The following is a 72,089-nucleotide window of genomic DNA, read 5'->3' as shown; positions in this document are numbered from 1 at the left end:
CATGTAGATGCTTTTTCTCTTGTAGTTTCAAGTATTTGAAGAAAACTGTAACACATATAAAGTTATGAGAAGCAAAGTGACATGAATGAAGTGTCATGGTGTTTGACTGGGACAAGAGCAGGGTGAGGAGAACGAGGAGCTATGGGGTCCTGTGGTCCTAGATGCAAAGTGAGCGCTCCTGGGACTCCTGTAAATGTTCAGTTGATGTGCATCAGGATACGTGTAAACCATTGATATTTAGTACAAGGGTAACCAATTGTAAGAGACGCTATCTCTTGTTCATGTAATTATAGTTTTCCTAGTAAAACAAACTTTGTAAACCAGACCCAAGTAGGTAAGCACAGAATCATGTGTCCAGACCGGCTCCCTGGGGTAAACTGCTGTATGGAGAGGAAGTCCCAGGCCATGGCACAAAACCTTCCAGCAACCCATACCTGCACCTGCTCCTGGGAACACAAACAGAATGGTGCATAGTGTGCACCCCCTGGTGGTCCTGATCTTCTTCTACAGGGCGGTTTGTGTCTGGGCTCACACTGACAACCCCTCACTGTGTCCTTGCACAGTAATACACGGCCGTGTCTGCAGACCTCAGACTGCTCAGCTCCATGTAGGCTGTGTTTGTGGATGTGTCTGCTGTCAGGGTGAGTCTGCCCTGGAACTTCTGTGCATAGCTTGTAGAACCATCTTCAGGGTCAATGCTTCCCATCCACTCAAACCCTTGTGCAGGAGCCTGTCGCACCCAGTGCATATAGTAATCAGTGAAGCTGTATCCAGATGCTTTGCAGAAGATCTTCACTGATGCCCCAGGCTTCCTCACTTCAGCCCCAGACTGCACCAGCAAAACCTGGGAGTGCACACCTGTAGAGAGGGGACAAGAGTGGATGAAATCAATGTTGACTGGTCCTGGTCCTCTCCTGTGTCCAGGGACTTGGCTGACCCTTACCTGTAGCCACTGCCACCAGGTAGAGGATTCTCCAGCTCCAGTCCATTGTGAGGGGATGTGTCTCAGGGTCTCCGGTAGAGGATGGCGTTGTACGGTGATGCTCTCAGGGCACAGACACACCCATACTTAACCTGGTGCTCTTAGGACTATTTGCATAGTCATGAGACAGAGTATTTCATACATAGGACCAGAACCATCTGGAGACGGTCCCAGAGACTGTGTACATTGGGACTCAGAGAGCACCAGTCTAATCCTTGTTTGAGGACATGTGTCCTTGGCCAGGTTCTGAACTGTGTGCAGACTGAGCTCCTGCCACTGAGTGATAAGACCTTACAGAAAATTCTCCCCATTGTGGACCAGTGTTGAATGAGGCAGAGGCCACCTGAACCTGTTGTTGGCTCTGATATCTGAACGTCTTATTCCTGGATAAGCGTGACTCCAAACTGCTGCACAAAATGGGGTAATAAATGCATCCTGGTTTCCATCTCTTAGATGAAGATATCTAAAAGCCCTGGACTAGCAGCGTCTTCGAGTGTCTCTCACTGCCTGAGTTCATTAAATGCTCTGATGGAACAGGATATTTAAACACCCTTTAGCATCCCTCATCTACTGCTATTTTAGATTGCTTTCAGGAAAAGGAAACACTGGCTTCTGACAGGAAAGCCTTCCTCACCCCTTGTGCACCTACTCACCTGGGGTATCAGCCTGGTGCTGGGTAGTACTGAAAGGCCCCTGCCGTCTAGGCCCGGCCCTGCAGGGAGTTTCCTGTCAAGACTCACAGGACATTTATTCCCGTGTCTCTACTCCAGCATTACATGGTGGAGGGGAGCAGAATATGCCACCCCAAATATGCCTCTGGAATGAAACATGCTTGAGAAACAGCCAGTGCAGAGATGCACTGACCATCCTTTGTTCCCTAAACAGAATATAAATCTCCTATGTGAAATACACCCTTTTTGTACCAGGAGGAGAGAACTGTCCTTAGCACCAGAAAAAGGAATTTAGGCCCCAGAATGCTGTGCAGAGAAACCTTAGTTCTTCACTATTGTAGTAACACTAAGCACATTGAAGCTCTCAGTTTTTCCCCATTGAGGATGATATTAGTGTTGGGTCATTCATAGATGGCTTTTATGATCTCGAGGTATGCTCCTTCTATCCCTACTTTCTTGAGGGTTTTAATCAAGAAAGGATGCCGTATTTTGTCGAATGCTTTCTCTGCATCTATGGAGAGGATCATACGGTTCTTGTCCTTTCTTTTATTGATGTGATGAATCACGTTAATTGTTTTGCAGATATTGAACCAGCCCTGCATCCCAGGTATAAATCCCACTTGGTCTTGGTGTATAATTTTTTTAATGTATTGTAGGATCCGGTAGGCTAATATCTTGTTGAGGATTTTTGCATCCATGTTCATCAGGGGAATTGGTCTAAAGTTCTCCTTTGTAGTGTGGTCTCTGTCTGCTTTTGGAATCAAGGTAATTCTGGCTTCAGAAAGAGTCTGGAAGTTTTCCTTCCGTTTCTATATTTTGGAACAGCTTCAAGAGCAGAGGTGTTAACTCTTCCTTAAGTGTTTGGTAGAATCCCCTGGAAAGCCATCTGGCCCTGGACTTTTGTTTTTGACAGATTTTTGACTACTAATACTATTTCCTTACTGGTTATGGGTCTGTTCAAATTTTTATATTTCTTCCTGTTTCAGTTTGGTAGTGTGTATGTTTCTAGGAATTTGCCCATTTCTTCCAGATTACCCATTTTATTGGCATATAATTGCTCATAATATTCTCTTACTATTGTTTTTATTTCTGTTGTGTTGGTTGTGATCTGTCATTCTTGATTTTACTTATTTGCATCCTTTCCCCTTTTTTTTTTGATCAAACTGGCTAGTGGTTTATCAATTTTGTTCATTCTTTCAAAGAACCTGCTTCCGGTTTCATTGATTTGGTCTACTGTTTTTTTGGTTTCGATAGCATTAATTTCTTTTATAATCTTTATTATTTCCTGTCTTCTGCTGGTTTTGGGTTCTATTTGCTGTTCTTTTTCCAGCTCCTTAAGGTGTAAGGTTAGGTTGTGTATCTGAGATCTTTCTTCCTTCTTTAGGAAGGCCTGGAATGCTATATACTTTCATCTTATGACCACCTTTGCTGTGTCCCAGAGGTTTTGGGTTGTGGTGTTATCATTTTAATTGACTTCCATATACTTTTTCACTTCCTGTTAACTGCTTGGTTAGCCCATTCATTCTTTAGTAGGATGTTCTTTGGTCTCCAAGTATTGTTTACCTTTCGAAATTTTTTCTCGTGGTTGATTTTGAGTTTCACAGCATTGTGGTCTGAAAATATGCACAGTATGATCTCAATCTTTTTGTACTTACTTAGGGCTGATTTGTGTCCCAGTATATGGTCTATTCTGGAGAATGTTCCATGTGCACTGGAGAAGAATGCATATTCTGCTGCTTTAGGATGAAATGTTCTGAATATATCTGTTAAGTCCATCTGGTCCAGTGTGTCATTCAAAGCCATTCTTTCCTTGTTGATTTTTTGTTGAGATGATCTGTCCATTGCTGTGGGTGGGGTGTTGAGGTCTCCTAATATTAAGGTATTACTATGGGTGAGTTTCTTTATGTTTGTGATTAATTGATTTATATATTTGTGTGCTCTCCCATTTGGCGCATAAATGTTTAGAATTGTTAGGTCTTCTTCGTCTATAGACCCCTTGATCATGACATAATGCCCTTCTGCATCTCTTGATACAGTATTTTAAAGTCTAGATTGTCTGATATAAGTATGGCTACTCAGGCTTTCTTTTGTTGACCATTAGCATGATAGATGGTTCTCCTTCCCTTTATGTTCAATCTGAAGGTGTCTTTAGGTCTAAAGTGGGTCTCTTGTGAACAGCATATAGATGGATCTTGTTTTCTTATCCATTCTGTTACCCTGTGTCTTTTGATTGGGGCATTGAGTCCACTGAGGTTTAGAGTGAGTACTGAAAGATATGAGTTTATTGCCATGATGATGCTTGTAGAGTTGGAGTTTCTGATGGTGTTCTCTGGTCTTTTCTAATCTTTCTTGCTATTGATACACACACACACACACACACACACACATATATATATATATATATATATATATATATATATATATATATATTTCATCTTTTGTCCCCTCAGAGAGTCCCCCTTAAAATTTTTTGCAGGGCTGGTTTGGTGGTCAAAAACCCTTTTAATTTTTGTTTGTCTGGGAAACTTTGATCTCTCCTTCTATTTTGAATGACACCCTTCCTGGATAAAGAATTCTTGTCTGCATACTTTTCTGATTCAGCACAATGAATAGACTCCGCCACTCCTTTCTGGCCTGCCAAGATTCTGTGGATAGGTCTGCTGCAATCCTGATATGTCTTCCCTTGTCCTCTGTGCTTCCCGTATTTTGATGTCTGTGTATTTGCCCAGGTTAGGAAAGTTTTCCGCTATGATCGGCTCACATAACCCTTCTACCCCTATTTCTCTTTCTTCCTCTTCTGGGACCCCTATGATTCTGATGTTCCTTTTAATGAGTCACTGATTTCTCTAATTCTTAAATCATGCTCTTTTGCCTTAATCTCCCTCTTTTTTTCTGCTTCATTATTTCCTATAGGTTTATATCACTGATTCTCTGTTCGGCCTCATCCATCCTTACCACAGCTGCATCCATCCGTGATTGCAGTTCAGGTATAGCATTTTAAATTTCATTCTGGCTATTTTTTTTTTTACTTCTTTTATCTCTTCAGAAAGGGATTCTAATCTATTTTTGACTCCAGCTAGTGTTCTTATTTTCGTGATTCTAAATTCTGGTTCAGACATCTTGCTTGTACCTGTGTTGGTTAAATCCCTGGCTCTCGTTCCTTCAGGGTCTTTCTTTTGGGGTGAATTCCTCCGTTTTGTCATTTTTAGGAGAGAAAAGGAATTAATGAAGTAGAAACATTGAAATAAAACAATAAAATTACAAAAATATTAAAATTAAAAATTAAACATACACACACACAAATCTAATAGTTAATGCTACATCCTAGGTGTGTTTTTTTAGGGTGATGAAAGTGGTTTGACAGATTAGGGGAAAAACAGGGGGCAAAGTAAATCATTTGAGAATTTGAAAAAATGAATACACTGAAGTAGAGTAAAATGGGTAGATGGGAGTAAAATAGAATTTGAAAATAATATACACAAAAGTAAAGATATAGTGGAAAAGATTAAAGAAAAATATTTTTAATAAAAATTAAAAATAAATATGAATTTTTTGTTCTGTATTTCAGAAAAAAGTAAAGAAATGAAAAAGAATAAAGATAAAGAAAAGAAAAAAAGAAATCATTTGATAATTTGAAAAAGTGAATATACTGTTGTAGACTAAAGTAAAATGATGGAAATAAAATAGAATTTGAAAAAATTTACATAAAACTAAAAAAAACATAGTAATGACAATTAAATAAGATTATTTTGTAAATATGAAATTTATTGTCAAATAGGTTTCTATACAACACCCAATGCTCATCCCAACAGGTGCCCTCCTCAATACCCATCACCCACCCTCCCTTCCCTCCCACCCCCCATCAATCCTCAGTTTATTCAGTTTTTAAGAGTCTGTGATGGTTTGACTCCCTCCCTCTCTAACTTTTTTTTCCGTCCCCTTCCCCATGGTCTTCTGTCAAGTTTCTCAGGATCCAAATAAGAGTGAAAACATACAGTATCTGTCTTTCTCCATATGACTAATTTCACTCAGCACAACACTCTGCAGATCCATCCAGGTTGCTACAAAAGGCCACATTTCATTCTTTCTCCATGTCAGGTAGTATTCCATTTTGAATAGATACCACAATTTCTTTATGCATTCATTAGTTGATGGACATTTACACCCTTTCCATAATTTGGCTATTGTTCAAAGTGCTGCTATAAACATTGGGGTACAACTGCCCCTATGCATCAGCACTCCTGTATCCTTTGGGTAAATTCCTAGCAGTGCTATTGCTGGGTCATAGGGTAGACCTATTTTTAATTTTTTAGGAACATCCACACTCTTTTCCAGAATGGCTGCACCAGTTTGCATTCCCACCAACACTGTAAGAGGGCTCCCGTTTCTTCACATCCTCTCCAGCATGTATGGTCTCCTGATTTGTTCATTTAGCCACTCTGACTGACGTGAGGTGGTATCTCAGTGTGGTTTTCATTTGTATTTCCCTGATGAGGAGCGACGTTGAGCATCTTCTCATGTGCCTGTTGGCCAATTGGATGTCTTCTTTAGAGAAGTGTCTATTCATGTCTTCTGCCCATTTCTTCACTGGATTATTTGTTTATCAGGTGTGGAGTTTGATGAGTTATTTATAGATTTTGGATACTAGCCCTTTGTCTGATATGTTATTTGCAAATATCTTTTCCCATTCCGTTGGCTGCCTTTTAATTTGGCTGATTGTTTCCTTTGCAGTGCAGCTTTTTATCTTCCTGAAGTCCCAATAGTTCATTTTTGTTCTAAATCTAAATCTAAATCTAATCTAAATCTAGGGGGCACTGCGCTGATTTAGTTGAAATAAATTTAGGGGAACTCACTGTGATTATCTAGTTAATGTAAATCTAGGGGGCACTCAGTTCCCTTATGTAGTTAATGTAAATCTAGGGATCATTCACTTATCCAGTAAATTTTTATGTAGTGGGCACTCATTTAACTCACCTAGTTAATGTGAATTTATGGGGCACTCGTTTCACTTATCTAGTTAATGTAAATCTAGGGGGCACTCATTTCCTTATCTTGTTAATGAAAATCTATGGGACACATTAGGTAAACACACTTTGCTTATCTAATTAATGTATATCTAGGGCGCATTCAATTTGCTTATCTAGTTAATGTCAGCATAGGAGGAACTCACTTTAATTATCTGGTTAATGTATGTTTAGGGGGCACTCACTTTGCTTATCTAGTAAATGCAAATCTCGGGGAAAAGCTACACTTCCCATATCTAGTTAATGTCAATCTAGGGGACACACTCACTTTGCTTATGTAGTGAATGTAAATCTAGGGGGCAGGTAACACTTCGCCTAGAGAGTTAATGTAAATCTAGGGAAACCTCACTTTGCTTATCCAGTATATGTATATCTATGGGCACTCTCTTCCTTATCTAGTTAATATAATTCTAGGGGCACTCACCTCACTTACCTCCTTCATGTATATATAGGGGGCACTCACTTCCCTTATGGAGTTAATGTATATGTAGGTGGTGCTCACTTCACTTTTCTAGCTAATATAAATCTAGGGGGCAGGTTAAACTTTGCTTATCTAGTTATGTAAATCTAGGGGTCACTAACTTCACTTATCTATTCATCTAGGGGGCACTCACTTTGCTTCTCTTGTTAACATAAATCAAGAGGGCAGTCACTTTGCCAGTCTAGTTAATGGGTATCTAGGGGGTACTCCACTTTGCTTATTTGGTTAATGTATATCTAGGGGGCACTCAGTTTATGGAGTTAATGTATATGTAGGGGGCAAGCTACACTTCACTTACCTAAGTAATATAAATCTAAGGGGCACTCACCTTGCTTATCCAGTTAATGTAAATTTAGGGGACACTCACTTAGCTTATCTAGTTAATGTAAATCTAGGGAGCACGCTACACTTTACTTATTTAGTCAATATAAATCTAATGGGCATCTGCTTAGGTTATCTGATTTGTGTATATCTGAGGGGGCACTCACTTTATCTAGTTAGTAAATCTAGGGGGCACACTACAGTTCACTTATCTAGTTAATATTACTCTAGGGGGCACTCACTTTGCTTAGCTCATTAATGTCAGTTTAGGGGGCCCTCACTTCTCTGATCTAGTTAATGTGTATCTAGGGGGACCTCTGTGCACACACAATGAACTTTGGTTTCTTTCCCCTGTTAATCCAGGTCATGTGAACTTAGTTCTTGGTCCACAAGAACATTTGGTGGAGAATTTCTTCCTCCCCTTCACCTTTGTAGGCTCTAGGTTCAGCCACATTCTGCTTGTCAGCTCAGACCCAGCACTATACTTGAAGCCCACATCGTTGTGTGCTGGTGTGTAGACTCCCATCCATTAGTGGGTGTGGCCTGTGGGTGCTAGATCCTCCACAGGACCCATTCTTACTTTATCCTGAAGACAAACTCACGTTTCCAGCACATGTATGGTGTTAACTGAATAGGTCTGCATCTGTAACACGTGTGTCCAAACAGACAGAAGGGCTGATGTTACTCCACAGCTCACTTAGCATCCTTCTGTAGTTTACTGAGCAGGTGGCTGGGCACCTGTTTGGCCCTCCTTCCCAGACATTCCTGCACGCATTCTTGCTGGGAACATGCAGTGTGGCTGCATGGGAATTTCAGGAGGTGCTGGGAAAATATGATTACCTGGTTGCCCTGGAACGTGGAGAATATGTGTACACATGGCAGTCTAATACTTTTTGTAACCATGTGTCTTTGAGACAAAGTGCATTCATGGGGACACATTGGTACAACTTACAAGACTATCTGCACCAACCAAAGGATTCTAGGTATGAACTGAAGTGAAAGTCCTGTTATGTGCTTCATGTGTTTTACATCTATTGGTGAATTATGGGATAAATTCTTATTCCAAAGTAATTTCTGAAACAGTTACTATTTAGTTCTGAAAATTTCCTAATCAATTACTATTAAAAAGTTGTATATTGTCAATTCAGAAGAAAATAAACAGACTTTAATATCACTATTAGGATTTAAAATATATTCTAGACAACTGTAAAAATAGTAAAAAATATTTATAAAAAGGGTCCCTAACTTTCCACAGGCTCAACTCTGCAGGATTTCTAGAAGGTTCTTGGGAGAACCAAAGTGGAAATCCTAGGCAGACCCTCATCGAAGGATGAACTCACTGAAAAATAGAGAAAAGAAGGAGAAAAGGGGTTCATACTCATCGGGCTTCCTCAGAATGCCAGAGACATCCATAGGCACTTGTGCCTACCTTTCGGATTGATTTCACTGGGGGCTACTTTCAGCCTCATAGTCTCAGTCTCCCACATTCGGAAATTTGCTCTCCAGGGAGGCACAGCTTGCACTGGCTGGGATCGAATCCATGTCCCTTTCCCTGACAGCCCACAGACACCCCAGTGTGGGACAGGCAGTATGAGTGGGTGGTAGCCCTCCATCACCCTGAACCCATATTGGGACCAGGAAATGAGAGGGACCTGAAGAATGAGACAAAGCTCAGTGTGCAAGAGCACAGTTTTGGGGAAAATTCATACATTTGTCCCTAAAGGAGCTTGTGGCAACTTCTCTTATTTCTGGAACCAGAAACCTCAGCCCAAGACACAGCTGCTGACTCAGGTCTTCTGCACAGAGTCTTAGGCACCGTTTGGGCTCTTACAGGCTTACACAAATACATAGAGGCCACAAGCATGCAGTTTTCAAGTTTTATTTCAGAGTTCTGCTCACTGACGCATCAGAGACCTGGTGTCAGGTCCATGATGTGCCTGTGGACCCCTGTGTCTCCCGCAGACCCCTGGAAACGTGGATGTCAGCTGTGCCGCCTCATTACTGTATTTTCACAGATGAGCCACGTGGACTGTCTATAGTTGTTTAGGGGTCTGGAGGCTGAATTATGCATTGTCTTGATCAACAGTCTCTTCCGTAACTTTCTGTCTGTTGATAGTTCTGACATTTCCGGCAACACCAAAGAGGAATGCAGCAATTAAAACATAGATTCTAGCAAAGATCACTCTGAGATATACCACGGATTCACGACTTTGCCTGACTGACCGCATTCTTCTTGGAGGGGGTCCACTGTCTGTGCTCCCACCAGTGCCTCGTCCAGTGCACCGTGGAGGATCCCAGCCTACGTGGCAATGGCAGTTCCTGTTATTGTTGCATATCCCTCTGTGACTGCATTTCTCCGGGATACAGTCATAGTTCAGCTGAGCCACACTACCATTGCAGTAGGTATCCTGACAGAACTTTCCAGGAGCACAGGGGGTACCGGTTCTCACATGACCAATATCGGTTGTTCCTGTGCTACGATGCGAATCCAGCCCAAAACACCAGAACCCTGAGATCTCAGACTGATGAAATCCAACATGCTCTTGCAGCTGAGGGAGATGCGTGACGTTACTACACTGCAGCCTTCCACACTGCGTGTCTGTGGGGGAACAGGGTTTAGATTTGAATACCCCTGGGTCTCTTCTGCAGTGTCCATATCGGCTGACTTTTTGATTTATGGTATAGCAGACATTTTCAGCCTTCACAGCATTTCTGCCAAAGATTTCTTGGCAGTGCATAGTGCGGTCAGTGCAGTTTCCATGATAGCAGTAGCCCTCTTCAGTGCACGGGGTTCCATCTTGCATATAGAAGTCATCAGGGCACTCCACGGACACCCCACGGCAGTATTCTGGAAAATCACATATGTTTTGGATTGGCCTGCAGAGTGTCCCAGCATTGGAATAGGTGCAGTTTGTACAGCATCTGCCTGTATTACATTTGCTGCCAGGGGTTAGAATACAATCACTCGTACAGCAGGGATTGTTGTAGCACTGCTTGAAGGAGCCACAGTCACACTGCTCACCTGGCTCCACTACATAGTTTCCACAACGATCGTGAGTCAGGCTTTTATTGAAATAGGAAAGTCCTGAGTCAAATATGCACTCACAAAAATTATTCACCACTACATGCTGCATATGAATGAAGGAACAGTTACTGAAAGAATCTGTCATCATAGGGTATTGATTCATAATGCAGGTAGACCTCCTCTGGCATGCACAAAACTTATTGTCATAAAAAATACCAATAGATTTTGCAATTTTTTGGGCTACTAACACAGACAACAATAAAAAATGTCTGCCTAGAGAAGCAAGCGAGATGATGGATTTTGATCCGCATACCGCATATGTGGCTGGCTGAAACTGAAGTTCATGTGGCGCATCTTTGTTCATAAGTAAAGCTGTATGTGGTTTAAAAGCAACAAACAAGTGTCTTTGAAAGTAGATATGAATCGGACTCCCTGGCACCTGAAAATTGGTCAAGACAACTGGATCTTCCAGATTATAAATGATCATGGAGGAAATATAGTGCCTTACATCAATACCTTGAAGCATTGAGTCAGTCAAACTAACAAGCCTTATGAGGAATCAGGCACATTTTGACACGTTGTTGAACACACTATACATTGTTTTGGAACCGAGAAGAAGTCCTTTCAAAATTCCATGATGGGATGAATACAACTTACTAGAGATCCTGGGGGCTGCACTGATATTTGCTTGAGAGAACAGGGGGTTCCTATCCTCCTTATATCCCAGGTTATAAGTAGGTCCCGTTGCATTGGTGTCTGCCACTATCTGAGAAACAACGTGTTCAAACCGTTGGGAATCGCTGAGGGGTCTGATTTCATAGGCAAGGTCATCCAACTTCATGATACCTTCAAGGCCCCCATAGCACGTGTCCATGGTGACCATGGAAAGAGGAATCTCCTCCAGGTAGCCGAGGTAGTAACAGTCTGGAGGGATGAAGGGGTAGTCCATCTGCAAGGCTCCCTGATCATCCAGAGTCATCATCAGCAAATGTCTGGACCAAAAGAGTTTCTTGTGCCTCATGTGGATAACATGGCTCTTGCCCCCAAAATGCAGGCTATAGGACAGCCAGCCAGGCATCTGAACGCCCTTGCCGTGGTGCAACTCCTTCTTGGGAATTACCACCTCAGAAGAGATGTAGTGCCATGAGGGACGACCTTGAGAACCTTGGACAGGAGCCAGCAATGCCCAGAGCGCAAACAGCAAGAGGGGTGCCCTCAGGGTGACCTGGTCCTCTGCGATCCTCATGCCCCTGCTCAGAGACATCTGCCAGTGAGAATGGATAAATGGAGGATCATCAGCAAAGCCAGGTCTAGACCATCTGACAGAACAGAGGGCTGTACCGGGTGGCCAGCACCCTACACCTCGGGGCCACCTGTGGGGTTAGGTAACAGTCACAGGGTGTGGCTTTGGGTGACCCTGCTCATCAGTTCACCTGGGGTGGATGTAGGAGAGGCAGGTGAGCCATGGTCAAGAGTGGTCACATGGACATGGGTAGGGACTTGGACCCAGAACCACGGCTCTATTCAACACATTCCATCTTTTCTCCTTCTACTTGGATACAGGATATGCAATTATAACACACTGAACTTCTCTACCAATTCCATGTCCTGTGGTACTGCTGGGTCTCTTTCTCTGGATGACTGCTTTTCCTCATTATGGAGACCAATGCTTCCTACTTCCATGGGATATGGAGGTAGACTGTCACTTTTAACTTTGTACGTTGAAAAACATCGCTTTGTAATTTTACATGTCTTATTCTGGTTGGCTATTAGTTTGCAAGCCATTTGATCCTTTTGGTTGTTGCTTTGAAGCTTCCTCTGAGTTTACTGAGGAAACATTTCCCAGTATTCTGTGTCATGATTGGTGAAGTACAAGGTTGCATTTTAGTTTTTTCTTATGCCATCTGGTGAGAACAGAAGGTACTGCTGAACATGTGTGAGCCCCAGGGGATTTCCCCTCTAATCCCTTATTGTGGTTCTTTCCTGGCCTCTGGCGGTCTTCTCCCATGCCTGTGAGTTTCTCTCCTCAGGTGGAGATAGATGCAGGGGAGTTGAGGATACGTTGGCAGCTTGCACCATGGAGGCTGCACATGATCGAAAATGGTATCCACCATGGAACTCCCTTGTTTAAGTACCGTCTAGTCCTTTAAAATCCCCTAGGTTGGGTAGAAACCTTCAGAGTTGGCTTTTGGAGAAGAGTCTGCCTTTTCTCCAGGTGGCTGGCCTCCTAAATAAAGCTCAACTTCTTTTCCCACCAAAACTAAAACTTTGAACATTGACATTTCCAGAAATACTCAGCTGAATTTGGGATTTGATAACAATAAAATGGAGAGTGGAATGGCAGTTGCCATGGGCTGGAAGGGAGGGTCAATGAGGAGTAGATCTCAAGGGCTATGATTTTCTGTTATGCAAGATGATTAAGTTCTAGAGGGGTCTCCACAACATTACCCCTGTAATTAACAGTACTGTACTGTATGGTTCAAGTTTTGTGAAGAGTGTTGGTGTCATGTTCCGTGAGATCCTAACACAAAACAAAAGTGGAAGACACGAATTTTGCTTCTCACATGACAGTATGATGAACTGCATGGACACACTCTCTACTGATAACGTGAAAATAATTTAAAAACATTTACATAGTTTGAATAATAACCCTGAGGATATGTCATTTACAATATCTTCTTCCATTGCATAGGTTGCCTTTTAGTTTTGTTGATTGTTTCCCTCACTGTGTAGAAGCGTGCTATTTTGAGGTAGTCCCAATAGTTCCTATATGTATGTATTTAATTTTCTTCTTTTATTTTTCATTTAAATTCAAGTCTTCAGTCTTTGAGCTCCACGTTTTCAGGAAGTTGACTTGTCATGATTAACTTTATGGGTTATCTTGACTGAGTCATGGGTGCCCAGATTCACCACTCTTTCCATGGATGTCTGTGATGTGTTTCCAGAAGAGACTGGCATTTCCTTCCATGGTTTCTGTCTGGGCATCACCCATTCCATTAAGGTTCTGAATAGAATCTGATGCAGAGGGAGGAAGAATTCCCTCATTTTTACTTCCCATGTGCTTGTTTGAACTGGAACAGTGGTCCCTCTGGCCCTTGTTATGAGAGTTATAACATCGTGTCTCTACGTTCTGAGACTAGACCCTAGTTCAGAATCAGACATATTACACCACTGGTTTTCCTGGGTCTCCAGCTTGTGACAGTAGATCATGGGACTTCCCAACCTCTTTAGTCATGGAAACCAATGTGCTTTGGGTTCTGTTCCTCAGGAGAATCCAGACTAATATATGGAGATGATTTATCTCTTGTTTAGAGGAATTGAATAAAGCTGTAGCTCATTTAACGTCCTGAGTAGCAAGTGCCAGGAGGGAGTGTCACGTTGTTTGATTGGGACAAGCGCTGGGTGAAGTGAACGGGGAGCTGTGGGATCCTGTGGTCCTGGCTGCACAGGGAGTGCATCTGGGACTCCTCTAATGGCTCAGATGTTGTGCCTCAGAAAATCTGTAATTCACTCATGTTGAGGGACAGGAGTAAGCAATGCAAACAACTGTGTCTTTTGTGCATGTTAGTGCAGTTTTCCTATGACAACAGGTATCTAATTCAGAGAGTTAATAGGTAAGCACAGAATCCTGTGTGCAGAGAGGCTCCCTGGGGAAACTGCTCTGTGGAGAGGAAGCCCCAGACCCTGAATGGAAACCTGTCTGTAACCTCCATCTGCACCTGCTCCTGGAAACACAAAGGAGAATTGTGCATACTGTGCGCCCCCTGGTGGTGCTTATCCCCTCCTGCAGGGAGGTTTGCCTGTGGGCTCCCAGCGAGGTCCCCTCACCCTGTCTCTTGCACAGTAATATGTGGCCGTGTACTCAGTCTTCAGGTTGTTCATCTGCAGATACAGCGTGTTCTTGGCGTTGTCCCTGGAGATGGTGAATCGGCCCTTCACGGAGTCTGCGTACTTGTGCTTCCTCCACTACTACTAATATACGCGACCCACTGCAGCCCCTTTCCTGGAGCCTGGCGGACCCAGTTCATGCTGGAACTACTGAAGGTGAATCCAGAGGCTACACAGGTGAGTCTCAGGGACCCCCCAGGCTTCACCAGGTCTCCCCCAGACTCCACCAGCTGCACGTCACACTGGACACCTGCAGACGCCAGACATCTTGGTCAGGAAACTGTCACACATCCACTGGTTCTCACTCATCCACTCGCATACTCAGTGTCTCTCGTTCACCATGAATTACCTTTTAAAAATGCAACAAGGAAAACCAAGCCAAGCACATACTCCATGGTGAGGTGTCTGTGTTCTGTCCTGATCACAGGACAGAATGGGAACACCTGGGACCCCTGGAGCTGGGGCTCCTCTCCCAGCTGCACGGTCAGGATGGGCTGGTTTTATCAGCACAGAGAGGGCCCTATTTGCATGTCCTCTTGCATATATATCACACTGCAGACTTAGATTTGATTCTTTAAAAGTGAATGGCAGGTTTGGGATGCATTTCTACATTAGTTTGTGTGGATGGTGCTGTGACAATATGAATAATTCTTATCAGTGAGCACAGGTGTATTTGCGGAATTTGTGCATTTTTACATGTCTTTCATCAACAAAGGTCATTTTCGCTCTACAGTTATTTTACATAATTTATAAAGTTTAATCCCAAGTACTTTATTCCGTGCCATTTTCACTTGTATAATTTTGTTATTTGTTTTGCATATATTTCCATGCTGGTGTGTAGAATCATAGGTGGTTTATTTTTATTTATTTTCTTGGTTCATTGTGCTCATTGTGCATCCTGCAATTTTCCTCATTTTAAAAAACTGGTTCTAATATTTTTTGTGGTATCTCTAGGGTTTTGTTATGTTTAAGATCATGTCATCTGCAAACAAATAATTTTCCTTCCTCCTTACTGATTTAAATGTCTTTTATTTCTTTTTATTGCCAAAGTTTGTGGGTACTTCTTCCAGTTGTAGGAGACGAATGCTTTTTCCTTCTTTTCTTCTGGGCTTTCATCCTGTCTAAGGGTTCAGTTGACATAAGACTGATCTAAAGGAGAGAATAAATTTCATTTTGCAAGTGCCTGGGCTTCCTAATAATATGGCACCCAAAGAATGAACAAACAGGTGGCACTTGTGACTTTAAGACAACAAAACATTGGATTTGGCAAGAGTCAAGTCAAAGGTGTGGTTTTGGGGTATTTAATTAGTCAACAAATAACTAGGTTTCTTTGCACATCCTTCTTGTCCCTGAGTTCCTTATTCTGGTGCTAAGGCTGGTTCTCCCCTCCTGGTACAGGGAAGGGGAGTTTCCCAAGGGAGATTTATATCCTGCTGTCAAGGGACACAGGAGGGTCTGAGTGTCCTTGGACTGGCTGTTTCTCCCGTGACTTTCGTCCAAATAAGGACTGTGACACGATGACATGGTTTGAGGCGGCATCGTTATTCTTCACGTTATCATGTGGAATACTTCTATTGGGATGACCATCATTGCCTGGCTCCTGATGTGGCAGGAATGGTTTTAGTGTTTTATGTTCAATATGCTGTCAGGTGTGGGCTCTCATAGTGGCCATGATCATGTGGAGGTAATTTCCGTCTCCTTTTTAATTGAGTTATTTTTAAATGATGAACATGTGTTTTTTGTTCATGAAAAACCTGTGTCTAATGATTTTATGAATAAATTAAAGATGGCTTTGATTCAATCATTCCCTCTGTTCATGGAGGACATCACATTTTTGCATTTGTGTCTGTTGAAGGAAACTTGCATCTCAGGGATGCATCACACTGGATTATCATGTATGATCCTTTCAGTGTGCTGTTGAATTCAGTAGGCTCGTACTTAATCAAGGAATTTTGCATGTATGTGTATCTGAGACACTGACCTGTAGTTTCCTTTCTTGTGGTGTGTTTCTCTGGCTTTGTTGTGAGAGTAAAGGTGTCCTCATAAAGTGCATCTGGTAGTGGTCTTTTTCATCAGCAATTTGTAATAGTTTGAGAAGTATTGGCATTAATTATTGTTTAAAGATTGTAGAATTTTAATAAAGCCTTTTTTTTGGAGGGTGAAGGTTTTACATTAAGGATATCTTCTTACTAATTTGTGCTTTGTTCCTCTTGTATTTTTCATGAAAGAGTATTGGTGGATTATATGATGCTAGAAAATTGTAATTTGTTCTTGGTGATCTAATTGTTGACCTATAAATATCTAAGTTTTTCATTTATGATCCTTTTCATGTGTTTAGTTCAGTTATGTCTCCTTTTTTAATTCCGATCGCATTTGTTTGAATCTTACCTATTTCCCTAGGCTACCTAAGATTTTTAAATTTCACTTATCTTTCCAAATTCAAATTTTAATGAAGTTAATTTGTTTTCTGTATTTGTGATAGTCTTTTTACTCTGCTGTATCTTTTTATGTTAATTTTATATTTATCTTTTTATCTCAATGAAAATACCAATGCCTTTTTTTAAAGGAATCTGAAAAATATGCTAATTCATATGTAACCACAAAACACATGGAAGTAAAAAAAAAATCATGAAGAGGAGAGAACCCGGAGAAGGAGAACACTTCTTCCTTCTAAATATATTGCAGAGATACATTAACTCCAACAGTGTACTGCTGGCATGAAATGAGTCATATAGACCAGTGGAGCTCATTACGGAGCCAAGATGTAGAATTGTGCAGATGCAGTCAGCAAATCCTCCATGAGATTTCCAACAATGCACAGTGGGGAAAGGATTGTGTCTCTTAAACATGGTGTTGACTAGGGGCGCCTGGGTGGCTCAGTCAGCTAAGCATCCAACTTCCAGTCATGTATTGTTGTCATGATTTGTGGGTTTGAGCCCCACATCAGGCTCTGTGCTGACAGCTCAGAGCCTGGATTCTGTGTCTGCCTCTATCCCTGTGCCTCCCCTGATCATGATCTGTCTCTCTCCCTCAAAAATAAAAGAAACATTAAAAAATGGTGTTGATATACACATGCAAAATAATGACATTTGGCCGTAATCTTGCATCATACATATACGTCAACACAAACAAATCTCAAAATGGATTAAAGATTAAGCAGAACCCTGATCCAAAATGCCTTCGAAGAAAACACACAGGATAAACATCATGACATTCTCTTGACAATGATTTATTTGATCCAAAAGCAAAATCACAGAGAACCATGGCAGACAAGGGGGACTGCATCAAACTAGAAAGGGGGCAAATCAAACAGTAGCAGGGTGAGAAGTCAGTCTATGAAATGGGAGACATTACATTAAAAATATTGAAAAGGAGTTAATATCCAAAATACAGGAGGGACTCCTTAACATCAATAGCAAAAATCACAATTATAATCATAACAGTAAGCACATCACCTTACTAAAATTTGGGTCAAGCATGTAAATATCCATTTTGCTATTAAGGTTGAAAAAATGTCCATCCAGCATATGAATGGTGTTCATCATCACTAATCATCAGAGAATTCCACCCCCGATCCCCTGAGATATCACCTCACAACTGATAGCAAGGCTATTATAAAATAAGGCAAACACAAGGAGAACATCTCAAGTGTTGCTGAGGATGTGGACAACAGGCAATCCTAGAATTCACTTGATGGGAGTGCAACATAGTGTAGCCACTATGGAAAACTGTGGTGAAATAACCCACTAAACCGAGTTCCTAATCTGCTCCCATACAGTTGACTTCATGTCCAGCTGAGTGTGAGGAAGGTCTGGGCCTCATGTTCTGTGGAGACGAGGTGCAGAGACAGGTGGATCCAGTGGATGATTCCTTAACCACTTCAGTAGAACGGACCCCTGGCTGACCGATTTGTAAGACTTGACTCAGTGTGCCTCCCCACTGGTTGTCTCTGGCTTCCTGAACTGGATGGAGAAAAAAGGGAGTGAGGGGTAGAAACTACTCTTTTCTACTCCTCTGTCTGAAAATCACTTACATGTATTTTAAATGGTGGCCCGTGTACTTGTGAGGCACAGGTCTGTATATGAGTTGATTTATCCCCAAGCTTGGTCTCTGTCAAGGTTGGCACTACTATATGACTGTTCACTCTAAATGTTACAAGACATCTGTGTTTGTAAATGTTTTAGGAAACAGTGTGTACTGTTTACTGGTCAAGATGAAGTTTGCAGGGCGTGATGAGAAAGATGCTTCACAGGAAACCTGACCCTGAAACACTGGTTCCGGATATGAATTCTGAGATCTTGGGTGCCCCCTGGAGACTGTGAACCCCCAGGTTACCTACGTGGCTCCTGGTGTCCTGTGTGTTCCTGATGACCTGAGTGCCCCCAGGTGAACTGAGTGGCAACTAGTGACCTCAATGCCCCATGGAGACCTGAGCATCCCCCTGGAGGTCTGAGTGCTCCATGCAGAACTGAGCGACCCTGGTGTCCTCAGCTCCCCCTGGTAACCTGAGCACCCCAGGAGATCTCAGTTACCCCTGTTGTCCTAAATGCCCCTTCATGACTTTTAGGTAACCTAAGGGCAAATTGCAATTTTTGGGCCCATGCTCAGCTCTCAGAAGTCCTTTGTGGTGTTTAAGACAGCTCTGTGGCTAGGCCGATCCTGTCCTGTTCACCCTTAGAGGCGGTTTTGATTGTGTGGCTGTTAATCCTGAGGGAACCTCCAAGGGTGTGGCCAGCACCTGCTTTATCCCTCTTCCCTCTTGCCTAACAAACTGCCTAACTGATGGACATGTGGCTCTTGTGGTCTGGACCCTAGTATGTGATATAGAATATAGGATAGAATGTGAACCATCCACTGCATCCACTCTGCTGGGGTCGGTGGATCCAATTCCACCAGAAATTACTGGTTGAGATGGAGAACCTCAAGATGCTGCTAGTGAGGTGCAGAGTGTGCAAGGCATTCACCAGATGGGCACAACCCCTGCAGCTGCACCTGGGACAGGACCCCTGGGGACAAGGAGACTCAGCCTGGGCCAGTCACCAGCAGTCACAACCATTCCCATCATCCCACATCTGACATCTGAAACCCTCACCTTTGGGACCTCTCACCAGGCACAAGGAAGGTCCTACAGTCTCTTCTGTTTCTCGAATACAGTTCTGCCTTCCTTAGGGACTTCAGCCCCATCTGAGGAGAGAGCTGTGGGCTCCCACACCCTGAGATTGGAGTTTACTCTAGATCTTGAGAAGTTTGCCTGTGTGGGAGGGAGCATGTCCTTATAAGTGGACAAAAATTGAGTCAGGCTCCCCTGGTCCTTCCAGGTCCACCTGTGGGCATCTCTTTGTGGATCCACATGCTTGTTGGTCCTCGGTCAAGGCAACACTTAGTCTATGAATTGTGTTGGAGGCAGGTCAAGTGATGGCCTCACCTTTCTGATCAGGTAGTGAACAAATGAGTGGATCACAATTCACTATACTCTATCTGTCCAAAAGATATTTGAAGGGATCCATATTTTCTCCAGAAAACTTTCCAAATCAAGTCTTTAAATACATTCAATTTTAATAGTCATTCCACACATAACTGCATAGGAAACGTCTATATTGATGTCCAGTCTGGTGTAAATATAACAAGCAAAGGACACTTGTTCCCAGGATCATATTTCTTTTAGTTTCCACACTGATGTATTAACCTCACCTGACAACTACCTGCAGAGCTTGAGCACACCTGGAGACTTCTGATCTTGATGGTTCTCTGCTGATGGGGTTTGCTTCCTCAGTCATCTGCAAAGCTTGGAAGCAGTGCCAACATCTTTAAGTGCACAGACACCAAGACATGGACACCTTTCTGTCACCTGCAGATATGATTCCCATGCATGGCTGGTGTCTCTATCTCCTGAGAAATCCCCATCCAACACAAGGAGCTGTTAACTCGGGGAGGAGGCACAGATGTCACAGAAAAGTGGGGGACTCTTCACTGATATGGACAGAGACCATCAGTATCTGAGGTAAGAAGTTAATGGCACTAAAACAACCACATTAATGAAAATGGATTGGCTGACCTGGACATCATTGGATCTAAACATCCGGAGCCTAAAGAAATTGTAGAAAATGTGTTCATAGTCCTGAAGGCATGCGCCAAGAGGATAAATGCTGAGTTAGCTGAATAGACTTCAAATAGAGATCAGAATGCTAGATAGTAGATAGATGATAAGTGGATAGGTGATGGATGATAGAGGGTAGATAGATGATAGATAGATAATAGATACTTTTATGTTATATTAAAGTCATTATAGAGGATTCACATCAGTATGAATATATTATAATGAAATTACCCACTATTGGCAATATTTTTTAAAAGACCATAATTTCATACGGAAAAGAATATTTGACACCAACTTAAGATATACAAAAGAAATAATTATGACTTCAATATTTTCTGAATACAGCTTCCACATGGGGTAGCACATGCCTGCTTGTAGATTCCTCCTCCCTCTGGGGCTTTGGCTTCCATTCCCATTTGTTCCCAGGGTCTCCCTTCCCAGGATGTCCTGAGCTCTGGGATGTGCAGGGACAAGAGCTCTGTCCTGGATCTGGACCATCGTCTTTCTGGCCTAACATTTACAGCTCCTTCCAGGCCCTTGCTCAACCACCAGACTTCTGCCCACCAGGCTCCCTCCCTGCATCCACCACCTGCCAGCCTCCTTGTGGACTCTTCCATTTATTTCCTGTGGATTTAAGAACAGTTTGTTAGGTTGGCAGGTCTCCTAATAATAATTCGCATTGAGGAAAGAACTGTATAGGTAAAACATGACAGACTCTCTCCACAATAGCCTTGAGTTCATTCCCATGATGTTATCAGCCCCTTGTCCCCACAGTGTTGCATTAGAAACGGTCACTTTCATGAACGGAACTAAATCTGTCCCCCCTACACAACTGGTCCATCCTATCTATCTACTCTATATGGTCATCAGACAACCACCAAGCTAAGAAGGAACACAATACAGAGTGTGAAGACATAAGTATTTATAGAAATAATTTTATAAAATTTTATCTAATAATCAAAGTAATGATATATTTACAGAAGTAACTTAAATATGGTAAATGACCATGTTTATTATAAGATTCTATGAGTTTAGATGAACATAATCAAGTTACAGGACAACCAAATAACCACAGGTCAAAGAAATGTATCATTCTCAGGTGTATCCAAACCCTTTCCTTTGCACACCAATCAGTTTCCTATCTCTCCCTTTCTCTCTGGGCCTCGCGTGTTCTCTGTCTCAAAAATAAATAAACATTACAAAAATAAAGATACGTACAGGTCAGTGAGATTCAATGGAGAACCCAGAAATAATCCCCTTCATCTTTGGTCAACTGAATTTTGACAAGAGCAGACAACATGACATTGGGGAAACAATGGTCTTTTTAATAAAGGGTGCTAGACAGCTGGCTATCCATGTGCACAGGAATGAAATTGCGTCCAGACCTCACACCATATACAAACATCAAATCAAAATGGATCAACAGTTTAAATGTAAAATTATGACCTCTGGAAGCAATATATCGAGATAAATCTTCATGACCATTGGGTTTAGCAATGTTGTTAGAGATGACACTAAAGCACAAGCAAGGAAAGAAAAAGTAGATAAATTTAGTTTTCTCAACATTAGAAACCTTTGTACACCAGAAGATGCTATCCCCAAAGTGAAAAGTCAAAGCCTAATGGAAGACAATATTTGCACAGTATTTGTCTGGTAAGAGCCTGTTATGCAGAAAGTATAAAGAGTTTTTACAACTCATCAACAAAAAGACAACCCAATTTTTAATATGGACAAAGGATTTGGATATATCTTTCCCCAGTGCAATCATACAAATGGTGAATACCACTTGAAAAGATATTAAACATCAATAGTCCTTATGGAAATGAAGATTTAAACCACAGTGAGATAACCTTTTACACGCACTAAAAATGCTCTAATCAATACAACTACAAAATAACAAATGTTGGTAAAGATGTTGAGAAATTGGAACCCTTCAACCTTGCTTGTGGAAATGTAAAATGGTGGAGACTATGTGTAAAATAGTTTGGCAATTCCCCCCCCCCCAAAGAAAGACAAAAACATAGAATTACCATATGGCCCAACAATACTACTCCTAGATGTATGTCTCGAAGAATTGAAAACAGTTGTTTAAACAAAGTGCATGTGCACATACATAGCAGCACGGTTCACAATAGCCAAATTGTAGAAACTATGCAAATGCCTATCGGTGTGTGAATGGATAAACAACCTGGGGCAGACCCTTAAACAGGAATATTATTCTGTCATCCAAAGAAATAAAGTAAAATGTTGTGGCTGTAGAGAATACTGGTTTCTCAGAAAGCTATCACAGAACTCCACATCTGCACTTACATGTGGAAATTTAAAGCAAAGCCTTGAGCAGGTGTTCATGTTCCCATATTCATAGCAGCTTCTTCACAACAGCCAAAAGATGGAAGCAACCCAAGTAACTATTCACAGATGAGTAAATAAACAAAATGTAGTATATACACAATGGAATATGATCCAGCCTTAAAAAGGAAGAGAGTTCTGACACACACTAGCACACCGACTGAACTTGGCAGTCATTATGCTGAGTGAAATGAGCCGGTGACAGAAGGAATATACAGTATGTTTCCACTTAAGTGAGGTGTCCAGAAAAGTCATACTCAGAGACACCAAGTAGAATGTGGCTGTAGGGGCCGAGGGGAAAGGGGAATTGGGATTTAGGGTTTAACAGATAGAGAGTTTCCCTCAGGGAACACGACAACGTTCTGGAGATGGATGTACAACAGTGTGAATGCAGTTAATGCCAGACAACTGTATGCTTAAAGTGACTTATGTGGTAAATGTTATGTTACGTACATTTAATCAGAATTTAAAAAGGAAGGACTGATACACGTCACAACATGGGTGAATGCAGAACACATCCTCAGTGACAGAAGCCATCTAGAAAAGCCCACTCAGACACCATCTTGCTCTTTAAATCCCCCCAAGTTACACAGATAGGGGAAAGTCTCAGGAGCACTTACCCAAAAGAAACCGGATCAGAATGGGAAAAGACATTTCACAGTGGGGCAGGTGGGGACTCTTGAAGTGGGCCTGTGGTCTGGGCTCTAATGTGGAAACGCAGGGATTTCCTCATTTGGGGTTCTGTGGTGGTTTCTCGGGAGGGCGTCCCCGTTTGGGTTAAAACGCACCAAAGTATCTCATGTGAAGTGGCAAACGCGGAAAAGAAACAGGGTTCAGGTAAAGCGTATTTGCGCTGCTGTGACACGTTCACTGCACGTCTGAAATCACAGAGAAAGGTCTCCTCCAAACAACCCTGTCAGCCCCACATGACAGAACCAAGAGAGGGGTCAAACGCTGTGACGTAGGCCCACGCCCAGACGCAGCTCACCCAGGCGGAGAGGCCACGGGCCCTGCAGGAGGCAGCACGTGAGCCAGAGGCACGTGGGAGGGTTCAATTGGCGGCCACGTGTCTTGGGTGCAGCGGAAGCAGTGGGATTTGGAATTCCGGTTGTCCACAAGACGCCACTAATAAGCTGTTAGAACTGCGAAAACGAATGAAGGGACATCTCACCGAAGTGGACTCGTGAGGCAGGTAGAGGAGGCTGGAAGGGGGAGCCAGGGTCAGGCTCGGGAACAACCCACCGCTACAGACCCAGGATTAGAACCCTCCGCAGAGAGAAGCCCCAGGCTCAGGCCCAGCCAGGGGAAGCTGTGCCCTGCGGCCCCTACAGGAAACCCACCGCGCCTGCAGCCGGGCCCGGGAGGCGCCTGCTCGCCCTGCAGCCCTGCTCTCCTCCTGCGGACCTCGCTTCAAAACCAGCCTCCCAACTTCCTCTTCTCCGCGAAACAGCGTTCCTCTCCGTGAGCTCCCCACCAGGCCGCGGTTTTGCCACAGCTTGCTGGGCCCGGATGGCCATTCTCCGCTACTCCTGAACAAACCCACTTTTGCTGGTAACGTAACTGGCGGCGTGATTTCCAAGGGCCACGGAAGGAGAAACGAGGACACTCGCAGGATCGGAGATCAGCACACACACACCACGTGCACGTCTGCACGCTCCTGACGACCCGTCGAAAAGAGAAAGGAAGAGACGGTGCCATTCCCAACCGCAGCAGAAGGAACGACGTGCCCCAGAGGAAATGTAAGCAAGGAGGTGGCAGGCCTGCTGTCCCAGGACAGGGCACTGGGGACAGAAACGGAGGAAGGCGCCCGGGGGCGGAGAGCTGCTCTGTGCTCCTGGCCGCGGAGGAACCGACCTCCCGTGAGCACGTCTGTCCTGCCCGGAGCGACCTGCAGCTCCGGGGTGTCGCACCGAACTCCCCACGGCGCCGTCGCAGACTCGGGAGGGACACCCCGCCCCGCGCGGAGGCTGAAGGGACCCGCGAGGCCAGAGCGGCGGGAGTGCAAGCTCCGCCAGGGGACCCCGCTCCCGGACCGCGAACCGCGTGAGGAAGCGGCGGGAACCGAGTGGGCGCGGAGCAGGAACACGGCCGCGCGGCCGCGCGGCCCCGCCGCCCGGCGCCGGTGAGGTAAGCCCCGCGGGGGACACAGTGTCGCCGCGCACGACGCCGCGCAGGGTCCTTTCCCCCCAGGGTCTGGGGAACAGCGCCCCCCTCAGCCTCCGGGTTCCGGAAGCTGCTCTTCCCGGGGGCTGGCTTTGTCCTCCCCTGCTCCTCCCTTGGCGGGACCTGAGGAACCGGGTTCTTGTCCATGTGGACGTGGGGCCACGTCTCCCTGAATCCTCCACAGTGGGTCCTGAGGAGAGCGGGTTCTTCTCAGTGTGGACGCGGGGCCACGTCCCCCTGAATCCTCCACAGCGGGTCCTGAGGAGACCGGGTTCTTCTCAGTGTGGACGTGGGCACTCGTCCACCCGAAGTCTCCACAGTGGGTCCTGAGGAGACTGGGTTCTTGGTGTGGACGCGGGGCCACGTCCCCCTGAATCCTCCACAGTGGGTCGTGAGGAGACCGGGTTCTTGTCTGTGTGGACGTGGGCACTCGTCCACCCGAAGTCTCCACAGCGGGTTCTGACGAATCCGGGTTCTTGTTGGTGTGGACACGGGCCCTCGTCTCCCCAAAGTCTCCACAGCGGGTCCTGTAGAGACTGGGTTCTTGTCAGTGTGGACGCGGGGCTATGTCCCCCTGAATTCTCTACAGTGGGTCCTGAGAGGACCGGGTTCTTGTCAGTGTGGACCTGGGCCCTAGTCCTCCCGAATCCTCTGCAGGGGGTCCTGTGGAGACCAGGTTCTTCTGGGTTTGGACGTGGGCCCTAGTTCTCTTGAATCCTCCACAGCGGGTCCTGACGAAACCAGCTCTGGTCGGCGTGGACGCGGGCCCTCCTCTGCCGGACGTCTCCACAGTGGGTCCTGAGATCAGGTTCTTGTCAGGTGGACAGGAACCTATGTCGTCCTGTTCCCCCACTGTGAATGTAATGGCACAGCCTTAAGGTCAGAGTGGTCCTTCATGAAGAGCTCCTTAGATTGTGTCGTCAAGGGTCTCTACTCCAGGTTGGAAATGGTCAAGGATCTTGGGCACATGACAGAAGGCAAAAACAAAAAACGAAAACCCCACACTCTTTGAATTGTCCCCATTCTATCTTAGAGTTGGATGGTGTCACCTGGGCTTGACCTCTCCCAGTGGGCCTGTGCTGCCATGCCATAAAAATCCAAGTCCCAGGAATCAGAGCTTCTTTCTTCCTACCTCTGTGGGCTCTGGGGGCTTGGGGAGCGTCTTCTTCAGAGCCTCCCCCTTTTTTTGTCTGTGTCCCCTGACCTGTGCCTTGGCGTGCTTATCATGGTCTTTTGATACAATGAAAAGCCTGGAGGCTCCTCTAGGGTGTCTCTGTAAACAGGCTGTGGATACTTTGAATTTTTCAGTGAATGATGACTTTGGCGGTCTTGGACCAATCCAGTCCGCTGCAGCATGTCAAGTGCTGTAAGCAACAGCTCGGAGCCAATGACGAAGACCCACAAAAGCCAATCAATGTCCTTGTCTCCCTCCCTTTGGTCAAATGATTCTAGGGAGCCTTGCATTTCCATGATGGTATAGTGCCTGTCACCATTTCTGTCTCTCACGCTGGTCCTTGGACATGTAGGTGTAGTGGATCGTGACAGGGAAAATCTGGGGTAGAAGTTAGCTCTTCCCAGACTTGTGTTCTGTGGCCTCCCACACTGAGGTGTCCCACTCAACACCTGACAGGTGGGGAGCCATTGGCGGCAGCAGCGAGGATTGCAGCCACTAGGGGGAGCTTGCCTTGGCCAAGTCCTCCACCCTAGGTGCCATGATGCTCCTTGTAGATTTGCCTCCATCACTAGCTAGGGCTGGCTAATCAAGCACAACACCATGGTGCTGGCTGCAACACAGTGGACCAAGCAGCTGGCGTCTTCTTCGACACTAATCTAGGAACACTGTCCTCGGTGCCCACCTCCTTTGGCGATAAATAGGAAATACACACCCCTGCACCCCCAGACTGGTGCCTGCTTGTTGGTCTCTGCAGGGAGTCTGACCTTTTATGGCACTGATAATTTAGGGTGAGGGTTTCTGGAAACAGCTGGCATAAGCCCAAATCAAAGCTACAGACCACCAGCAAGCACCAGCTCCTTCCCACAGCAGCTGAGACGTGAGGGTGAGGAATGAGTGAGCCATTCTTAGGTCTAAGGCATTGTAGGGGGGCATCAGCTAGGCTCCCAATCCCATCCTTGGGGATAAATGTATTGTGGGACCTCAGCTTCTGGACTGAATTAAGAACCTGTAGACTGTGACCTGCTGAAGGAAGTGGCAACAGCAAGTCACAGTGGGTGACAGGCAGCTCCCGAGTCATCTGAGCTCTTGCTTGGGGTACATGAGATGTGCAGGACCCTTGTGACTGAAGGTGGGGTTTCAGTACACCCGCAACAAAGGAAATGGAAGCACAGGATTTATGACTTACACAGCCCAGAACAAGAGGGCACAAGGACCCAGGGAAGGGCGGGCCTCCATCCCACATTCGCAATGATCAGGACATAGAAAACAGGGTAGCAAGTACAGGATTTCTTGGGAGTGGATGGGGCTGAATTCGCTAACTTTCACAGGCTCACCTCTGTGTTATTCTAGAAGGTGCTTGGAAAACCAAAGTGGGAACCCTAGGCAGATTCTTATCTAACGTAAACTCACTGAAAAGTAGGCAAGAGAAAGAGAGCAGGGATTCACATTCACCGAGCTCCCTCTAGATGCCAGAGTCATCCATAGACACTTGTGCCTACCTTTCTGATTGATTTGTGGGGTGCTCCTTTCAGCCTCATGGTCTCAGTCTCCCACATTTGGAAATTTGCTCTCCAGAGATGCACAGCTTGAGCTAGGTGGAAACTAATGCCAGTCCCCTTCCCTCACAGCCCGCAGACACCCCCGTGTGGACAGGCAGTATGGGTGGGTGGTAGCTCTCCTTTATCCTGAGCCCACCTGGGACTGGGAGAAGACAGATTACCTGGAGAATGAGAAACTTTTCAGTCCACAACAACGTAGTTTTGGAGAAAACTCATGAAGTTGCCAATAAAGGAGCTTGTGTCAACTTCTCTTAATTCTGGAAGCAGACACTTCCGCTCATGACACAGCTGTGACTCAGGTCCTCTTCCCAGAAACTAAGGCTCAGTTTGGGCTCTTACAAGCTTAAAAACTACATAAAGGCCACAAGCATGCAGTTTTCAAGTTTTATTTCAGAGTGCTGGTCGGTGACCCATGAGAGACCTGGTGTCAGAGCTGTGATGTGCCTGAGGACCCCTGTGTCTCCCGCAGACCCTTGGAAACGTGGATGTCAGCTGTGCCGCCTCAATACTGTATTTTTACAGATGCACCAGATACATTGTGTATAGTTGTTCAGGGGTCTGGAGGCTAAATTATGGATTGTCTTGTCCAAATATCTCTTCCTTAACTTTCTCTGTGTTTATAGTTCTGACATTTCCAGAAACAACAAGGATGAATGCAGGTATTAGGGCATAAATGTGACCAAAACCACTCTGAGATATACCATGGATTCATGACTTTGCCTGACTGACTGAATTCTTCTTGGAGGGGTCCATAGTCTGTGCTCCCACCAGTGCCTGTCCGTGCACCATGGAGGATCCCAGCCTATGTGGTAGTGGCAGTTCCTGTTATGGTTGCACATCCCTCTGTGACTGCATTTCTCTGGGATACAGTCATAATTCAGCTGAGCCCCACTGCCATTGGAGTAGGTATCCTGACAGAACTTTCCAGAAGCACAGGAAGTACCAGTTCTCACATGATCAATCTGGGTCGTTCCTGTGCTACGATGTGAATCCAGCCCCAAACACCAGAACCGTGGATCACAGACAGATGGAATCCAACATGCTCTTGCAGCTGAGGGAGATGGGTGACGTTACTACACTGCAGCCTTCCACACGGCACGTCTGTATGGGAACAGGTTCAGCGTTGAATTCCCCGGGGTCTTCTGCAGTGTCCACGTCGGCTGCTTTTTTGATTTATGGTCTAGCAGACATCTTCATCTTTCCAGAATTTTTGCAAAGATTTCTTGGCAGTGAATAGTGCGGTCAGTGCAGTTTCCATAATAGCAGGAGCCCTCTTCAGTGCACGGGGTTCCATCTTGCATATGGAAGTCATCAGGGCCCGACAAGGACAACCCATGGCAGGACTCTGGAAAATTAAGTATATCTTCGATTGTTCTGCAGAGTGTCCAAGCAGAGGAGTTGGTGCAGTCTGTATAGCGTCTGCCTGTATTACATTTGCCCCCAGGGGTTCAGATACAATCACGCATACAGCCTAGATTGCTGTAGCACTGGTTGAATGAGCCGCAGTCACACTGCTTTCCTGGATCCACTATGTAGTTTCCATAATGATAGTGGGTCAGGCTTTTATTTAAATGCACCATTTCAGTGTTGAACCTGCACTTGCCTGTTCCACAATTCATTATGTGCTGCGTATGAATGAAGGAACAATTACTGAAAGCTTCCATTATACCAGTTAATTGGGTCCTAATGCAGTTGGACCTTTTTTGGCAAGCACATTCATCAGTGTCAAGGCACAAGCCACAATTTCTTGCCATCTGATGTGTTGCTATGACAGACAAGAGTAAATAATGTCTGCCTAAATAACTCAGAATGATGGCATATAACCCATTGGTGGATGGCATATAGAATATACAACTGGACTGCCATGAACCTCATGGGGCCCATCTCAAATCACATTAAGGGTGAATGTGTTTTAAGAAATCGAAAATACTTTGACTCATACTACTGAAGAGAAAAAGGACTCTGATGCAACACATAATTGCCCGTGTGAGCTTGATGTCTCTCAGTATAAATGACCATGAAACCAATAACTTACATCAATACCATGAAATATTGACTCAATTAAGCTAACTAGCCTTATTAGGAATTGGACACTTTTTTCCACGTGGTTAACACACTATACATTGTTTTGAAACTGAGAGCAAGTCCTTTGAAAATTCCGTGATGGGATGAACAGAACTTACTAGAGATCCTTGGGGCTGCACTGGCATTTCCTTGAGGAACAGGGGGTCCCCTGTCCTCCTTATATCCTAGGTTATAAGTGGTCCCATTGCACAGATGTTTGCGACTCTCTGAGAAACAAAGTGTTCAAACCATTGGAAATCACCGAGGGGTCTCATTTCATAGGCAAGTTAATCCAACTCCATGATATCTTCAAGGCTGCCATAGCCTGTGTCAATTGTGACCATGGAAAGAGGAATCTCCTCCAGGTAGCCGAGGTAGTAACAGTCTGGAGGCATGAAAGGGTAGTCCATCTGCAAGGCTCCCTGAGCATCCTGAGTCATCATCAGCAGAGTCTGGACCAAAAGAGTTTCTTGTGCCGCATGTGCATAACATGTCTCTTGCCCCAAAACGCAGGCTATAGGACAGACAGCCAGGCATCTGAATGCCTTTGCTGTGGTTCGGCTCCTTCTTGGGAATTACCACCTCAGAGGAGATGTAGCACCATGAGGGATGCCCTTGAGAACCCTGCACAGGAGCCAGCACTGCCCAGAGTGCAAACAGCAAGAGGGGCGTCCTCAGGGTGACCTGGCCGTCTGCCAGCCTCATGCCCCTGCTCAGGGACATCTGCCAGTGAGAATGGATAAATGGAGGATCCTCAGCCAAGGCAGGTCTAGACCATCAGACAGAACAGAGGACTGTGCCAGGTGGCCAGCACCCTGCACCTGGGGGCCGCCTGTGAGGTTAGGCAACATTCCCAGGGTGTGGCATTGGGTGACCCTGCACATCAGTTCAGCTGGGGTGGATGTGGGAGGGGCAGGTGGGCCATGGTCAAGAGTGGTCACATGGACATGGGTAGGGATTTGGACCCAGAGGCATGGCTCTAGTCAACACCTTCAATCTTTCCTCCCGCTACTTGCATATGGGCTATGCAGTTATAACACCCTGAACTTCTCTGCCAATTCCATGTCTGTGGTACTGCTGGGTCACTTTCTTTGGATGACTCCTTTTCCTCATTACAGAGACCACTGCTTTTGCTTCCTTGTGATGTGGAGGTAAACATTGTCAATTTTACCTTTATGGGTGATGCAAAAAATCGCTTTGTAGTTTTATGTGTCTTATTCTCCTTGGCTATTAGTTTGCAAGCCATTTGATCCTTTTGGTTTTTGCTTTGAAGGTTCCTCTGAGTTCACTGAGGAAAACATTTCTCAGTATTCTGAGTGATGATTGGTGAACTACAAGGTTGTATTTTAGTATTTTCTTATGCCAGCTGGGGAGAACAGAAAGTACTGCTGACCATGTGTGAGCCCCAGGGGTTTTCTCCTCTAATCCCTTATGGTGGTTGTTTCCTGGCCTCTGGCCGTCTTCTCCCATGTAGTTTGTTTCCCTCTTCAGCTGGAGATGCAGGGAAGTTGAGGTTACTTTGGCAGCTTGTACCATGGAGTCTGCCCATGATCAAAAGATGGTATTGACCGTGGCACTCCCTTGCTTGATTAAGTACCCTTTACTGCTTTAAAACGCCCTGGGTCAGGGAGAAACGTCAGAGTTGGCATTTGGACAAGAGTTTGCCTTTTCCCCAGTGGCTGACCTTCTGACTATAGCTCAAATTCCTTTCCCACAAAACTGAAACTTTGAACATTGACTTTTCCAGCAACAGGCAGCTGAATTTGGGTTTTGATAACAATGAAATGGAGAGTGAAATGGCAGTTTCCAGGGCCTGGCAGGGAGGGTCAATGAGGAGTAGATCTCAAGGGCTATGATTTTGTGTTATGCAAGATGATTAAGTTCTAGAGGGGTCCCCGCATCATTACCCCTGTAGTTAACAATACTGTAATGTATGGTTAAAATTTTGTGAAGAGTGTGGGTCTCATGTTCAGTGAGATCTTACCACAATATAAAAGTGGAAGACACGAGTTTTGCTTCTCACACAACAGTGTGCTGAACTACATGGACACACTCTCTACTGATAATTTGGAAACAATTAAAAAAAACTTATACGTTTTGGAAACTAACCCTGAGGATATGTCATTTACAGATATCTTCTTCCATTCCATAGGTTGCTTTTTTGTTTTGTTGATTGTTTCCTTCACTGTGCAGAAGCTTGCTATTTTGAGGTAGTCTCTCTCTATATATAATTGTCTTGTATTATATTAATGTAAACTCAAGTCTGTTAACATACAGTGTAGTACTGATTCTCGGGTAGAATTTAGGGAACCATCGCATACATATAACACCCAATTCTCATTTCAACCAGTGCCCTCCTTAATGGCCACGTACCATTTAGCCCACCTCCCCCACTTCCCCTCAGTTTGTTCTCTGTATTTAAGAGTGTCTTCTGGTTTCCTCCCTCTCTGTTTTGATTTATTTTATTTTTCCTTTCCATATGTTGTGTTTCTTATATTCCACTAATGTGTGAAATCATAGGATTTTGACTTTTTCTGACTGACTTGTTCCACTTAGCATAATACACTGTAGTTCCATCCACATTATTGTAATTGGCAAGATGTCATTCTTTTTGATGGCTAAGTGATAGTCCATTGTATATATTTACCACCTCTTCTTTATGCATTCATGTGTTGATGAATATTCGGGCTGTTCCACAATTTGTTTTTTGTTGATAAGGCCGCCATAAAGATTGGGATGCATGTGCCCTTTCAAATCAGCATTTTGGTATCCTTTGGATACCTTTGGTATCCTTAGATAAATGCAATTGCTTGATCACAGGATACTTCCGTTTTTAATTTTTAGAGGAATCTCCACACTGTTTTCCAGAGTGGCTGCGCCAGTTTGCATTACCATCAACAATGTGAAAGGTTTTCGCTTTCTCTGCATTCTTGGTGACATTTTGTGTTTTCTGTAGTGTTAATTTTAGTCATTGAGACAGGTGTGAGTTGGTATGTCATTGTGGTTTTGATTTATATTTCACTGATGAAGAGTGTTGTTGAGCATCTTTATTCGTGTCTTTTTGCCATCTGGATGTCTTCTTTGGAAAAATATGTATTCATGTCTTCTGCCCATTTCTTCACTGGATTATTTGTTTTTTGAGTGTTGCGTTTGGTAAGTTCTTCATAGACTTTGGATACTAACCCTTTATCTGAGATGTCATTTGCAAATATCTCCCCCCATTTTGTCAGTTGCCTTTTAGTTTTGTTGATTTGTTCTTTGCTGTGCAGAAGCTTTTTATCTTGATGAGATCCCAATAGTTTATTTTTGCTATTGTTTCCCTTGCCTCTGGGGACACGTCTAGTAAGAACTTGTTCTGGCCAAGGTCAAAGAGGTTGGTGTCTGTGTTCTCCTCTAGGATTTTGATGGTTTCCTGTCTCACATTTAGGTCTTTCATTCATTTTGTATTTATTTTTGTGTGTAATGTAAGAAAGTGGTCCAGGTTCATGACAAGTTCACGATGCTGTCCAGTTTTCCCAACACCAGTTGTTGAAGGGACTTTTTCCATTTGATAGTCTTTCCTGCTCTGTCAAAGATTAGTTGATCATATAGTTATGTGTCCATTTCAGGGTTTTCTAATCTTTTCCATTAATCTATGTGTCTATTTTTTGTCAGTATCATCCTGTCTTGACGACTACAGCATTGTAATATAGCTTGATATCCAGAATTGTGATGGCTCCAGGTTTTTTTTCTTTTTCAAGATCTTTGGTTATTTGGGGTCTTTGGTGGTTCCATGATAATTTTAGAGTTATGTGTTCTAGCTCTGTGAAAAATGCTTGTAGTATTTGACAGGAAATTGAATTATTTGCATTGAATGTCTAGATTGCTTTGGATAGTATTGGTATTTACCAATGTTTTTTTCTTTTAATCCATGTGCATGGAATATTTTTCCATTTCTTTGTTTTCTTCAATTTCTTCCATAAATATCCCACACCTTTCAGAGTACAGATCTTTTACCTCTTTACATAGGTTTATTTCTAGTATATTATGGTTTTTGGTGTAATTTTAAATGGGATTGTTTCCTTGATTTCTCGTTCTCCTGCTTCATTATTGGTGTATAGAAATGTAACAAATTTCTATATGTTGATTTTGTATGCTGCAAATTTACAGATTTATTGTACCAGTTCTAGCGGGTTTTTTTTTTTTTGGTGGAGTCTTTCAGGTTTTCTATATATGGTATAAAATTCAACTCCAGAACTGAATAATCCTATTAAAAAATGGCCAGGAGACATGAATAAGCATTTTTCCAAATGCGACCAACAGATTGTCAATAAACACATGAAAAGATGGTCAACATCACTCCTCATCAGGGAAATATAAATCCAAACTACAATGAAATATCAACTCACACTGGTCAGAAAGGCTGAACTCAACAGCACAAGAAACAACAGGTGTTGGTGAGGATGCCGAGAAAGAGGATCCTTTTTGAGGTGCTGGTGGGAATGCACACTGGCACAGCCACTATGGAAAACAACATGGAGGTTCCTTAGAAAGCTAAAAATATAACTACGTTACGATAGAACAAATGCACTACTAAGTATTCACCCAAACAATACAAAAATACTAATTGAAGGGAATTGTACCCTTATCTTTATAGAAGCTATGTCACAAACAGCCCAGGTATGGAAACAACCGATCCCAAGTATGCACTGATTGATGAATGGGTATAGAATACGTGGTATATCTACATAACCCCGTCCATGCACACTGGAATATTTCTCAGCCACAAAAGAAATGACATTAGCCATTTGTAAGGACAGGGATGGGCCTAGAGAGTATTATATTTACTGAAATAAGTCAGAGAAAGACAAATATATGATTTCATCCATATGTAGAATTTAAGAAACAACAAATGGGCAAAGGGACAAATAAGAGAGAAGAGGCAAACCAATAAATAGGCGATTTTTTCAATGTTCACTTATTTATTTAGAAAGAGAATGGGAGTGGGCAGAGGCAGATGGGAAGAGAATCCCAAGGAAACGTCGTGCTGTCAGTGCAGAAACCAAAGTGGGGCTCGATCTCAGGAACAATGAGATCAAGACAAGAGCCCAGATCAAGAGTCGTGGGCCTAACCCATGGAACCACGTAAGCACCACGAAACAGATACTTAACTATAGGGAAAAAACTGATGGTTACCCTGGGGAGGGTGGGTGGAGGGATGGGGAGGTCGTTGATGGGGATTAAAGGGAGTGCTCATAATGAACACTGGGTGCTGTATTGCAGTGTTGAATCACTATACTTTACACCTGAAACTAGTATTACATTGCATGGTAACTAACTGGAATTTGAAGAAAAACTCAAATCATGTATTTATAGTGCCTGCAAATGGCCATGTTGGCATACATCCCATGAAGAAGCTTTTATTGCAGAAAATATACTACCAGAAAGAATACCTAGAATATTTGAACAAGGTATGTTCTTTTCCTTTCCCACCCCAGATCAGCAAGTAGAAACTCCAGTGCAAGTAACTGGGAGTATAGGCATGTGCCACTGAGCCTGGCTGCAACCTCCCCTCCAGACTGTTGTAGCCAATACACATGGTTCCTGGTGACCAGAGACAGGATGTCAGTGACCCTAAGCTGTTTGCTGTTGAGGCCAAGCCCCAGCAGGTGCCACTGAGATGTGCGACTCACTCATTGTGTGCAACCCCACTCCCAGGAAGGAAGCTCTGCCCTGGGCACAGTCCACTAGGGATGCTGGGAACCTGATCACCCCAGACCTGACTTGTATGGTAGGAGTCTCATGCCACCAGGACAAGCAAGCCACAAGGCAGTGAAGCTGCCAGCCACCCCTAAACAGAGCCCTCAGTTTCCAAACTCTTTGGAATCCTGTTTGTCCCTGACACCCCCTGCAGCTGCAGACCTTTGCCCAGAGTATTGCCCAGGGTAAGGGGGAGATGGAGCAATCCTCTAAATCAAGGAGCAAATCTGTTCCTATAGAACTGACTTCATTTCCAGCTGAGTGTGAGGAAGGTCTGGGCCTCATGTTGTGGGAGACACAGGTGCAGGAGACCAATAGTTTCAGTGGATGGTTCCTAACCTACTCCTGCTCATCTGCAGGAGAGAGACAGAGCCAGGGACAGTGGAGGGAACAGCTCCTGTCAGAACACATATCAGACTATGGCCTCAACAACTCTCCATTCAGAGGAGTCCGAGGTTGTAGGGTTCAGTCTGTGGAGACTCCATACATCAAAGGGTGGTTGAACATAGGAGTGCTCTCAAATGAAGCAGAGTATCTCATCATGTGGTTTGGGAAAGAAAGAGATAAGGAATGCCCAACCAAACCAGTGTCACCATGGACTGGCTGTGTGAATGTCCCAGGGCACACCACCTCTGTAATTATGGGACTACCGCCCTTCCCTCCACATCATGTCTTTGAGTTTCACCTGGTTTCAGGTGTGCATCAATAGTGTCACATTTCTCTGGCAAAGCATCCCATTGATGGAAGTTTCATCGTTGGTTTATTCCTTTATATTTAGAAAGACTTTTGCCTTATTCTGAGCTTCTAACACTAAGAAAGATGCTATAAATATTTACACACCATTTATTTTCTGAGCATGGGATTTCATTCTTCAGGGACAAATACTCGGGAGTGGTATCTCCAGGTTCCTTTTTATGTCATCCATGTATAATTTCATAAGCGACAGCCAACGGTTTTCCAGAGCTGGTGTTTGTTTGTCAATCCTTCCTGCATTGTTTGAGGCCCCACGTATGCTGGATGCTCACCTGGATGTTGTTGTCAGTGTTGTTTTCATTCCGGAGCCATTGCGATGTGTGTATAGGGCATCTATTGAGTTCTTGATTTGAATTTCCCTGACAGTCGATGGTGTGAAGAGTCTTCTCCAGTCCGTAACTAATGTGTCTATAACCTCAAGGATAGGATGTCTACCACACAAGGCTGTGCTTGTTTTATGGAGGTTTGTTTCCTTTCTTCCTATTGACTGTTGAGGGCTCTTAGCATATTCAAGATGCAGGTCCCTTGGTGGTTATGCAATTTGTGAATGTTGTCTCTTACTCTGTAACTTATCTTACTATTGGTATTCATGTGGGCAGATAAGCGTATTTGATTTTCACAAAGTCTATTGATACCATTTCTTTTTATAGGTGTTGTGTTCTTAGCTATAGTTTTCATTTTCTTGATGAATGATTGCTGGTGACTAATATTTTTTTAAACTGTTTATTCTTGATAGAGAGAGAGAGACAGAACGTGAGCGGGGAAAAGCAGAGAGAGAGAGGGAGACACATAATCTGAAGCAGGCTCCAGGTTCTGAGCTGTCAGCATAGGGCCTGACAACGGGGCTCAAACCCTCAAATCGTGACATTGAGACCTGAGCTGAAGTGAGACACTTAACCAACTCAACCACCCAGGCACCCCACTGATTTCTTGACTTACAATGTAACTAAAAGTCTTGTTTTTTTCTGGTTTCTCTCAATGTTGACGTGTTCCCTATTTGGTCTCTGGTGACTTAGAGTTTTGTCTTTTGGTTTTAAATTTACAGACTCTAGCAAATCATTTTCGTGGCATGGTTTTTCCTAATATATGGAAATTATGTGGAAATATATGAAATTGAAGTTCAAATTTCACAAGAGTTGCCATTCTGTGTCTCTTTGGCCAGACTGCTCATCAGATTTGATAGATATGCTCCTGTGGTCAACAAACACGTTTACCTTTTCAGGTGGTGGGCTTTCTATATGTCTCAGGAGCCGTTGAGCTCTGTGCACACAACTGAGTTCTTGACACAATTTTTCCTTCGCAATTCTTTGTGAAACCCTCAAAATCCATTTTTTGCATTGCCAATTTTAGACACTTCATGAATAGAACGCATTGAAGCTCTTGTATCATTTCCGAAAATTATTTTACTCTTGCGTGTTTGGGACTGTAATTTTTCTTCTTCCTTCCAAGGGGAGCTCATATCTGCATTTGTGGAATTCTTCCAGGCTTCTCATTTCTTAATACTTTTCCAACGTGCTGTGCAGTTTTTGATCAAATGAATACTTAGGCTTATTTTTACTCTACCTCATTGGGAATAGGAGCCGTGAGACAGGCTGCATCATATGGGTTTTTTTTTTTTTGTTCCCTTGTATGTTATCTGTCATATTGAATGTTTATAGAACATATATCCCCTCACTTTCATGAACCACTAAGAGGGGACATGGTTCTCTTCAAGAGACAGGAAAGGAAGACAAGGGAGCTGAGACAGGAATTCGGGGAAGGAAATCCAGAGCTTCTCAGGAAGCGTCAACTGTCCACACTTTCCAGTTCTGCAGATGTGGGTCCCTGCTGAGGCCCAACCTGGGTTCTTGTGCAGGTGTCTGGACAAGCTGCCTATGATGTGTGGGCACAGTGGAGTTGGGAAGGGCAGCTGTGGTTTGAATTCCAGCCCACCTGGCACTGCTGTGAAAATTCATGAGTATGTTAATTTATGTCCACCATCAGTTAGGGATATAATGAGTAAATGCAAGACTTTAGGCTCACTACCTTAGATTCCATGTTCATGACAATTTGTGACAACAATTCTTCCTTCCTTTTTTGTACTTTTTAAATTTTTTAAATTTGTGTTTAAATATTTGTTAGTTAACATATTGTGTAATATTAATTTCAGTAGTAGAATTTATTGGTTCATCACTTACATGAACACCCAGTACTCATCACAACACGTGGCCTCCTTAATCCCCAACACCCATTATCCCATCCCCCACACACCTGCCCTCCAGCAACCCTCAGTTTGCTCTCTAACCTTAGAGTTTTTTTTATGATTTCTTGCTCTTTTTCCCCTTCCCCTAGATCATCTGTTGTGTTTCTTAAATTCCCCATATGAGGAAATCATATGGTGTTTGTTATCTTTGACTGACTTACTTTGCTTAGCATGATACCCTCTAGCTGCATCAACATCTTAGCAAATGGCAAGATTTCGTTCTTTTTCATGACTGAGTAATATACCATTCTATACATATAGCAGATTAATCACATGGTGGACTTTTGGTCTCTTTCCTCAGTTTGGCTGTCATAGTTAATGCTGCTGTAAACATTGGGGTGCATGTACTTCCTCAAATCAGAAGTTTTGTATGCTTTGGATGAATTCCTAGTTGAGCAATTGCTGGAGTGTAAGGTTGTTTAATGTTTAATTTTTAAACTGTTTTCTGGAATGGTCCGGGCACTTTGCATTCCCACCAAGAGTATAAAAGGGTTCCCTTCTCTCCTCATCCTCATCAATATCTGTTGTTTCCTGAGTTGTTAATTGTAGCCATTCTGACAGGTGTGTGGTCATCTCTCATTGTAGTTTTGATTTGTAATTCCCTGATGATGAGTGATGTTGAGCATATGTTCGTGTGTCGGTTAGCCATCTGAATGCTTTGTTTGGAAAAGTATCTCCTCATGTCTTCTGACCATTTCTCCACTGGATTCTTTGTATTTTGGGTGTTGAGTTTGAGAAGTTTTTTTTTTTTTTTCAACGTTTGAGAAGTTTTTTTTTATAGATTTTGGATAGTAAGCCTTTATCAGATATGTGGTTTGCAAATACCTTTTTAATTTCTGTGGAATGCCTTTTAGATTAGTTGATTTTTTCTTTAGCTGTGCAGAAGGTTTTTATTTTGATGAGGTCCCAGTAGTTCAAGTTTGCTGTTGTTTCCCTTGCCTCTCGAGACACGTCTAGTAAGAAGTTGCTATGTCCGATGTTCAGGAGGTTGCTGTCTGTGTTCTCCTCTAGGATTTGATGGTCTCCTGTCTCATATTTAGGTCTTTCACCCATTTGGATTTATTTTTGTGTATGGAGTAAGAAAGTGGTTCAGTTGCATTCTTCTGCATGTTCTGGTCCAGTTTTCCCAACACCCTTTGTTGACAAGGCTGTCTTTTTTCCCATTCCATAGTCTTTCCTACTTCATCCAAGATGAGGTGGCCATACATTTGTGAGTCCATATCTGGGTTTACTCTTCTGTTCTCTTGATCTATGTGTCTCTTTTGTGCTTGTAGCTTACTGTCTTGATAAGAACAGCTTTGTAATATAGCATGAAATCCATAATCATGAAGTCTCCCATTTCTTTGTGTAGCATAGACATTTCAACACTCCTTGCTCCTTAAATCCATGAGCATTGAAGGTGTTTCCATTTCTTTGTGTCATCCTCAGTTTCTTTCACCGTTTTTAGAGACTTCAGAGCATAGATATTTTAACTCTTTAGGTATCCTATTATATTTGGTGCAATTGTAAACACGATGGATAGTTTAAATTTTTCATTCTGTTTCTTCATTATTGCTGTGTAGAAATGCAGCAGATTTCAGTATGTTGATACTGTATCTTGTGACTTAGCTGCATAATTTTCAAAGGCGCATGTTGAGGATATGATGTCACTCCCTACTTGCATGAAGGTTTCTGTAGAGACATCTGCCATAGTTTTTTTTTTTTTAATCTTCCCTTGTTAGTTAGCAACTTCTTTTGTGTTGATGCTTTTATGGTTTTTCTTTATCTGTATATTTTGCCATTTTCCTATGATATGTCTCAGTGTTGGCCTGCTTTTTATTTTAGCTTTTATTTTAATGGGTGTTCTCTTTGCCTCCTAGATGTAAATGTCTGTTTCCTTCCCCAGCTTGTGGAAATTTTCACTATAATTCACTCAGCTAAAATGTATACCCCCTTTTCTCCCTCTTATTCTTTTGGGACTCGTTTCAAAAGAATGTTATTACAGTTTATGGAGTTGCCGATTTTCCTAAGTGTACGTTTGTGATGCAATATTTTAAGTTTCCTCTTCTTTCCAACTTCATTTCCCCCATAATTTTATCTTCTATGTCCCTTCCTCATTCATCTGCTTCTTTCAGCCTTGAGGTCATTATATCCAATCAGTTTCACATGTCGGTTAAAACATTTATAATTTCATGCTGACTAGTTTTTAGGTCTTTTCTGATTGCAGTAAGGGTATCCCTCATGTCTCATATATTTTCCTCAAGCACAGCTAGTATCCTTATGATACTTTTTGAAAATCCTGTTTCATTATGAGAGTTTTTAGCAATTCTGTTTGAGGCATTTTAGTTTATGTGTTTTTATTTTTATTTTTTTATTTTTTTCAACGTTTATTTATTTTTGGGACAGAGAGAGACAGAGCATGAACGGGGGAGGGGCAGAAAGAGAGGAGACACAGAATCGGAAACAGGCTCCAGGCTCTGAGCCATCAGCCCAGAGCCTGACGCGGGGCTCGAACTCACGGACCGCAAGATCGTGACCTGGCTGAAGTCAGACGCCCAACCGACTGTGCCACCCAGGTGCCCCTAGTTTATGTGTTTAATTGTATCCCTCACAATGACCTTTTATCATTTTTTCTTTTAGGATGAATTCCTCCATCATGTTTTTGTCTATGTCTCTGCCTTCTTAAATGTTTTAGAAAATACTGTTATCTTTTCTACTTCTAGAAAGTGTTTACATACTTTCTAGAGAAGTGTTCACATATTGTCCAGGGCCTGACACTTCATGAAGCATTTGTTTTATGTTCCATGGCACTGTGCTGTCGTGTTTTGGCTCCTCTGTCCCTCAGGAGAGTCCTCTGCAGATTTTCTCCTTGCCTCCAGTGGGGAGTGTTGGACCTTGTGCCCAGTGTTGTGAGTTTTCACTAGGTAAATTTGGTCTACTTGTTAAAAGAAGCTAATTCCTATCTCCCCTAGAGGTGAGGATATGCCTCACTGTATGATCAGCTGACTTGGTGCATGTGGGGGTTTACGGTGGTCTTTGGAGGAAGGGGTGCAGTGGTGGTCTGGTTGCCAGGCACTCTTTCCTAGTAAGCAAGCACTTGATGGGGGCTGGAGTAGGTGGAGCTTGGTGTTAGTGGCTCAGCTTCCACTGGGGATGCTGTGCTGCTGAGTGAAATCTGTCCATGCTGATTGGTGGGAGGAAATATTGGCATCAGCTCCCTCTCTAGTCCCAGGAGTTGGAGTTCTCAGCCTCCCCTGTTCAGGAAGCCCTCACACAGAGAGAACACTTGTGGGTCCCAGGCTTCCGTCAGAATTGCTTTCACTCTGTCTGCGTCCAAGCCATTGGCCCACCTGGTGGCACAGGGCTCTTATGTTTTATCTCAGGAGCTCTAGCTGGGTTTGAAAAGTCCAAATTCTGTGAACTCAATATGACAGGGACCCCACTGATCCTCTGGGAGAGGGTCTTGATGTGCTGTGCCTGGAGCTGGTTTACCCCAGATGGGCAGTTGCATGAACACTAGGGGCTTGGAGTACATGGTGAAGAACAACAAGAAGGCAGCGTCCAGCTAGCTGCTCTCAGAAGAAGCTCCTGTGCTAACGATCAGGGAATTTTAATGGTGCCTGTCAGCTCTCCTGTCCTATGAGAGCCAATGCTCTGTCTCCCAAATGCACTCCACGAAGGGAATTGTCTCTCCCCATGCGACCCAGGGGATACTCAGACCACAGTTCCCCTTATGGGCCTCTGCCCTCCTCCACAGGAGCACTGCTGTGCCCACCAGACTCCACCCCAATGATGGGATCGACTTTTAAATCTTCAGTCTTTGAGCTCCACGTTTACAGGAGGTTAACTTGTCATGATTATCTTTATAGGTTATCTTGACTGCGTCATGGGTGCCCAGATTCACCACTGTTTCTGTGGATGTCTGTGATGTGTTCCAGAAGAGATTGGCATTTCCATCCATGGTTTCTTTCTGCCTGGGCACCACCCATTCCATTAAGTTTGTGAATAGAATCTGATGCAGATGGAGGACGAATTCCCTCATTTTTACTTCCCATGTGCTTGTTTGAATTGGAATATTGGTCTCCTCCGGCCCTTTTTCTGAGAGTTACATCATCAGCTCTCCAGGTTCTGAGACTAGACACTAGTCAGAATCAGACAAGAATTACATCACTGGTTTTCCTGGGTCTTCAGCTTGTGAGTGTAGATCATGGGACTTCTCAACATATTTAGTTATGGAAACCAATGACCTTTGGGTTCTGTTCCTCAGGGGAATCTTGACTAATACATGGAGATTGTTTGTCTCTCTTTTAGAGTAATTGAATAAAGCTGTAGCTCATTTAAAGTCCTGAGTAGCAAAGTGCTATGAAGAAAGTGTCACGTTGGTTGACTGGGACAAGGGCTGGGTGAGGATAAGGAGGAGCTGTGGGATCCTGTGGTCCTGGCTGCACAGGGAGCGCATCTGGGTATCCTGTAAAGGTGCAGCTGTTGTGCCTCAGGAAATCTGTAATTCACTCATGTTGAGGGACCGGAGTAAGCAAGTGCAAACAACTGTGTCTTTGTGCATGTTAGTCTAGTTTCCCTATGACAACCCAGTTGCTAATTCAGAGAGTTAATAGGTAAACATAGAATCATATAACAAGGGAGGCTCCCTGGGGAAACTGCTCTGTGGAGAGGAAGCCCCAGACCCTGACAGGAAACCTGCCTGTAACCTCCATCTGCACCTGTGCCTGGGAACACAAAGGAGAATTGTGCATAATGTGCGCCCCCTGGTAGTGCTGATCCCCTCCTGCAGGGAGGTTTGTGTCTGGGCTCCCAGTGATGTCCCCTCACTGTGTCTCTTGCACAGTAATATGTGGCCGTGTCCTCGGTCTTGAGGCTGTTCATCTGCAGATACAGCGTGTTCTTGGCGTTGTCTCTGGAGATGGTGAATCGGCCCTTCACGGAGTCTGCGTAGTATGTGCTACCTCCACTACCACTAATATCTGCGACCCACTGCAGCCCCTTTCCTGGAGCCTGGCGGACCCAGCTCATTCCATAGCTACTGAAGGTGAATCCAGAGGCCACACAGGTGAGTCTTAGGGACCCCCCAGGCTTCGCCAGGTCTCCCCCAGACTCCACGAGCTGCACGTCACACTGGACACCTGCAGACACAAGCATCTTGGTCAGGAAACTGTCACACATCCACTGTTTCACTCATATCCATTCACAGACTCAGTGTCCCTCGTTCACCATGAATTACCTTTTAAAAGAGCAACCAGGAACACCCAGCCCAGCAGAAACTCCATGGTGAGGTGTGTGTGTTCTGTGCTGATCACGGAATGGGAACACCTGGGACTCCTGGGGCTGGGGCTCGTCTCCCAGCTGCAGGGTCGGGGCTGGGCTGGTTTTATCAGCACAGAGGGAGCCCCATTTGCATGTCTTCTGACATATATATCAAGTTCCAGACTTAGATTTGATTCTGTATTAGTGAATGACAGGGTGGGGGATGCACTTCAATATTAGTTTGTGTGGATGGCTGTGTGACAATATGAAGAATTCCTTTTTTTTCAGTTTTGGATTTTTACCTTTATTAATGGAGGCTTCGGCATAATCTTTAAGAAATATTTACCTCAACAGCATGATTACACATTATTTTCTCTTACAATATTTTAATGTTTAAATTTTTAATTAGTATTTATTTTCAGTTTTAAAAATTAACATCCAAATTCGTTAGCATATAGTGCAACAATGATTTCAGGAGTAGATTCCTTAGTGCCCCTTACCAATTTAGCCCACACCCCCTCCCACAACCCCTCCAGTAGCCCTCTGTTTGTTCTCCATATTTATGAGTCTCTTATGCTCTGTCCCCTCCAGGTTTTCATATTATTTTGGTTTCCTTCCCTTATGTTCATCTGTTTTGTCTCTTAAAGTCCTCATATGAGTGAACTCATATGAGGTTTGTCTTTCTCTGACTGACTCATTTCACTTAGCCTAATACCCTCCAGTTCCATCCACATAGTTGCAAATGGCAAGATTTCACTGTTTTTGATTGCCAAGTAATACTCCATTGTATATATTTACCACTTCTTCTTTATCCATTCATCCATCGATGGACATTTGGCTCTTTCCATACTTTGGCTATTGTTGATAGTGCTGCTATAAACATGGGGGTGCATGTGTCCCTTTGAAACAGAACACCTGTGTCCCGTGGATAAATGCCTAGTAGTGCAATTGCTGGGTCGTAGGGGAGTTCTATTTTTAGTTTTTTGAGGAATCTCCATACAGTTTCCCAGAGTGGCTGCACCAACTTGCATTGCCCCCCAAAATGCAAAAGAGATCCTCTCTCTGCATCCTCGCCAACATCTGTTGTTGCCTGAGTTGTTAAGGTAGCCATTCTGACATGTGTCAGGTGGTATCTCATTAGGGTTTTGATTGGCATTTCCGTGATGATGAATGATGTGGAGCATTTTTTCATGTGTCGGTTGGCCATCTGGATGTCTTCTTTGGAGAAGTGTCTATTCATGTCTTTTGCCCATTTCATCACTGGATTGTGTTTTGGGTGTTCAGTTTGATAAATTCTTTATAGATTTTGGATACTAACTCTTTATCTGAGATGTCATTTGCAAATATCTTCTCCCATTCTGTCAGTTGAATTTTAGTTTTGCTGATTGTTGCCTTCAGTATGCAGAAACTTTTGATTTTGATGAGGTCCCAGTAGTTCCTTTTTGCTTTTTTTTCCCTTGCCTCCTGGGACGTTTTGAGTAGGAAGTTGGTGTGGCCAAGATCAAAGATGTTTTTGCCTGCTTTCTGCTGGAGGATTTTGATGGCTTCCTGACTTACATTGAGGTCTTTCATCCATTTTGAGTTTATATTTGTGTATGGTGTAAGAAAGTGGTCCAGGTTCATACTTCTGCATGTCGCTGTCCAGTTTTCCCAGCACCACTTGGTGAAGACACTGTCTTTATTCCATTGGATAGTCTTTTCTGCTTTGTGAAAGATTAGTTGGCCATACATTTGTGGGTCCATTTCTGGAGTTTGTATTCTGTTCCATTGATCTGAGTGTTTGTTCTTGTTGTGTTTTTTTTTTTTGGCATTTATTTCTTACTTTTCAGAGACAGAGACATAGACACAGCATGAGCGGGGGAGTGTCAGAGAGAGAGGAAGACACAGAATTCCAAGCAGGCTTCAGGCTCTGAGCTGTCAGCACACAGCCTGATGTGGGACTCTAACTCACGAACTGCCAGATCATGACCTGAGTCAAAGTTGGATGCTTAACAGACTGATCCACTCAGATGCCCCTGAGTGTTCTGGTGCCAGTACCATACTGTCTTGATGATTACAGCTTTGAAGGATAGCTTGAAGTCTGGGATTTTGATGCCTCCTGCTTTGGTTTTGTTTTTCAAGATACCCTTGGCTATTCGGGGTCTTTTCTGTTCCATACAAATTTTAGGATTATTTGTCTATCTCTGTGAGGAATGCTGGTGTCACTTTGATTGGGATTGCATTGAATATGTAGATTGCTTTGGGTACTATCAGCATTTTAACAATATTTGTTCTTCCTATTCAGGAGCATGGAAAATTTCCCATATTTTGTGTTCTTCAACTTCTTTCATAAGCTTTCTCTAGTTTTCAGTGTAAAGATTTTTCACCTCTTTGGTTAGATTTCTTCCTGGGTATTTTATGGTTTTTGGTGCTACTGTAAATGGGATAGATTCCTTGATTTCTCTTTCTATTGCTTCATTATTGGTGTATAGGAATGCAACACATTTCTCTGCATTGTTTGTATATCCTGCCACTTTGCTGAATTCATGAATCAATTCTAGCAGTTTTTTGGTGGAGTCTTTTGGGTTTTCCATATAGAGTATCATGTCATCTGTGAAGAGTGAAAGTTTGGCCGTCTCCTGGCCAATTTGGATGCCTTTAATTTCTTTGTGTTGTCTGATTGCAGAGGCTAAGACTTCCAATACTATGTTGAATAACAGTGGCGAGAGTGGACATCCCTGTCTTGTTCCTGACCTTAGGGAGAAAGCTCTCAGTTTTTCCCCATTGAGGATGATATTAGCATTGGGTCGTTCATAGATGGCTTTTATGATCTCGAGGTATGGTCCTTCTATCCCTACTTTCTTGAGGGTTTTTATCAAGAAAGGATGTTGTATTTTGTCAAATGCTTTCTCTGCATCTGTGGAGAGGATCATATGGTTCCTGTCCTTTCTTTTATCGATGTGATGAATCACGTTAATTGTTTTACAGATATTGAGCCAGCCCTGCATCCCAGGTATAAATCCCACTTGGTCGTGGTGAAGAATTTTTTAATGTATTATTGTTTCTGGTTGGATAATATCTTGTTGAGGATTTTTACATTCATGTTCGTCAGGGAAATTGGTCTATAGTTCTCCTTTTAACTGTGGTCTCTGTTTTTGGAATCAGGGTAATGCTGGCTTCATGGAAAGAGTTTGGAAGTTTTCCTTCAATTTCTACTTTTTGGAACAGTTTCAAGAGAATAGGTTTTAACTCTTCCTTAAATGTTTGGTAGAATTCCCCTGGAAAGCCATCTGGTCCTGGACTGTTGTCTTTTGGCAGATTTTTGATTACTAATTTGATTTCCTTACTGGTTATGGGTCGGTTCAAATTTTCTATTTCTTCCTGTTTCAGTTTTGGTAGTGTATATGTTTCTAGGAATTTGTCCATTTCTTCCAGATTGCCCATTTTATTGGCATATAATTGCTCATAACATTCTCTTATTACTGTTTTTATTTTTGTTGTGTTGGTTGTGATCTCTCCTCTGTCATTCTTGATTTTATTTATTTGGGTCCTTTCCTTTTTCTTTTTGATCAAACTGGATAGTGGTTTATCAATTTTGTTAATTCTTTCAAAGCACCAGCTTTAGTTTCATTGATCTGTTCTACTGTGTTTTGGTTTTGATAACATTAATTTCTGCTCTACTCTTTAGTATTTCCTGCCTTCTGCTGGTTTTGGGTTTTATTTGCTGTTCCTTTTCCAGCTCTTTAGTCATAAGGTTAGGTTGTGTATCTGAGATCTTTCTTCCTTCTTTAGGAAGGCCTGGATTGCTATATACTTTCCTCTTATGACCGCCTTTGCTGCATCCTAGAGTTTTGCGTTGTGGTGTTATCATTTTCATTGACTTCCATATACTTTTTAATTTCCTCTTTAACTGCTTGGTTAGCCCACTCATTCTTTAGTAGGTTCTTCAGTCTCTCATTATTTGTTACCTTTCCAAATTTTTTCTTGTGGTTGATTATGAGTTCATGGCATTGTGGTCTGAAAATATGCATGTATGATCTCGATCTTTTTGTACTTACTTAGGGCTGATTTGTGTCCTAGTATATGGTCTATTCTGGAGAACATTCCATGTGCACTGGAGAAGAATGCATGTTCTGTTGCTTTAGGATGAAATGTTCTGAATATATTTGTTAAGTCCTTCTAGTCCAGTATGTCATTCAAAGCCATTGTTTTCTGGTTGATTTTTTCATCAGGTGATCTGTTCATTGTTGTGAACGGGGTGTTGATGTCTCCTACTATTATGGTATTCTTATCGATGAGTTTCTTTATGTTTGTGATTAATTGATTTCTGTATTTGGGTGCTCTCACACTTGGCACATAAATGTTTACAATCCTTAGGTCTTCTTGGTGGATAGACCCTTTGATTATGAATGATATAGTGCATTCCGCATCTCTTGATACGGTCTTTATTTTAAAGTCTAGATTGTCTGATATCAGTATGGCTACTCCGGCTTTCTTTTGTTGAACATTAGCATGATAGATGGTTCTCCATCCCCTTATTTTCAATCTGGAGGCGTCTTTACGTCTAAAGTGGGTCTCTTGTAAAAAGCGTATAGATGGATCTTATTTTCTTCTCCATTCTGTTACCCTATGTCTTTTGATTGGGGCATTGAGTCCATTGACATTTAGAGTGAGTACTGAAAGATAGGAGTTTATTGGTATTATGATGCTTGTAGAGTTGGAGTTTATGGTGGTGTTCTTTGGTCTTTCTAATCTTTGTTGATTTTGGTATTTATTTATTTATACAGATATACTTTCATCTTTTCTCCCCTCAGAGAGTCTCCCTTAAAATTTCTTGCAGGGCTGGTTTAGTGGTCACAAACTCATTTAATTTTTGTTTGTATAGGAATCTTTTTATCTCGCCTTCTATTTTGAATGACAGCATTGCTGGATACAGAATTCTTGGCTGCATATTTTTCTGATTTAGCACACTGAATACATCCCGCCACTCCTTTCTGGCCTCCGAAGTTTCTGTGGATAGGTCTGCTACACCTGATCTGTCTTCCCTTGTAAGTCAGGGACTTTGTTTCCCTGTTGGTTTTATGATTCTCTCCTTGCCTTAGTACTTTGTCAATTTGACTATGATGTGCCTTGTTGATGGTCGGTTTTGGTTGAATCTAATGGGAGTCCTCTGTGCTTCCTGGATTTTGATGTCTGTGTCTTTGGCCAGGTTAGGAAAGTTTTCCGTTATGATTTGCTCACATAACCCTTCCACCCCTAGTTCTCTCTTCCATTTCTGGGGCCCTATGATTCTCATGTTGTTCCTTTTTAATGAGTCATTGATTTCTCTAATTCTTAAATCTTGCTCTTTTGCCTTAATCTCCGTCTTTTTTTCTGCTTCATTATTCTCTATAAGGTTGTCCTCTATGATGCTGATTCTCTGTTCTGCCTCATCCATCTGTGCCACCATTGCATCCATCCGTGATTGCAGCTCAGTTATAGCATTTTTAATTTTATCCTGGCTATTTTTTACTTCTTTTATCTCTGTAGAAAGGGATTATAATCCATTTTTGACTGCAGCTAGTATGCTTATTTTGTGATTCTAAATTTGGATTCAGACATCTTGCTTGTATCTGTGTTGGTAAATCCCTTGCTGTCGTTTCTTCGTGGTCTTACTTTTGGGGTGAATTCCTTCGTTTTGTCATTTTGAAGGGAGAAAGGAATTAGTGAGATCGCAAAATTGAAATTAAAAGATAAAATTACAGAACTATTAAAATTAAAAAATTAAACACACACACAAATTGAATGGAATATGCGAGATCCTAGGTGTGTTTTGTTCTGGGTGTTGAAAGTGGTTTGACATATTAGAGAAAAAAATGGGAGGGGGAGACAAAAAAGGAAATAATTTGAGAATTTGAAAAAATGAATACACTGAAGTAGACTAATATGCGAGGATGCGAGTAAAATAGAGTTTGAAAAAATATAGAGAAAAGTAAAGAATATAGTAGAAAAAATAAAGAACAATATTTTTAATAAAAATTAAAAATAAATGTGATTTTTTCTTTTTCTCTATTCTAGAAAAAAGAGAGGAAAAAAAAAGAGAAAAAAGATTAAAAAAGTAAAAAAAAAGGAAATCTTTTGAAAATTCAAAAAGTGAATACACCGTAGTAGACTAAAATAAAATGATGGAAGTAAAATAGAATTTGAAGAAAAATACATAAAAGCAATCAATATAGTAAAAAATTTAAGAAAAACATTTTTAATAGAAATTGAAAGTAAAATGAAGTTTTTCTCATTCTGCATTCCAGAAAAACTACAGAAACTAAGAAGAGAAAAAAAGAAAAAGAAAGAAAAAGTAAAAGGGAAAGTGTTTGAAAATTTGAAAACGGGAATACACTGAAGTAGAGTAAAATAAAATGATGGAAGTAAAATAGAATTTGAAAAAAAATTACAGAAATGTAAAAAATATAGTAATAAAAATTAAAGAAAAATGTTTTCAATTGTAATTGATAATAAAAATATTTTTTTCTCTTTCTGCATTCAAGAAAAAGAAAAGAAGTGTAAAAGAGAAAAAGAATAAAAAGAAAGAAAATTGACTAGATGAACCTGCTAACAGATTGAAGTAGGACTGAAATTACTTCCTTATCCCCTAGATGTTAGTCTATGTAGCTCTTTATAGTCCATCAAGTACGCGGCAGTGAGACTTGTGTTCCTGAAGAGCCCTGTTGGCCCAGTTGGGTGGGGCTCAGTTTAATGGCTCTGCTGTCCACTAGATGGCGCTTTTAGGCTCCTGGGGTGGATTGTTGCTGTGCTTATAGGTGCGAATGCACATGCGCGGGAGAGGTGAAAATGGCGCCACCCAGGTACCCAGTCTGTTCTCCTGGATCTGCAATTGCGCACCCATCCTCTATCTTCAGCCCTTGTCCACTCCCTGCTCCTTCACTCTCCATGACCAGGCCCCAGGCCACACCTCTCTCCCAAGTTTTCTCACAGACATGAATGTTTTCCCCGGTGCCTTACATCCAAAGGACCGCGGCTTTGACCTGTTCTGCCCCTCTGTGGAAGGGTCTCACCAAGCAATATCCGAATGAGCAATGGCCGAATATCGGCTGCAGCTAGGAACGCTTGGTGGACCCTGTTGTTGTCGGTGCCCCGAGACTGTGGCAGGTACCAGCCCGCCCCAGAAAAAGTTCACGAGAGAGTGTAGCAGCGGCGTTTCGTGGATTATGGAAAATCACAACACATGTCTCGTACCAGGCTTCACCTTAAATGACCTTTTCCAGCACCAGCGAATGTGGCCGTTTTCCGGGGTCTGCTGGGCCCAGATGGCTTTGGCAGTCTCCTCCAAATGTCCTTCCAGCAGTGCAACTGCCTCTCCCCGTGTGGCCTGAGAACATCCCGGACCCCACTCTGTTCCTGGGATTCTCTCTTCCCACCAGAGCACCTCCAGGTATCGAGCTGTGGAGTTGCAGAGTTTGCACTCCCCTTGTTTACAGTCTTAGTGGAATTTACATGCTCTCCTTTCTCCTTTCTCCCTTTTTAGTTTAGTCCCTGTGGCTGTTTCCAATTTTCCACGTTCTCTCCAGCTGCTTTTGGGGAATGGTGCTTTTCCCATATTCTCCCCCGCTCCCCAGTCTCCGTCCTCTCTCCGCCTGCAAAAGCACCTCCCTTCCTGCAGCTTCTTGCTCCCCAAGGTCCCTCTCTAAGCCACGTACTTGTTGAATTCTGTGGTTCAGGTTGTGCAGATTGTTTTGTTAATCCTCAATCAGTTTTCTAGGTGTGTAGGATGGTTTAGTGTTGGTCTGGCTGTATTTCATGGACGCAAGACACACAAAAATCTTCCACGTTGTTCTGCCATCTTGTCTCCTCCCCCCATTGACTGCCTAATTTTCAATTGGACATTTGAGGATATTATGCCACTCCCTTCTTTCCTGCAGGTTTCTGTGGACACTTCTGCCATAATCTTTTTTTATCTTCCCGTATTCGTTAGCAAACTCTTCTGTCCTCATGCTTATAGGGTTTTTTTAATCCGTGTATTTTGTGAATTTTACTCTGTGATGTCTCAGAGTTGGCCTGCTTTTTTTTTTTTTTAATTTTAATGGGAGTTCTCTGTGACTCATAGATGTGGACGTCTGTTTCCTTCACCATTTATTGGAAATTTTCCACTCTAATGCACTCAGACAAAACTTCTCCCCTTTTTTCTCCCTCTCTTCTTCTTCTGGGACTCCTTTGAAAAGAATTTTATTACACTTTATGGAGTTGCTGATTCCCTAAGTATATGTTTGTGATGCACTATTTTAATTTTCCTCTTCTTTCCGCTTCATTTCTCACAAAATTTTATCTTCCATGTCACTTACTCATTCATCTGCTTCTTTCTGCCTTGAGTTCATTATATCCAATCAGGTTCACATCTCGGTTACAGCATTTTAAAAGTTTCAGCCTGACTGGGTATTAGGTCTTTTCCATCTATAGTCAGGGTATCCTCATGTCTTCTAGGCTTTCTCAAGCACAGCTAGTATCCTTATGATAGTTTTTAAAAGTTCTGTTTCCTTATGAAAGGTATTAAATTCTTTTTGAGGCTTATTATTTATATGTGTTTTAATTATATCCCTGGCAATGTCCTTTTATCGTTTTTTCTTTTGGAATGAATTCCTCCATCACTCTGTATGTCCATGTCTCTGCTTTCTTAAGTGTTTTAGAAAATCCTGTCATGTTTTCTGCTTCTAGAGTAGTGTCTTTTTTGAGAAATGTTTACGTACTGTTGACAACCTGACATTCTGGAAGCATTTCTTGCATGTGCTGTGTGCACTGTGCTGTCATGTATTGGCTGCTCTGTCCCTCAGGTCAGTCCTCTGCAGAGTTCTCCTTGCCTCCAAGGGAGAGTTTTTCAACTTTGTCCATAGTGTTGTGAGTTTTAACTAGGTGAGTTTGGTCTGCTTTTTAAAAGAGGCTAGGGGCGCCTGGGTGGCGCAGTCCGTTAAGCGTCCGACTTCAGCCGGGTCACGATCTCGCCGTCCGTGAGTTCGAGCCCCGCGTCAGGCTCTGGGCTGAAGGCTCAGAGCCTGGAGCCTGTTTCCGATTCTGTGTCTCCCTCTCTCTCTGCCCCTCCCCCGTTCATGCTCTGCCTCTCTCTGTCCCAAAAATAAATAAACGTTGAAAAAAAAATTAAAAGAGGCTAATTCCTATTTCCCCTAGAGGTGAAGCTATACCTCACTGTATGGTCAGTAGCCTTGGTGCCTGTGGGGGTATATGGTGGTCTTTGGAGGGAGGGGTGCAATGGTGGTCTGGGTTCTGGGCACTCTTTCCCTAGTAAGGAAGCACCTGAGGAAGGAAAGGTGGGTATGGCTTGGTGTCAGTGGCTCAGTATCTACTGGGGGGTGTTGTGCTGCTCACTGAATTCTGTCCATGATAATTGGTGGGAGGAAATATTGGCATTAACTCCTTCTCTAGTCCCTGCAGTTGGAGTTTCCAGCCACCCCTGTTCAGGAAGCCCTCACATAGAGATAACAATCTGTACTCATGGGTCCCAGGCTTCCTTCAGAACCCGGCCTTCACCCTGCCTTTGTCCAATCCATTGGCACACCTGGCAGCTCAGGGCTCTTATGTTTTATCTCAGGAGCTCTAGCTGGGTTTGAATACACCAAATAGTTGAACTCAATGTGACAGGGACCCCACTGATCCTCTGGGACAGTGTCTTGCTGTGATGTGGTTGGAGCTGGTTATCCCAGAAGGGCAGTTGCATGAACACAAGGAGCTTGGAGTTCATGGTGAGGAAGAACAAGAAGGGAGCGTTCAGTTAGCTGCTCTCAGAAGAGACTCCTATGCTAATGACCAGGGCAGTGCAATGGTGTCTGTCAGCTCTCCTGCCCCATGAGAGGTAATGCCCTGTCTCCCAAATGCACTCCAAGAAGGTAACTGTCTCACCCGATATGACCCAGGGGATCCTCAAACTGCAGCAGTCCCTATGGGCCTTGGGCCTCCTTCTCCACAGGGCCACTGCTATGCCCACCAGGGTCCACCCCAGTGATGGCATGGACTTCTAAATCTTCAGTTTTTGAACTCGACATTACAGCAGGTTCAATTGTCATGATTACCTTTATGTGTCATCTTGACTGCGTCATGGGTGTCCAGATTCACGACTGTTTCTGTGTATGTCTGTGATGAGTTTCCAGAAGAGATTGGCATTTCCATCCATGGTTTCTTTCTGCCTGGGCATCACTCATTCCGTCATAGTTCTGAGTAGAATCTGATGCAGACGGAGGAAGAATTCCCTCATTTTTACTTCCCATGTGCTTGTTTGAACTGGAACATTGGTCTCCTCCTGCTCTTGTTCTTAGAGTTACATCATAGGCTCTGCAGGTTCTGAGACTAGACACTAGTTCAGAATCAGGCGAGAATTATACCACTGGTTTTCCTGGCTCCCCAACTTGTGACAGTAGATCATGGGACTTCTCAACATATTTTGTCATGGAAACCAATGTGCTTTGGGTTCTGTTGCTCGAGGGAATCCTGACTAATACATGGAGATGATTTATCTCTTGTTTAGAGGAATTGAATAAAGCTGTAGCTCATTTAAAGTCTGAGTAGCAAAGTGCCATGAAGGAAGTGTCACGTTGTTTGATTGGGACAAGGGCTGGGTGAAGATAATGGGGAGCTGTGGGAGCTTGTGGTCCTGGCTACACAGGGAGTGCATCTGGGACTCATGTAAATGTTCAGCTATTGTGCCTCAGGAAATCTGTAATTCCATCCTGTTGAGGGACAGGAGTAAGCAATGCAAACAACTGTGTCTTTGTGCATGTTATGGTAGTTTTCCTATGAAAACAATGATCTAATTCACACAGGTAATAGGTAAACACAGAATCCTTTGTCCAGAGAGGCTCCCTGGAGAAACTGCTGTGTGGACAGGAAGCCCCAGACCCTGACAGGAAACCTGCCTGTAACCTCCATCTTCACCTGCTCCTGGCAACACAAAGCAGAATTGTGCATAGTGTGCGCCCCCCGGTGGTGCTGATCCCCTCCTGCAGGGAGGTTTGTGTGTGGGCTCCCAATGAGGTCCCCTAACCCTGTCTCTTGCACAGTAATATGTGGCCTTGTCCTCGGCCCGCAGGCTGTTCATCTGCAGATACAGCGTGTTCTTGGAGTTGTCTCTGGAGATGGTGAATCGGCCCTTCATGGAGTCTGCGTGGTATGTCCTACCTCTACTACTAATTGCTGAGACCCACTGCAGCCCATTCCCTGGAGCCTGGCGAACCCAGCTCCTTCCATATCTACTGAAGGTGAATCCAGAGGCCACACAGGTGAGTCTCAGGGACCCCCCAGGCTGCACCAGGTCTCCCCCAGACTCCACCAGCTGCACGTCCCACTGGACACCTGCAGACACAAGACATCTTGGTCAGGAAACTGTCACACATCCACTGTTTCTCCCTCATATCCACTCACATACGAGTGTCTCTCGTTCACCATGAATTACCTTTTAAAAAAGCAACAAGGAAAACCCAGCCCAGCACAAACTCCATGGTGAGGTGTCTGTGTTCTGTCCTGATCACAGAATGGAAACACCTGGGACTCCCAGGCTGGGGATCCTCTCCCACCTGCAGGGTTGGAGCTGGACTGGTTTAATCAGCACAGGGAGGGCCCTATTTTCATATCCTCTGACTATATATCAAGCTCCAGACTCAGATTTGTTTCAAATTTAAAACCAGTGTTTGAGAAGCACTTCTAGATTACTTCTTGCAGAAGGTGCTGTGACAATGTAAATAATTCAAATCTGTGAACACATTTATCTTTTCATCTGTGTTTGCCATTTTACATGTTTTTCTCCCAGCAGGTCATGTTTGGTATGCTATTTTACTTTTTAGTGAAATTTAATCATAAATACTTTATTTTGTGCCATATAATTTTAATGTGCGTTTAGTTTTGTGTGACAGAGAGAAGGAGAGAGAGATCAGAGAGAGAGAAGGGGACAGAGAATCCCAAGCAGGCTCTGCACAATCATTGCAGACCCTGCCTCAGAATTAAACTCAGGAAACATGAGATCATGACCTGAGCCAAAATCAACAGTACGCACTTAACGGATTGAGCCACACAGGTGCTCCATTTTGTGCCATTTTCAATTTGTGATTTTGTTATTTTTTTCATATACTATGTTTTTGGTGTGTGGAAATACAACATATTTTTGTATGTTGATTTGTATCCTGAACTTTTCCTGAGTTCATTAGTTCTAATACTTTTTTTGTGGAGTTTCTAAGGTTTCACTATATGTAAGTTCGTGTGATTCTCAAACAAGTAATTTTCTTCTTACTGATTTACATGTCTTTATTTCATTTTCTTACCTAATTTTTATGGGTACATCTGCAACTTGTAGGAGCAGCAAGCTTTTTCCTTCTTTGCTTCTGTGTTCTTTGTCTGGTCTAAGGATTCAGTTGACATAAGACAGATCTACAGAAGAGAATAAATTTCATTTTGCATGTGCACAAGCTTCCTAATAATGTGACACCCAGAGAATGAAGAAAATAGGTGGCACTGTGCCTTTGAGAATAAAAAACAATGGGTTTGTGAAGAGTTAACAAGACGGAGATTTGGGTTTGGGCAGGTCAATTAGTGAGGAACTAACAAGGCTTGTTTGCACAGCCTTCTTGATGCTAAGTTCCCATTTCTGTTGCCAAGGATGGTTCTCCCATTCTGGTATAGGGGAAGGAAGTTTCCCAGGAGAGATGTATTTCCTGCTCTCAGGGGGACAAAGAAGGGTCACAGTTTCCTTAGACTAGCTGTTACTCAAGTGACTTTCCTCCAAATAAGCAATGTGACAAGATGACATACATTGGGTGCCATATTTTACTGGTCTTCATGTTACCATGTGGAATACCTGTGTAGGGAATGAGCATCCTTGCCCAGCTCCTAATATGACAGGAAAAGCTTCAGTTTTTCACTGTTAAATATGCTGTCAGGTGTGGGTTTTCATCTATGGCCACGATTTTATGGAGGTTATTTCTTTCTTTCCCTCAGTTGCTGAGATTTTTTAATAATGACAATTTGTTGAATATTGTCTAGTTTTATATGTATCAATAGATGATATAGATGATCAATAGATGTGACTGCATTGTCACATATGACCCTTTCAATGTGCTGTTGCATTTACTATGCTAGGAGCTTTGCATGTATGTCCATCTGAGATATTGGCCTTTAGTTTCTCTTCTTACAGTGTCTTTCGATTTTGCAGCATAGTAAGGTTCGTCTTGTAGATGAATTGGGGCATATTCCTTTCTTTTCAGTTTTTGGTTAAGAGTCTGAGAAGTATTGTCATTAAGTCTCTTTTATATTTTGATACAATTCATAGATAAATCCCTCTGTTACTAAGCTGACTTCTTTCTTTTGGGGCAGGGTATGATTAGATTATACATTCAATTTTATTTGTTTTCATTCTGTTAATTTTCTATTTCTTCATGTACAGTCTTGTGGATTGTATGACTCTAGAAATTGCCTAGTTGCCCAGATGTGTGTGCCCATTCTGACTCAAGGTGGGGTTTCAGTACACCCCCAACAAATGAAATGGAAGCACAGGATTTATGAGTTACAGAGCCCAGAAAAAGAGGGCACAAGGACCCAGGGAAGGGGAGCCCTCCATCCCAAATTCCCAATGATCAGGACATAGAAAACAGGGTAGCAAGTACAGGATTTCTTGGGAGCGGATGGGGCTGAATTCTCTAACTTTCACAGGCTCACCTCTGTGTTATTCTAGAAGGTGCTTGGAAAACCAAAGTGGGAATCCTAGGCAGATTCTTATCTAAGGTTAAACTCACTGAAAAGTAGGCAAGAGAAAGAGAGCAGGGATTAACATTTACCGGTCTCCCTCTGGATGCCAGAGTCATGCATAGACACTTGTGCCTACGTTTCTGATTGATTTCAGCCTCATGGTCTCAGTCTCCCACATTTGGAAATTTTGTCTCCAGGGAGGCACAGCTTGTGCTAGGTGGAACCTAATGCCAGTCCCTTTCCCTCATAGCCCACAGACACCCCAGTGTGGGACAGGTAGTGTGGGAGATGGTAGCCCTCCATTATCCTGAACCCACGTTGGGACTGGGGGAAGACATTACCTGGAGAATGAGAAAACACTCAGTGTGCAAGAACACAGTTTTGGAGAAAACTTATGAATTTGCCCATAAAAGACCTTGTGTCAACTTCTCTGATTTCTGGAACCAGACTCTTCCACTCAAGACACACCTGCTGACTCATGTCCTCTTCCCAGAAACTAAGCCTCAGTTTGGGCTCTTATAGGCTTAAATTACATAAAGGCTACAAGCATGCAGTTTTCAAGTTCTATTTCAGAGTGCTGGCCAGTGACCCATGAGAGACCTGGTGTCAGAGCTGTGATGTGCCTAAAGACCCCTGTGTCTCCCATGGACCCTTGGAAACGTGGATGTCAGCTGTGCCGCCTCATTACTGTATTTTTACAGATGCACCAGGTGCATTGTCTATAGTTGTTCAGGGGTCTGGAGGCTGAATTATGGATTGTCTTCTCCAAATTTCTCTTCCTTATCTTTCTATGTGTTTACAGTTCTGACATTTCTGGCAATACCAAAGAGGAATGCAGCTATTATGGCATAAATGGGACCAAAAACCACTCTGAGATATACCATGGATTCATGACTTTGCCTGACTGACTAAATTGTTCTTGGAGGTGTCCACTGTCTGTGCTCCCACCAGTGCCTCATCTAGTGCACCATGGAGGATCCCAGCCTATGTGGCAGTGGCAGTTCCTATTTTAGTTTCACATCCCTCTGTGACTGAATTTCTCTGGGATACAGTCATAATTCAGCTGAGCCCCACTGCCAGTGCAGTAGGTATCCTGAGAGAACTTTCCAGGAGCACAGGAAGTACCAGTTCTCACATGACCAATCTGGGTTGTTCCTGTGCTATGATGTGAATCCAGCCCCACTCAACAGAACCCTGGATCTCAGATGGATGGAATCCAACATGCTCTTGCAGCTGAGGGAGATGTGTGACATTCCTACACTGCAGCCTTCCACACGGCACGTCTGTGTGGGAACAGGGTTCAGCGTTGAATTCCCCGGGGTCTTCTGCAGTGTCTATATTGGCTGCCTTTTTGATTTATGGTATAGCAGACATCTTCACCTTTCCCAGAATTTCTCCCAAAGATTTCTGGACAGTAAATAGTGCGGTCAGTGCAGTTTCCATAATAGCAGCAGCCCTCTTCAGTGCACGCGGTTCCATCTTGCATATGGAAGTCATCAGGGTACGCCAAGGACACCCCATGGAAGGACTCTGGAAGATCACGTATATTTTGGATTGCCTGCAGAGTGTCCAAGCAGCGGAGTTGGTGCAGTCTGTATAGCGTCTGCCTGTATTACATTTGCCCCCAGGGGTTCAGATACAATCACGCATACAGCCTAGATTGCTGTAGCACTGCTTGAATGAGGCCCAGTCACACTGCTTTCCCGGATCCACTATGTAGTTTCCATAATGATAGTGGGTCAGGCTTTTATTTAAATGCACCATTTCACTGTTGAACCTGCACTTGCCTGTTCCACAATTCATTATGTGCTGCGTATGAATAAGGAACAGTTACTGAAAGCTTCCATTGTACCAGTTAGTTGGGTCCTAAGGCAGCTGGACCTTTTTTGGCAAGCACATTCATCAGTGTCAAAGCACAAGCCACAATTTCTTGCCATCTGATGTGTTGCTATGACAGACAAGAGTAAACAATGTCTGCCTAAAAAACCCAGAATGATGGCATATAACACATTGTTGGGTGGCATATAGAATATACAACTGGAGTGCAATGAACCTCATGGGGCCCATCTCAAATCACAGTTAAGGGTGAATATGGTTTAATAATTTGAAAATATTTTGACTCTTATTATTTAAGAAAAAAAACTCTGATGCCACACATAATTGCCCATGTGAGCTTGATGTCTCTCACTATAAATGATCATGAAACCAATAACTTACATCAATACCATGAAATATTGACTCAATTAAGCTAACTAGCTTTATAACGAATTGGGCACTTTTTTCCACGTGGTTAACACACTATACATTGTTTTGAAACTGAGAGCAAGTCCTTTGAAAATTCTGTGATGGGATGAACAGAACTTACTAGAGATCCTTCTTGCTGCACTGGCATTTCCTTGAAGAACAGGGGGTCCATTATCCTCCTTATATCCCAGGTTATAAGTAGGTCCCGTTGCATTGGTGTCCGCCACTATCTGAGAAACAATGTGTTGAAACCTTTGGAAGTCACTTAGGGGTCTGATTTCATAGGCAAGTTAATCCAACTTCATCATATCTTCAAGGCCGCCATAGCCTGTGTCAATTGTGACCATGGAAAGAGGAATCTCCTCCAGGTAGCCGAGGTAGTAACAGTCTGGAAGCCTGAAGGCGTAGTCCATCTGCAAGGCTCCATGAGCATCCTGAGTCATTATCAGCAGAGTCTGGACCACAAGAGTTTCTTGTGCCACATGTAGATAACATGTCTCTTGCCCCCAAAATGCTGGCTATAGGACAGACAGCCAGGCATCTGAATGCCCTTGGTTTGGTGCAGCTCCTTCTTGGGAATTACCACCTCAGAGGAGATGTAGCACCATGAGGGATGCCCTTGAGAACCCTGCACAGGAGCCAGCACTGCCCAGAGTGCAAACAGCAAGAGGGGCGCCCTCAGGGTGATCTGGCCCGCTGCCAGCCTCATGCCCCTGCTCAGGGATATCTGACAGTGAGAATGGATAAATGGAGGATCCTCAGCAAAGCCAGGTCTAGACCATCAGACAGAACAGAGGGCTGTGCCAGGTGGCCAGCACCCTGCACCTGGGGCCACCTGTGGGGTTCGGCAACAGTCCCAGGGTGTGGCATTGGGTGACCCTGCACATCAGTTCAGCTGGGGTGGATGTGGGAGGGGCAGGTGGGCCATGGTCAACAGTGCTCACATGGACATGGGTAGGGATTTGGACCCCGAGCTATGGCTCTAGTCAACACCTTCAATCTTTCCTCCCACTACTTGCATGTGGGCTATGCAGTTATAACACCCTGAACTTCTCTGCCAATTCCATGTCCTGTGGTACTGCTGGGTCACTTTCTTTGGATGACTCCTTTTCCTCATTACAGAGACCACTGCTTTTGCTTCCTTGTGATGTGGGGGTAAACATTGTCAATTTTACCTTTATGGGTGATGCAAAAAATCTCTTTGTAGTTTTGTGTGTCTTACTCTCCTTGGCTATTAGTTTGCAAGCCATTTGATCCTTTTGGTTTTTGCTTTGAAGGTCCCTCTGAGTTCACTGAGGAAAACATTTCTCAGTATTCTGAGTGATGATTGGTGAACTACAAGGTTGTATTTTAGTATTTTCTTTGCCAGCTGGGGAGAACAGAAAGTACTGCTGACCATGTGTGAGCCCCAGGGGTTTTCTCCTCTAATCCCTTATGGCGGTTCTTTCCTGGCCTCTGGCAGTCTCCTCCCATGTAGTTTGGTTCCCTCTTCAGCTGGAGATGGAGGGGAGTTGAGGTTACTTTGGCAGCTTGCACCATGGAGTCTGCCCATGATCAGAAGATGGTATTGACCATGGCACTGCCTTAAGTACCCTCTACTGCTTTAAAACGCCCTGGGTCAGGGAGAAACCACGGAGTTGGCATTTGGACAAGAGTTTGCCTTTTCCCAGTGGCTGGCCTTCTGAATATAGCTCAAATTCCTTTCCCACCCAAACTAAAACTTTGAACATTGACCTTTCCAGCAACAGGCAGCTGAATTTGGGTTTTGATAACAATGAAATGGAGAGTGAAATGGCAGTTTCCAGGGCCTGGCAGGGAGGGTCAATGTGGACTAGATCTCAAGGGCTATGATTTTGTGTTATGCAAGATGACAAGTTTTAAAGGGGTCTCCACATCATTACCCCTGTAATTAACAATACTGTAATGTATGGTTAAAATTTTGTGAAGAGTGTGGGTCTCATGTTCAGTGAGATCTTACCACAATATAAAAGTGGAAGACACGAGTTTTGCTTCTCACACAACAGTGTGCTGAACTGCATGGACACACTCTCTACTGATAATTTGAAAACAATTAAAAAAAACTTATACGTTTCGGAAACTAACCCTGAGGATATGTCATTTACAGATATCTTCTTCCATTCCATAGGTTGCTTTTTTGTTTTGTTGATTGTTTCCTTCACTGTGCAGAAGCTTGCTATTTTGAGGTAGTCTCTCTCTATACATAATTTTCTTATATTAATTTAAATTCAAGTCTGTTAGCATACACTGCAGTATTGATTTTAGGGGTAGAATTTAGAGAACCATCGCATACATAACACCCAGTTCTCATTTCAACCAGTGCCCTCCTTAATGCCCACATACCATTTAGCCCACCTCCCCCACTTCCCCTCAGTTTGTTTTCTGTGTTTAAGTGTGTCTTCTGGTTTCCTCCCTCTCTGTTTTGATTTATTTTATTTTTCCTTTCTGTATGTTGTGTTTCTTCTATTCCACTAATGTGTGAAATCATAGGATATTTGACTTTTTGTGACTGACTTGTTCCACTTAGCATAATACACTGTAGTTCCATCCACATTATTGTAGTTGACAAGATGTCATCTTTTTGATGGCTGAGTACTATTTCATTGTATATATTTACTACCTCTTCTTTATGCATTTATCTGTTGATGAATATTTGGGCTGTTCCACAATTTGTTTTTTGTTGATAGGGCTGCCATAAAGATTGGGATGCATGTGTCCCTTCGAATCAGCACTTTGGTATCCTTTGGATACCTTTGGTATCCTTGGATAAATGCAATTGCTTGAGAAGAGGATAGTTCCGTTTTTCATTTTTTGAGGAATCTCCACACTGTTTTCCAGACTGGCTTCCCCAGTTTGCCTGACCATCAACAATATGAAGGTTTTCACTTTCTCCTCACCTTGCTGACATTTTGTTTTTTCTGAATTGTTAATTTTAGTCATTGTGACAGGTGTGAGATGGTATCTCATTGTGGTTTCAATTTATATTTTACTGATGAGGGTGTTGTTGAGCATCTTTATATGTGTCTTTTTGCCATCTGGATGTCTTCTTTGGAAAAATATGTATTCATGTCTTCTGCCCATTTCTTCACTGGATTATTTGGTTTTTGAGTGTTGTGTTTGATAAGTTCTTTATAGATTTTGGATAGTAAGCCTTTATCTGATATGTCATTTGCAAATATCTCCCCCCATTTTGTCAGTGGCCTTTTAGTTTTGTTGATTTGTTCTTTGCTGTGCAGAAGCTTTTTATCTTGATGAGATCCCAATAGTTTATTTTTGCTATTATTTCCCTTGCCTCTGGGGACACGTCTAGTAAGAACTTGTTCTGGCCAAGGTCAAAGAGGTTGGTGCCTGTGTTCTCCTCTAGGATTTTGATGGTTTCCTGTGTCACATTTAAGTATTTCATTCATTTTGTATTTATTTTTCTGTATACTGTAAGAAAATGGTCCAGGTTCATTACAAGTTCCCGTTGCTGTCCACTTTTCCCAACCCTAATTGTTGAAGGGACTTTTTTCCATTTGACATCCTTTCCTGCCTTGTCGAAGATTAGTTGATCATATAGTTTTGTGACATTTCTGGGTTTCCTAATCTGTTCCATTAATCTATGTGTCTATTTTTTGCCGGTATCATATTGTCTTGATGACTACAGCATTGTAATATAGCTTGATATCCAGAATTGCGATGCCTCCAGGTTTTTTCTTTTTCAAGATTTCTTTGGTTATTTGGGGTCTTATGTGTTTCCATGATACTTTTAGAGTTGTTTGTTCTAGCTCTGTGAAAAAATGCTAGTATTATTTGGCAGGAAATTGAATTATTTGCAATGAATGTCTAGATTGCTTTGGGTAGTATCGTCATTTTAACAATGATTTTTCTTTTAACCCATGTGCATGGAATATTTTTCCATTTCTTTGTGTCTTCTTCAGTTTCTTCCATAAATGTTCCAGGTTTTTCAGAGTACAGATGTTTTACCTCTTTAGTTAGGTTTATTTCTAGTATATTATGGTTTTTGGTGTAACTCTAAATGGGATTGATTCCTTGATTTCCCTTTCTCCTGCTTCACTACTGGTGTATACAAATGTAACAAATTTCTATATGTTGATTTTGTATGCTGCAAATTTACCGGCTTATTGTACCAGTTAGCGGGGTTTTTTGTTTTTGGTGGAGTCTTTCAGGTTTTCTATATATAGTATAAAATTCAACTCCAGAACTGAATAATCCTATTAAAAAATGGCCAGAAGACATGAATAAGCATTTTTCCAAATGTGACATACGGTTGTATGGTCAACATCACTCCTCATCAAGGAAACATAAATCCAAAGTACAATGAAATATCAACTCACACTGGTCAGAAAGGCTAAACTCAACAGCACAAGAAACAACAGGTGTTGGTGAGCATGCAGAGAAAGAGTATCCTTTTTTCAGTGCTGGTGGGAATGCACACTGGCACAGCCACTATGGAAAACAGCATGGAGGTTCCTTAGAAAGCTAAAAATATAACTACGTTATGACGGAGCAAATGCACTACTAGGTATTTACCCAGAGGATACAAAAATACTAAGTTAGGGGCGCCTGGGTGGCGCAGTCGGTTAAGCGTCCGACTTCAGCCAGGTCACGATCTCGCGGTCCGTGAGTTCGAGCCCCGCGTCAGGCTCTGGGCTGATGGCTCAGAGCCTGGAGCCTGTTTCCGATTCTGTGTCTCCCTCTCTCTCTCTGCCCCTCCCCCGTTCATGCTCTGTCTCTCTCTGTCCCAAAAATAAATAAACGTTGAAAAAAATACTAAGTTAAGGGTTTTTTACCTTTATGTTTATAGCAGCTATAACAGAACAGCCCAGCTATGGAAACAGCCCAGCCCAAGTATGCATTGATTGATGAATGGGTATAGAATATGTGGTATATCTACACACACACACACACACACACACACTGGAATATTTCTTATCCCCGAAAGGAATGACATTTGCCATTTGTAAGCACATGTATTGGGCTAGAGAGTATTATGTTTACTGAAATCAGTCAGAGAAAGACAAATATATGATTTCATTCATATGTAGAATTTAAGGAGCAACAAATGGGCAAAGGGACAAATAAGAGAGAAGAGGTAATCCAAGAAATAGGCGATTTTTTCAATGTTTATATATTTATTTTGAGAGAGAATGGGAGGTATGGCTGAAGCAGATTGAAAGAGAATCCCAAGGAAACTGCGTGATGCCAGTGCAGAAATGAAAGTGGGGTCGATCTCAGGAACCATGAGATCAAGACAAGAGCCCAGATCAAGAGTCGTGGGCCTAACCCATGGAACCATATAAGCACCACGAAACAGATACTTAACTACAGCGAAAAAACTGATGGTTATCACGGGGAAGGTGGGTGGAGAGATGGGGAAGTAGTTGATGGGAATTAGGGAGGGCATTCATAATGAGCACTGGGTGCTGTATTGCAATGATAAATCACTATATTTTACACCTGAATCTAATATTACATTGCATGTTAACTAACTGGAATTTGAATAAAAACTCAAATAATGTATTTATCATGCCTGCAAATGGCCATGTTGGCATACAGTCCATGAAGAAGCGTTTATTCCAGAAAATATACTAACAGAAAGAACACCTAGAATATTTGAACTAAGGTATGTTCTTTTCCTTTTCCACCCCAGATCAGCAAACAGAAACTCCAGTGCAAGTAGCTGGGACTATAGGCATGTGCCACTGAGCCTGGCTGCAACCTCCCCTCCAGACTTTTGTAACCAATACACAGGTTTCCCGGTACCAGCTCCTGTTCAGAGGACTCTTTCCCAGAGGGAAAGGATGTCAGTGACCCTAAGCTGTTTGCTGTTGAGGCCAAGTCCCAGCAGGTGCCACTGAGATGTGCGACTCACTCATTGTTTGCAGCCCCACTCCTAGGATGGAGGTCTGCCCTGGGCACAGTCCACTAGGGATGCTGGGAACCTGATCACCCCAGACCTGACTTGCATGGCAGGGGTCTCATGCCACCAGGACAAGCAAGCCACAAGGCAGTGAAGCTGCCAGCCACCCCTAAACAGAGCCCTCAGTTTCCAAACTGAGGAAGAAGGGAATCCTTCTCAGGATTTGTCCCCACCTGAAGCTGTACACCTGCCAAGTTTTGCCCAGGGAAAGGGGGAGATGGAGCAATCCTCTAAATCTGGGAGCAAATTTGTTCCGATAGAAATGACTTCACTTCCAGCTGAGTGTGAGGAAGGTCTGGGCCTCATGTTGTGGGAGAGTCAGGTGCAGGAGACCAATAGTTTCAGTGGAGGGTTCCTAATCTACTCCTGCTCACCTGCAGGAGAGAGCCAGAACCAGGGACAGTGGAGGGAACAGCTCCTGTCAGAACACATATCAGACTATGGCCTCAACAACTCTCCATTCAGAGGAGTCCGAGGTTGTAGGGTTCAGTCTGTGGAGACTCCATACATCAGAGGGTGGTTGAACATAGGAGTGCTCTCCAATGAAGCAGAGTATCTCATCATGTGGTTTGGGAAAGAAAGAGATAAGGAATGCCCAACCAAACCAGTGTCACCATGGACTGGCTGTGTGAATGTCCCAGGGCACACCACCTCTGTAATTATGGGACTACCGCCCTTCCCTCTACATCATGTCTCTGAGGTTCACCTGGTTTCAGGTGTGCCTCAGTAGTGTCACATTTCTGTGGAAAAGCATCCCATTGATGGAATTTTCGTACTTGGTTTATTCCTTTATATTTAGAAAGACTTTTGCCTTATTCTGAGCTTCTAACACTAAGAAAGATGCTATAAATATTTACACACCATTTATTTTCTGAGCATGGGATTTCATTTTTCGGGGGCAAACACTCAGGAGTGGTATTTCCAGGTTACATGTTAAGTCATCCATGTATAATGTCATAAGCAACAGCCAATGATTTTCCAGAGCTGGTTTTTATTTTTCATTCCTACCTGCAGTGTTTGTGGCCCCACGTGTGCTGGATGCTCACCTGGATGTTGTTGCCAGTGTTCCCTTCATACCTGAGACATTGGGATGTGTGTATAGGGCATCTATTGCGTTCTTGATTTGAATTTCCCTGACAGTCGATGGTGTGAAGAGTCTTCTCCAGTCCGTACCTAATGTGTCTATAACCTCAAGGATAGGATGTCTACTACACAAGACTGTGCTTGTTTTATGGAGGTTTGTTTCCTTTCTTCCTTTGACTGTTGAGGGTTCTTAGCATATTCAAGATGCAGGTCCCTTGGTGGTTATGCAATTTGTGAATATTGTCTCTTACTCTGTAACTTATCTCACTATTGATTTTCACGTGGGCAGATAAACGTAGTTGATTTTTACAAAGTCTGTTTATACCATTTCTTTTTATGGGTCTTGTTTCTTAGCTATAATTTCGGTTTTCTTAATGATTGCTTGTGACTAATATTTTTTTAGAATGTTTTTTCTTGATAGAGAGAGAGAGAACGTGAGCGGGGAAAAGCAGATAGAGAGAGCAAGACAGAATCCCAAGCAGGCTCCATGTTCTGAGCTGTCAGCATAGAGCCTGACACTGGGGCTCAATCCCACAAACTGTGACATCAAGACCTGAGCTGAAGTCAGAGACTTAACCGACTGAACCACCGAGGCACCCCACTGATTTCTTGACTTGCAATGTAACTAAAAGTCTTGATTTTTTATGGTTTCTCTCAATTTTGACTTGTTCCCTAATTGGTCTCTGGTGACAGTGTTTTTGTTTGTTTTTAAATTTATAGACTCTATCAACTCAATTTCCTGGCATGGTTTTTTTCATAATATATGGAAATTATGTTCTGATGCTGAAATTGAAGTTCAAATTTCACAAGAGTTGCTATGCTGTGTCTCTTTGGCCAGACTGCTCATAAGATTTTCTAGATGTGCTCCTTGGATCAAAAAAGACGTTTACCTTTCCAGGTGGTGGGTTTTCTCTATATCTCAGGAGCCGTTGAGCTCTGTGCACACAACCGAGTTCTTGACACAAGATTTTTCCTTTGAAATTCTATGTGAAACCCTGAAAATCCATTTTTTGCATTGTCACTTTCAGACCCTTCATGAATAGAACACATTGAAACTCTTGTATCATTTCCTAAAATTATTTTACTCTTGCATGTTTGGGACTATAATTTTTCTTCTTCCTTCTAAGTGGAGCTCATATCTGCATTTGTGGAATTCTTCCAGGCTTCTCATATGTTAATGCTTTTTCAACGTGCTGTGTAGTTTTTACCAAACGCATATTTAGGTTTATTTGTACTCTGCCACATTGGGTGATAGAAGCTGCAAGACAGGCTGCACCATATGGGCGTTTTTTTTTGTTCTGTCATATTGAATATTTATAGAACATATAGCCCCTCACTTTCATGCACCACTAACAGGGGACATGGTCCTTTTCAAAAGAGACAGGAAAGGAAGACAAGGGAGCTGAGACAGCAAGTCGGGGGAGGAAACCCAGAGCTTCTGTCAACTGTCCACACATTCAGTTCTGCAGATGTGGGTCCCTGCTGAGGCCCAACCTGGGTTCTTGTGCAGGTGTCTGGACAAGCCACCCATAATGTGTGGGCACAGTGGAGTTGGGAAGGGCAGCTGTGGTTTGAATTCCAGCCCACGTGGCACTGCTGTGAGAATTCATGAGCATGTTAATTAATGTCCATTAGCAGGGATAAAATGAGTAAATGCAAGATGTCAGACTCACTACCTTAGATTCCATGTTTATTACACTTTGTGACCATGTTTCTCCCTTTTTCCACTTTTTAAATTTTTTAAGTTTGTGTTTAAATTTTTGTTAGTTAACATATTGTGTAATATTAATTTCAATAGTAGAATATTGGTTCATCACTTACATTAACACCCAGTACTCATCACAACATGTGGCCTACTTAATCTCCATCACCCATTATACCATCCCCCACACACCTGCCCTCCAGGAACCCTCAGTTTGTTCTCTAACCTTAGAGTTTTTTTATGATTTCTTGCTCTTTTTCCCGTTCCCCTACGATCATCTGTTGTGTTTCTTAAATTCCCCATATGAGGAAATCATATGGTGTTTGTCTTTCTTTGACTGACTTTGCTTAGCATGATACCCTCTAACTGCATCAACTGGAACATTGGTCTCCCACGGCCCTTTTTGTGAGAGTTACATCATCAGCTCTCCACATTCTGAGACTAGACACTAGTCAGAATCAGACAAGAATTACATCACTGATTTTCCTATGTCTTCAGCTTGTGACAGTAGATCATGGGACTTCTCAACCTATTTAGTCATGGAAATCAATGTGCTTTGGGTTCTGTTCCTCAGGAGAATTTTGACTAGTACACGGAGATGGTTTGTCTCATTTAGGGGAATTGAATAAAGCTGTAGCTCATTTAAAGTCCTGAGTAGCAAAGTGCTATGAAAGATGTGTCACGTTGTTTGACTGGGACAAGGGATGGGTGAGGATAATGAGGAGCTGTGGGATCCTGTGGTCCTAGAGTGCATCTGGGACTCCTGTAAAGGTTCAGCTGTTGTGCCTCAGGAATTCTGTAATTCACACATGTTGAGGGACAGGAGTAAGCAAGTGCAAACTACTGTGTCTTTGTGCATGTTAGTCTAGTTTCCCTATGACAACCCAGTTTCTAATTCAGAGAGTTAATAGGTAAACACAGAATCTTATATCCAGGGAGGCTCCCCGGGGAAACTGCTGTGTGGAGAGGAAGCCCCAGACCCTGACAGGAAACCTGCCTGTAACCTCCATCTGCACCTGCGCCTGGGAACACAAAGGAGAATCCTGCATAGTGTGCACCCCCTGGTGGTGCTGATCCCCTCCTGCAGGGAGGTTTGTGTGTGGGCTCTCAGTGAGGTTCCCTCACCGTGTCTCTCGTACAGTAATATGTGGCCATGTCCTCGGTCTTGAGGTTGTTCATCTGCAGATACAGCGTGTTCTTGGAATTGTCTCTGGAGATGGTGAATCGGCCCTTCACGGAGTCTGCATAGCTTGTGCTACTTCCATCAGTATTAATCCATGAGACCCACTGCAGCCCCTTCCCTGGAGCCTGGCGGACCCAGTTCATGTTGTAGCTACTGAAGGTGAATCCAGAGGCTACACAGGTGAGTCTTAGGGACCCCCCAGGCTTCACCAGGTCTCCTCCAGACTCCACCAGCTGCACGTCACACTGGACACCTGCAGACACAAGACATCTTGGTCAGGAAACTGTCACACATCTACTGTTTCACTCATATCCATTCACAGACTCAGTGTCCCTCGTTCACCATGAATTACCTTTTAAAAGAGCAACCAGGAAAACCCAGCCCAGCACAGTCTCCATGGTGAGGTGTGTGTGTTCTGTGCTGATCACAGAATGGGAACACCTGGGACTCCCGGGGCTGGGGCTTCTCTTCCAGCTGCAGGGTCGGGGCTGGGCTGGTTTTATTAGCACAGAGAGGGCCCCATTTGCATGTCCTCTGACATATATATCAAGCTCCAGACTTACATTTGATTCTTTAAAAGTGAACGACAGTGTTAGGACGCACTTCTACATTAGAGTGTGTGGATGGCGGTGTGACAATATGAAGAAATTTTTTTTTCAGTTTTGGGGTTTTACCTTTATTAATGGAGCTTTCGGCATAATCTTTAAGAAATTTTTGCCTCAACATCATGATCACCGATTATATTCTTTTAAAAAATATTTTAATTTTTTAATTATTTATTTAGTATGTGTTTTTAATTTTAAAATTTACATCCAAATTAGTTAGCATATAGTACAATAATGATTTTAGGAGTAGATTCCTTAGTGCCCCTTACCAGTTTAGCCCATCCCTTCCCACAACCCCTCCAGTAGCCCTCTGTTTGTTCTCCATATTTATGAGTCTCTTATGCTCTGAATCCTCCATGCTTTCATATTATTTTTGTTTCCCTTCCCTTATGTTCATCTGTTTTGTCTCTTAAAGTCCTCATATGAGTGAAGTCATATGAGTTTTGTCTTTCTCTGACTGACTCATTTCACTTAGTATCATACCCTCCAGTTCCATCCACGTAGTTGCAAATGGCAAGATTTCACTCTTTTTGATTGCCAAGTAATACTCCATTGTATATATATACCATGTCTTCTTTATCCATTCATCCATCGATGGACATTTGGCTCTTTCCATACTTTGGCTATTGTTGATAGTGCTGCTATAAACATGGGGGTGCATGTGTCCCTTTGAAACACAACACCTGTGTCCTGTGGATAAATGCCTAGTAGTGCAATTGCTGGGTCATAGGGGAGTTCTATTTTTAGTTTTTTGAGGAATTTCCATACAGTTTTCCAGAGTGGCTTCACCAGCTTGGGTTGCCCCCCAAAATGCAAAAGAGATCCTCTCTCTGCATCCTCGCCAACATCTGCTGTTGCCTGAGTTGTTAATGTTAGCCATTCTGACATGTGTCAGGTGACATCTCATTAGGGTTTTGATTGGCATTTCCGTGATGATGAGTGATGTGGAGCATTTTTTCATGTGTCGGTTGGCCATCTGGATGTCTTCTTTGGAGAAGTGTCTATTCATGTCTTTTGTCCATTTCTTCACTGGATTATTTGTGTTTTGGGTGTTGAGTTTGATAAATTCATTATAGATTTTGGATACTAACTCTTTATCTGAGATGTCACTTGCAAATATCTTCTCCCATTCTGTCAGCTGAATTTTAGTTTTGCTAATGGTTGCCTTCACTATGCAGAAGTGATGAGGTCCCAGTAGTTCCTTTTTGCTTTTGTTTCCCTTGCCTCCAGGGATGTGTTGAGTAGGAAGTTGCTGCAGCCAAGACCTAGATGTTTTTGTCTGCTTTCTCCTCAAGGATTTTGATGGCTTCCTGACCTAATTGGGGTCTTTCATCCATTTTGAGTTTAATTTTGTGAATGGTGTAAGAAAGTGGTCCAGGTTCATTCTTCTATATGTCACTGTCCAGTTTTCCCAGCACCACTTGCTGAAGACACTGTCTTTATTCCATTGGATAGTCTTTCCTGCTTTGTCAAAGATTAGTTGGCCATACATTTGTGGGTCCATTTCTTGATTTTGTATTCTGTTCCATTGATCTGAGTGTCTATTCCTGTTTTTTTTTTTATTTTTGGCATTAATTTATTACTTTTCAGAGACAGAGACAGAGCATGAGCGAGAGAGGGTCAGAGAGAGAGGAAGACACAGAATTCCAAGCAGGCTCCAGGCTCTGAGCAGTCAGCACAAAGCCTGACTCAAGCCATTCTAACTCAAGAATGGCCAGATGGTGACATGAGTCAAAGTCGGACGCATAACTGACTGATCCACTCAGACGCCCCTGAGTATCTGTGCTAGTACCATACTGCCTGATGATTACAGCTTTGTAGTGTAGCTTAAAGTCTGGGATTGTGATG

At 43.1% G+C, this 72,089-nt stretch overlaps 1 protein-coding gene, 1 pseudogene and 3 gene segments (V, D, J or C); all 5 read right to left on the bottom strand.

Annotated features, from left to right (window-relative positions):
• Positions 1-544: 544 nt before the first annotated feature.
• Positions 545-1,051, bottom strand: LOC124512447 (immunoglobulin heavy variable 1-46-like). The segment is given in 2 exon segments: positions 545-858; positions 944-1,051. Coding segments are annotated over 2 exon segments (360 nt in total).
• An 8,491-nt stretch (positions 1,052-9,542) lies between these two features.
• LOC124512444 (disintegrin and metalloproteinase domain-containing protein 21-like) lies at positions 9,543-11,768 on the bottom strand. Its single transcript, XM_047079924.1, is given in 1 exon segment — positions 9,543-11,768. A coding segment is annotated over 1 exon segment (2,226 nt).
• A 2,510-nt stretch (positions 11,769-14,278) lies between these two features.
• Positions 14,279-43,867, bottom strand: LOC124512394 (immunoglobulin heavy variable 3-23-like). The segment is given in 2 exon segments: positions 14,279-14,642; positions 43,751-43,867. Coding segments are annotated over 2 exon segments (410 nt in total).
• Positions 43,868-53,693: 9,826 nt separating this feature from the next.
• On the bottom strand, positions 53,694-61,266 carry LOC124512393 (disintegrin and metalloproteinase domain-containing protein 21-like; annotated as a pseudogene).
• An 8,294-nt stretch (positions 61,267-69,560) lies between these two features.
• LOC124512392 (immunoglobulin heavy variable 3-74-like) lies at positions 69,561-70,096 on the bottom strand. The segment is given in 2 exon segments: positions 69,561-69,889; positions 69,989-70,096. Coding segments are annotated over 2 exon segments (375 nt in total).
• Between the last annotated feature and the right edge of the window lie 1,993 nt (positions 70,097-72,089).

Source organism: Lynx rufus, unplaced genomic scaffold (genome assembly GCF_022079265.1).
Source record: "Lynx rufus isolate CCGP_SWC_20201006 ecotype Redwood Valley unplaced genomic scaffold, mLynRuf1.p SCAF_17, whole genome shotgun sequence".
Lineage (NCBI taxonomy): Eukaryota > Metazoa > Chordata > Mammalia > Carnivora > Felidae > Lynx > Lynx rufus.
This window is presented reverse-complemented; position numbering and strand designations above follow the sequence as displayed.